This window comes from Eucalyptus grandis, chromosome 5 (genome assembly GCF_016545825.1).
Source record: "Eucalyptus grandis isolate ANBG69807.140 chromosome 5, ASM1654582v1, whole genome shotgun sequence".
NCBI lineage: Eukaryota > Viridiplantae > Streptophyta > Magnoliopsida > Myrtales > Myrtaceae > Eucalyptus > Eucalyptus grandis.
Window position 1 is genome coordinate 4,372,607 of NC_052616.1, and position 72,089 is coordinate 4,444,695.

Sequence of the window (72,089 nt, forward strand, 5' to 3'; positions counted from 1 at the left end):
CTTGAATTAAAGTTAACATGCACATAAAAGAGAGAATAATGAAATAAGACAATTTAGCATTTAATTAGTCAAATTAGGCAATGTTGCCACATGAACTCGATTGTACAAATTTGACAAATTTTAAGACTATGTTGTATTTTTTAAAAAAGTTTTAGGATTCAATTACATACGCACGATACTTTTTAGAATTTCATTTATGTGCTTGTTCCCAATAGATATCGAAATGATTTTCTAGTTATCTTTTTAAGTAAATAAAATCCCATATAAGGTCCCATAAACATATAATTAGCACAATCGATAACAAGCAACAAAAATTTAAAGGAGTATTTAGGAAATAGTTTCAATATTCGTAGAATTCACAATCTCATTGCCCGGACTTATTCCTATGATCACAATTTTCTCAATGACAAGACCATATAAATTCAATCTAATTTTTATTTCCAAACTATTTTTTTAACAACCAAAAACCATAAACTTGTATATTTAAGATAAATTGACCCTTATTTAGTTTTTGTTAAATTGGATTAATACCATAAAAAATCACAAATTAAGTATATCCGCCAATTACCACGTGTCATTCAACTTAGTCATTTGATAGTAAAATTTCACTGAAATGAATGGAAAATTTGTATAGGTGTACCAATTTTGGGTTTTTAGTGATCAAAAATTAATTTTTGATAAATTTTTCACAAGTATTTTAGTTCTAAAGTTAATTTCACAGCTATTTCCACCAATTTTATTAGCTATTGACACTCCCTATCATATTGAATTAACTATATTGTCTCTTACAGGTCACACTTTTGATTTTATATTATTTTTTACCTTTTTTGTTTTTGTTTTTTTTTTCAATTTCACTAAAAGACAAAACTATCCACATTTCTTTCAAGTAACTTTTTTTTTTTCACCTAGTTGCTTCTTCTACACTCAGTACATTTGATTATTTCCTTCGTCTTTGTCTTTTTCTGAACTTATTCCCTATTGTTATAATTTAAGCAAGCACTGATCATAGTAAATTATTTACTTTATTTTCCTAGAATATCCTTACGATCGTGAATTTTTCAACTTTAATATTATGGTTGATTTGTGCATCATATGCAATTTACTCATCTTTCATTGCATTTTTCTTTTTGTAGTACAATCACTATGGAATATGACATTGTTTTTTTGCCTAAATGCATCTATGGATGATGGAAACTGCAAATGAAGTCAACCCCTTAGGGCCCTTATGAGAGGATGACGACGAGAAAGCATCTAAAATCGGCTCAACGGTATGAGAAAGTCCTCTATTTGCTGCACGATAAAGTGGGGATTCATCAGCAGCATCATTAACCACTGGGGGTTCGCCCCAGTGGCCACCCTTCCAACATGGAAGGGGGAGGTGAGGGGTTCAAATCCCCACCTCCTCAGGGGGGATGGGGGTAGGGACGCGTAAGTTTCGAGAGTAGGTTGCGACTCCCACGCCCTGCAAGAGGCAGGGCACAAGTCTGCGAGTGAGTGTAGAGTAGGATTAAAGTAGGACTGACAAAAAAAAAATAAAAATCAGCAGCATCATTAATGCTGCACAATTGAGGATCTTCCTTCTTCAATAAGCAACATAACCACCCAATGATGGCCTCCTCTAACTTAAGTATGCTTTATTTGAATGACGATTTTCTTTGAAGGGATAAATTATAGTATTAACAGAAAAAGATTAAAATTGTAATCAATACAAGAGGAGGGTGATGCATATTAGCAGTATGTTTCCATATTTATCTTATGCCATTAGAGTTCAGGAAGCCGACTAAATAAAAAGAATGAAAACTCAGCTGCGAAACGAATTGGCAATTGTTGAGGGCTAAGAACGAGAAAATTTAAATTAAGCGAATAAACAGACGAAAAAAGTGTTGATTTACTTAGTCATATCTGTTTATTTGAACACAACGATTATAAGGAGAGAAACCATGAATTGCTTTGGTATTCTATATACCAAAAATAATCATTTTGCCCCAATTGAAATACGAAGGACGTCTTCCTATGATTATAAAGGATAATTACAAAGGGATAAGAGTATTCGAAACCCTAAAACTTATTGCAAAAGTACAATTGGATCTTAAAGTCTTCAAAATTACTGTCAAGTCTTAAAACGTGTCTAATTGATTCAATCAAGCCCAATCCGTTAGCTCCTTCCAAATTTGACTAATAGAAAATATTAACATGGCTTTTTAAAGGATAAAAATTAAAAGAAAAGATAAAACTTATTGTTCATCTTTTTGGTCGAGCCCACATCACCCAAATGGGATTATATTTACTATTCGTCTTCTTTGTCCAGTTTGGCCATAACCGCTCCAAGCTCGACAAAGCTGAGGCCGCTCAAGCTTCTTGAGCTCACAGCCATATCCTCTCGAGTTTCATCGAGTTTCACGCTCTTCGATTTTCAAATTATGCACTATATCTTGCTTGGCTGTTTTGATGCCGGCGAACGCAACGTTAGGATAACTTTAATGACACGTCGAGGTATATCAGGCTTCGTTATCTCATTCGAAGCGGACATAAATAAATTTGCCTACGTAAGGTGTCTGGTATGCAGCTATATTGGCAGCATGATTGGGAAAAGAACGACGGTGTTACAGATGTCTTTCTTACGAAAGTGGCTTAGTCACAGAAGCATCACGTGCAACGTTCTACGGAATTTAAACCAACTTAAGAAATTTCATATTGTGTCGTAGATGCCTGGCAGCCAAACTTCCAATGATAGGTAAGATTTTCTTACAAGATGCATATGTCGCCGGATGAGAAATTATCATATTGTGTAACGGTGTTTGATTGCTAAAGCAGCTTATTTAGTAGTGACAAATTGACTTTTCTCATGAAGCTTGGGATAATAAAAGGCTCTAGGATGTATTGGTATTATAGAATTTGTCTATCCAAAGGGTTAAATTTATAAATGCTAGTATCATTCCATATGAGTCCTTGAGGAAAATGGTCATTGCAACTATCGGACTCTTAAGTTTTCATTGCCCACTTTACTGCGTTCTTTTTGTTTGGAAGGCCTCACTTGGTGTGAACCATGTCACGATTTCAATTAAAGTTGTTGATTAGAAAGGACCCTGTGAGTCACTCTAGATCTAAGGATGAATGTGCAGTCGGGCTTGCCGTACCCTGAGGAGCATGCGAGCGCACCTTGCGCGGAAAGTGATCCACTTGCTAAACTATCCACGCACAATTTGCTACGTCACTTAAAGTACCAAGCTCGTATATCCTTCACGTTTTATAACCGTGATACAATCACGTTGTACATCTCAACATACAGGAAAAGTCTCAACTCACCAGCAACTTTCCTAGAGTATCCCATAATCAAACAATAAGTTTCGGACGTATCGTCTAGGAGTGCTACTTAGCCACCAAAACGGAGCTTCAGGGTCAAGGAAACCACCGATGACGTACATAGTCACGAGACCTCCAGACACCACAAAAGGGACGATTCGGAGCCCGGTGTCCTTGGACAATACAAGATATGTAGCAGTAGCAAAGGCCAGCACCATCGCAAGTATGGCAACGTACATGCTATAGGATGCGACCTTGGCGTATCTTACCCGTAGCCTATCGCTCACGAAACAAGTATCGAATTGTAAGAATAATGCCAGGATTGAGAAACCAAACGCTGTTGTGTTAGAAATCACAAAGGCTTTGAAAGCAGCCCTGCCAGCAAGAATCGCCATCCCTTGGTCGGGTCCGTCCTGGTTATAACCTCCAGGCATCGTGAAGGATGCGGCGAAGCTGACTGTCGCTATGAGCACTGCCACTAGCAGTTGAAGGTCAATGATGCCTCTTTTTGAGGAATAGAAATTTTCCGGGTTGGCAATATTACTTCCTGTAATTATCGACGCAGCTGGTTGACCCTCAACATTTTGTTTGTCCCTCTTCCTAACATACTCAATAACACGGTCTTCATAAAACGGCCTCCCATGATATCTTTTCAACAAGTGATCAACTTTTGCAGCTTGGTAGCCACCCTAAAAATTGAACAGAATGTATCCATTAACGAGTGGTCTTTGCCAGCGAAATACTTCAATCTTTACACACTCAAAATCCATCTATAACAAGCAAAACTCCTGGCAAGTCCTAAAACATAATGGAGAATTCATTGAATTCATGTCTTTTAGATAAGGTAGCAGTTAGATAAAACAGTAAATATAGTTTCCTAGAGTAAACAGTTACAGTTTCAAGTATCTTATATCATATCATCTAGGAATTTTTTAAAGTCCTTTTCTCAGATGGGGTAGAGAGCAGGTTCTCTCTTTTGCCTCAAAACCGTTTGAAAGTAGGCAGGAAAGGAACAGAAGGAATTTACCTAAAAAGTGTACAAAATATCCGTATTCATTCATATGAACGTGGCAAGATAGTTGTTTCCAAAGTTAGAAGGCACATGTGAACTTTTGGATTTGGATTCTCCTAAGTTACATCTTAAAGTCACCTCTAAAGTGGTTGACACATCAGGATAAGAGCCATCAGAGTCCAGATTCATTCTGCATTTTCCTTCCTATTTCCATTTCTTTCCTTTCATTTTCTCTTTATCCCTAACTTTAGAGGAACCCAACCCCAAATGTTTTGCATTGTTTGTTTGTACCTGAAATGAATATCACCTGGGGCACAGTTTCTAATGATACTGAAGAAATTACTCTGCGAGTGAACAACTCTAGCTCTATGGTGTTCGAGCAAGCATACCTCTTTATGAGCAGAAAAATATCAAGGGCTGTCTTATGATCCTTATTTGTAGCAAAAATGTCCACCCTCTTGTCTCGTCCAAGTATGTAGATGATATTGTACTGTTTATGAAGTGCAGCCAAATGTAGAGCCGTGTTTCCACCAATGTCTTGTTCATTGACAAGATCCTCCAGGTTTGGCGTCCTTAGTATGCGCTTGACAGCATTTACTTGTCCACCGATAACAGCTGCATGGAGAGCCGTTTGCCATTTGTTGTTTATTATGTCACAAGCATCAGGACAGGATTTAACAAGCACATCAATGACATTGACGTGGCCCTGAAAGGCTGCAATGTGAAGAGCCGAGTCCCCCTCTTTGTCTAAGTCGTATGCCACAGATGTGTCGTGCTCCAGGAGATGTCGCACTTCTTTCACTTTGCCAATGCAAGAGACATAATGAAGAGGAGTCCACTCCATATCATCTCTTTCTCTGATCACTTCTGGTCTCTTTTCCACAATCTTCCACCAACCTTTGCATAAAAATAGGAATACGTCATGAATTAAAAAACTGTTCTAGCATCTTGACATGGACATGTCATGATACTTACTGGTCAGTGAGCCATGCCTCGCAGCATGCAGAGCTGTCAATCCCTTAGGGCTCTTATGAGAGGATGACGATGAGAAAGCACCTAAAATCAGCTCAGTGATATCAGAAAGTCCTCTATTTGCTGCAAGATAAAGCGGGGATTCATTAGCAACATTAGTAATACTGCAGAGTTGAGGATCTTCTTCAATCAGCAACTTCACCACCCAATAATGGTCTTCTCTCACTACATCGTTTTTCACTGGATGGTGCATCACCGCATAGTGCAGCGCAGTATCCTTATGCAAATTCGACTTTCGAAGTAGCTCTTTGCATGCCTCAACTCGCCCTTTTTCAACGTCCGAATGCAGTGACTTAGCCAGTTTAATGAAGGCTCGAACCACTGTATCGCTTCCCACTTTAGCAGCAACGTGCAGGGGAGTGTCTCCTTTGCGGTTAACCTGCCAAAGAAGGGACGGTCCCGATGGACATTGAAGGAGGCGGTCGATGAATTTCACCTGCTTGTATTGAGCAGCAACATGAAGAATGTTATTGTCCTTTGGCGTCATTTGGTGGAAAATGTCCTCTTCATCCTCTTTCAGGGAATCAAAGTTTCCTGATTTTGCAGCCTCATACACTCTACGATGCATTCCCATTCTGAGAAGTTCAAGAAAATTCTTTTAAGCTCCACTAGAGTAAAGCTAAACATCTAAAGAAAGAGGCAAGACCGGGACCGGCCCTCGTTTGTTGCAGGCGAGGGCTCGCGGACGCTTACCCGCCGACCCTTACCCACCTTCTCCACCTTCCATCGACAGAGCACCGTGAAACATAAACAGGTTACTGCGCACAGGTGAAGTTTAAGGCGCAAACTCAAAAATTTACCTGTAAACCGATTCGATATTGCTGTCAGCCAAAGGAGTCAAGCGTACAGCCTCGCTCGCCTCGCTCGCTCCGGATGACCAGCAACTGCAGATCATCGGCGACGCCAGACAACCAACGATCCCACGCGGCTACTTAAGACAGCGGCGCCGAACGACCGGCGACTTCAGACGGCGACTTCAGAGGGTGATTCTCGGGACGGCAAGTCCGGCAGCTTCGCCGGGTCGGTGCTAGGAAGAGCCGACGCAATGAGGGAGCGAGAGACAGAGATGGTTGACGAAAGATGGGAAGCGAGGAGGAGAGAGGACGTGTGGTCAGTCGGCACCACCGAGAGAGAATTTAAAGCCTGCATCCGCGGTTGGTGGGGAGGTAGAATTACCGCCGCCGCCCCGCCGGTCCTCGCCGGTCGTCCGGCGGAGGCTCGCCTGCCCTCGCCGGTCAAGATCGGGGGCGCCTCGAGCTTGTCTGACTCTGTATTGGACTCTACTCCCTTGAGGGAAATAATGAAAGGGAAAATGAGAGTTGGACAGCAACGTCACACCCTCTATGCAGATTCCACCACCATTTTCCTCGAGCCGGTCCCACCAAGTTGGATGTTTTAAATAAAAAAAATAAAATCAATAAATAAAAAATAAAAATAATGGAATAGAAAAGACCTTTTATTGCAAAACTCCTTTTTGTTGGTGGGGAGGTAGAATTCCCGCCGCCGCCTCGCCGCCGCCTCGCCGGTCGAGATCCGGGGGCGGCTCGAGACTGTCTTGACTCTCTGTATTTGACTCTTTTCCCTTTGAGTTTTCAACGTCAGGGAGATAATGAAAGGGAAAATGAGAGTAGGACAGCACCGTCGCTCTCTCTCTCCCTCGCCATCGCAATTTTCCTCGAGCCGGTCCCACCAAGTTGGATGTTTTAAATAAAAAAACAAAATCAATGAATAAAAAATAAAAATAATGAAATAGAAAAGACCTTTTATTGCAAAACTCCATTGATATGTAGTACTTTTATTACAGGACAAAATAAATGTAGGATTTTCATTAACATCTATGAAACGCCTTTTTTATACACTAGCAGTCTTAAAAGAAGAATATACTTCATTTAACAGGAGGATTATAGATGTCGAAATTGAAACTCGAATACATTGAGTACACAATTTAAAGCTCCGATAAATTTTAGCCAGAGCCCCAAAATAATCGAAGCTTACTCAGAAAATCAAAATCTTGATTATCTTGTGACTTACCAAAAATAAAATTTATTTGCAAATCTCAAAGTATATAAGATTCGTATGATTACATTTTGTGCCTCGCTACTTTTTTTTTTGGTGCCACCCTATTTTTTCACCATGTTAACCTGATTTCAATTTATAATAACATGACTAGATAAGAATGCAGTATGTCTACGTTTCACAAGTGCTAGAAAGAGACTCATTGTGGTGTATAAATTTTTTATTTTGTTCGGTTATATCTAAAATCTTATAAAATTATATGGATTACATAGGTGATAGGTGGGATACTAATTTGACTTTCATTGTATCTGTTGCGAAAGGCGAGTGATCGAACAATAATATAGACAGAAAAGAAAATAAATCGAATACTAGATTTACGTGGTTCAGTCGTAAATACCTACATCTACGGGGAGAGCAGCAGCGAATTTCACTATAAATCAAGTAATACAAGGAGATTACATACTCAAGTGACTCAAACACTCTCTCGGTGTTTCCCAAGCCCCAATTACACCCAATAACGCACGCAGTGTTTAGCTCCAAAATTCTTCAAGAAATAATTTTTCAATCTCACGAAGGAATTATACGTAAATTTTATCACAAGATTTAATTGGCTACGAACATTAATTTTTCTTGGATGTAATTCACGATAAAGAAAATCCCTCCCAAGCACTCGACGATGAGACAGCGCTTCAAGACCAGTGTTTCGCGGTCAATTGCGGAACACTAAGCACTCACGAGGCGCTGACGTGCGGCTACGTTGATCATCGAACGTACCACTTCATACGTAGGGTTTTCTTTTCACGCCAAAGAAGGAAATCGTGTGCCCATGGTCAAATAGTTGACCTGGGCCCACCAATGTTGGATTCACGCCTACATGCAGAGAGCTTCCCTTTTTTATTTATCCATCAGCCAATCCCTGTAATACTGAGTGTGCGTGTGTGCCCAAGGTCAAACTTTTGACCTTGGGCCCACCACTTTAACAAATCTTCAAGAGAAACTTCGGCGGCTTCACTCCAAAGCGCAAAATTCCTCATTTTAATTATTTCCTCCTTTGTGCAACTTTAAGGTCCAATGAATCTCAAACTCGAGTCATAAATTTAACAGTATCTATAACGAACAAGAATATCTTCATGATTTCACTACAAAAGAGTTGAGATTTATGCGTAGGATTGTTCGTTTAAGTGAAACAACGTCTCACGAATTAGTTTTCTAGATTTTCATACATTTGGTTTTCGATAATGATTAGTTAACAAAAAATTTATTTACAACTAAAAATGTATATGTATACATAATGTTAGGAATACGAATTCACTAAGCTGAAAATAGAAAATCATTTTCGTGAAAAATGATTTCCCGAAAAATATATTCCTTTGTTATGGAATTTTTTCCTCAAAATAAACGCACACCTATGTAATTATTCAAATTTGACCGAAAAAGGTAGTTATTCAAAGCTGCTAAAAAAAAGCCCATAAGTAAAAGTATATATGTCCTTGTTGGTTTCAATTTCTTTTGGAAAAAGAGCCAATATCTGGGAATATTTTGTCGAGATTCTTTCCAAATTTAGTGCATGTCTATTTTATGCTTCCGATTGCCAATATTACTTCAACTGCGGTAAAAAAAGGCACCGTTATTCATGGGGAATAATGATGCCATCACCATAACCTTGTCCAAAATAAAATTTAGAACAACAATGTTGTTTTAGGTATTGGTTCACACTTGAATTAATGTTAACACACACGTAAAAGAGAGAATAATGAAATAAGATAAATCAGCATTTCTTTTAGTCAAATTAGGTGATGTTGTTGCGCAAATTTTATTGCACAAATTTAACAAATTTTAAGACTTTATTGCATTTTTTAAAAAAGTTTTAGGATTTAATTGACATTTGCAATAATTTTTTAGGATTTCATTTATGTACTAGTTCCCAATAGATATTCGAAATGATTTTCTAGATATCTTTTCAAGTAAATAAAATCCCATATTAAGGTCCTATAAATATATAATTAGCACAATAGATAACAAGCAACAAAATTTAAAAGGAATATTCAAGAAATTGTTTCAACATTCGTAGAATTCACAATCTCACTGGCCAAACTTATGCCTATGATCACAATTTCTCAATGACAAGACCAGCTAAATTCAACCTCCCTAAAAGAAAAATTAAAAGGAATATTCACGAAAAGAGGTTAATATCACGAAAAATCACAAATTGATACAATCATGATAAATTTTCTCAAAAACTAATTTTTTTAACCACAAAAACTCTAAACTACCATATTTATGACAATTTTATTCTTATTTTGTTTCTGTTAAATTTGATTAATATCACAAAAATCACAAATTGATACACTTGTGACAAATAAGGGTAAAATTCCAAATTAATGCACCCGCCGCCGGTTGCCATAGAAACTAACACATAATAAATTTATCACAAGTGTACCAATTGGGGTTTTTTATATATCAAAAAAATTAGTTTTGATAAATTTGTCACGAGTGTTTCAAACCCAAGGTTAAATTCTACGCTATTTCCACAATTTTATTGGCTGCTGAAAATACCTCATCATATTAAATTAACTACATTATCCCTTGCAGGTCACACTCTTGATTTAATATTATTTCTTACCTATTATTTCTTTTTCTTTTGTTTAAATTTTACCAGAAAATAAAACTATCCACATCTCTTTCAAGTAACTTTTTTCACCCTAATGTTTGTTTTTCACATCCATTACAATTCAATATTTCCTTCATTTTTGTCTACTTTTGAATTTATTCCCCGTTGTTACAATTCAAGCAAGCACTAATCAGAAATTGGAGTAAAGAAAAGTTAGTTTTATCTGTAAATTATTTACTTTTTTTCCCTATACTATCCTCAAAATCGTGAATTTTTTTAATTTCGATATTGTGGTTGATATATGCATTACATACAATGTACTCATCTTTCATTGCATTTTTTTTTCATAGTGTAGTCAATATGGAATATAACATTGTTTTTTTGCCTAAATACATCTATCCATGATGGAAACTGTGAATGGAGAGCATCAATTAATCATGTCATCAAGTTTATTTGAAATTTTACCTAATAATTTTCTAACACGAGTGGATCCTATGAGAGTATGCAGATGCATTTTCTTGCTCAATGTTATGTTGTCTCTATTAAAGGTCCAAGATAGACAAAAATCTTTTTCTTCGTTGCGACAGGAGAGGTAATTATCGTGATTAATATAATGTTTCCATTGCATGTTAGAGATGAAAGACCGAAACTTGTTTGGTTGATTGTCCTTTGAAGTTTGTTGCTATAAATAGAAGAATGGACGGGACCATCCAAAATATTTAATGCACCATAAAATGAATAATTAAATAATTTGAGTACTGGTTCACCAAATAAAATGAAAGTTGAGTAGTTAAGATACACATACTACAACATAATGACTTATGTTAAGTTACAATTAAATGAAATGTGAACTGAGACCGGTAGAAAGTTCTTTTCATTTTTACTTGTGCTTAAGTTACTTTGTGAATGATATTTTCCTAGTACAGAAGAAAAGGAAATGTACAACTAAATAACATAATAATTAGCTTTTCTTGGTCAAATAATTAGTTAGCTATCTACATAATAATTATTTTCTAGAAAAAGAGGTACACCAATTTTTGTTTCAGATGGAGAAAGAAAAGAAAAGGATCGGAAGAGAGCGAGCGATTGTTTATTCTCCTAGTTGTGCATGGATCGGAAGTGGTAAATTTCCGCCCTTCTCCGACTAGTACATATGCTTCAGATTGTCAGTGAGTCTCGCTTAATTGTATTTTTCTTCAGTGAGTGATGAAACTAAGAATAGATGGTATAATCAGTGAGACTAGGATCTGTCATTCTTCTGAAGTTATGCTAATTTGATTGCTTATAATAGAAAAGTCCCTCCCGGCAATTTGGACTTTTCCATTTTTCATCGAGTTCTCTCGTGTAACTTGTTGCCGCCACTGAATTCAATCCATTTATACCAATCGACTTCTGCTTGTCCTATGTACTTTATATGGCTTGTTAATCAATGCTTTCTGCTCTTGTAACATGTCTGCCATGCGTCTCAGTGGGAAGATTCTATAGACCCATTTAGGTGGAGAAGTTCTTATATGAATTTACAATGTAGAGTGACTTTACTATATTTGGACCGTAGGAACTAGTGGGACTTTCTAAAGATCTACCATTTAAAACCAGATTTAGTTTACGTGGAGAAGTCCTTATATAAAGTTCTTATATGAATTCTCGTTGCCGCCTCGCCGCCGCACGCGGGCCCTCGCCGGTCAAGATCGGGGGGCGCCTCGAGCTTGTCTTACTCTATATTTGGCTCTTCTCCCTTTGAGTTTTCAACGTGAGGGAAATAATGAAAGGGAAAATGAGAGTTGGACAGCAACGTCACACCCTCTATGCAGATTCCATCACCATTTTCCTCGAGCCGGTCCCACCAAGTTGGATGTTTTAAATAAAAAAATAAAATCAATGAATAAAAAATAAAAATAATGGAATTGAAAAGACCTCTTATTGCAAAACACCATCGATATGTAATACTTTTATTGCAAGGACAAAACAAATGTAGGATTTTTATTAACTTCTATAAAACATCTTTCTTTTACACTTGCAGTCTCACGAGAAGAATATACTTCAGTTAACAAGATGATTATAGATGTCAAAATAGAAACTCGAATACATTGTTCACACAACTTAAAACTCCCATAAATTTTTAGCTCAAGCGCCAAAACAATCAAAGTTTACTCAGAGAATCAAAATCGTGATTACCTTGTGACTAACCAAAAATAAAACTTATTTACAAATTTAAAAGTATATTAGATTTGTATGATTACATTTTTTACCTCGCTACTTTTCTTTTTCTTTTTCTTTTTTGTGCGGCCATACTTTTTCTCCATGTTGGCCTTACTTCAATTCAAAATAACATAACTTGCTAAGCATGTAGAATATAAATTTTTTATTTTGTTTGGTAATATTTGAAATCTTATAAAATAATGTGGAATACATTGGTGGGATACTAGTTTGACTTTCGTTGTAACCATAACAAATGAAAATGTATTCATGATTTCACTACAAAAGAGTTGAGTTTTGCATGTAGGAGTGTTTGTTTAAGTGAAAGAACTTCCCACAAATTAGTTTTTTGAATTTCATACATTTGATTTTCTGATAATGATCAGTCAACAAAAAATCATTTATAACTAAAAAAATATATGTATGCTTAAAATTAAGAATATGAATTCATTAAGCTGAAAACAGAAAAAATGGTTTCTTGAAAAGTATTTTCCTTTGTAATGAAACTTTTTTCTCAAAATAGACGCACACTTAAGTAATTATTCAAATTTGACCGAAAAAAAAGTAAGCTATTCAAAGCTGCTAAAAAGTTCATAAGTAAAAGTTATACGCCCTTGTTGGTTCCTGGAAAAAAGAGCCAATAGGAATATTTTGTCAAGATTCTTCCAAATTTGGTGCATGTCAATTTTATGCTTCCAATTGCCAATATTACTTCAATTGCCATTTGCGGTAAAAAAAGAAAAGAAAAAAAAAAGGCACCATTATTCATAGGAAATAACATTGCTGTCACCATAGCCTTGTCCAAAATAAAATTTAGAACAATGATGTCATTTTAGGTATTGGTTCACACTTGAATTAAAGTTAACATGTGCATAAAGAGAGAATAAGAAAATAAGACAATTTAGCATTTGTTTAGTCAAATTAGGCGATGTTGCCACACAAACTTGATTGCAAAAATTTGACAAATTTTAAGATTTTGCTGCATTTTTTGTGAAAGTTTTAGAATTCAATTGCATATTACAATTTTTAGGATTTCATTTATGTGCTTGTTCCCAAAAGATATTCCAAATGATTTTCTAGTTTTAAGTAAATAAAATCCCACATAAGGTTGTTGACACCTAAATTTTTTACCCAAAAATCATTTTCGAAAAATATTTCATGTCAAATTCTTGCATATAGATTATCTAGGTGTTTAGTATAGTTTTTTTTTAATGGAAGATGTTTTTCCTAAAAAAGTAAGAGAGAGAGAGAGAGAGAGAGAGAGAGAGAAAGAAAGAAAGAAAAAAATGAAGCAAGTTGGGGCCAATGATCTAAATGTGACTAGCCAAGCCTAGGAGGTCAAATTGGAATTAAAATGGCAAGTTGGGGCCAAAATGCAATTTCCAAAAGTTGAGCGACCAATTCGCAAATTTTGCAAAATTTCGCCCAAATGCTTAAATCATCATCTTGGTCACTAATTAAGTTGAAATTGAACTTGGGCCAAGTCGAATCAATCAAATCAAGCCAAAAGGACCAAATTTGCATTGAATTGGATATTTTCGAATAAGAAAATGGCCAACTTTGAGGGACTCTCTTACAAAATTGGGTGGAAACAATTGTGAAAAATGGTCAAGATCTTAAACCACTATACATGAGCTTGCTAATTGATCAAAAACCGTAGTCAAATTGATAGATTTAGACAATCAAACCAACTACCAAAGCTCAGCCCATTATTAAGTCTTAATTCAGAGCTGCTAAGTAGGCATATTGGTGGCCCTACCATATTCCACTCAGCCACCCAATTAGCTTGATTTTTGCACGTGATGGAAGATCATTATTGGTAGTACAAGTGGATGGAAATTGGTCAGGGATAGGCTGCTGAACGCACGGGAAAATTGCAGCAAAATCCAAACACTCAACAGCTATACGTCAAAAAGTTATTGAAGTATCCCTATTGACAGGCTTGGTAGGTGGAGAAAAGACAGACCAAAAATCCCTGAATTCAGGGGATAAGATTTATGAAGCAAGCTCTTTCAAGGCATGAGAGGGAGGAGACAAGGAGGAGAGGAGAGAGTTCATGATCATCCCCCGAAGGATCCCTTAGAAGCAACTCCAGAAAAGAAAACCCAGAAATTTCAAACCGACCTTGGTAGAGAAAAGTAAAATTTTCACAAACTTACAGCCACAATTAGCCAAAACCTTCAACTAGAGAGTGAAATTTCACTCAAATATCTTTCCAATCATAGGTCGCACGTCCTAAACGGAGATCGGGAAGGCCTCCTAAATCCCGGCCAAGAAAGACTGAATTTAAGTGTTGAGTTTGGTTGGTCACGGGTGAAGGAAAGTGAGTGCTTTTGAGAAAATTGAGAGACAAAATGAAGAAAATCTTGACTTGTACCCCAAACTAGAATACATATAGTTTTTTTTTTTTTTTTTTTTGTGTTAAGTTTTCCAACAAAAGAGCTCTTAAAGTCTAATTTGAGAGGTCAATGAAAACCTTCGTTGTTAGTTCTTTTTTTTTTTTTTTTTTTTTGTGGATCTCATTTCCAATTGAAGAAGCCAACTTCCACGGGCCTCCGAGGATAATTTCTCGGTTTCCTTAGCAAAGAGTTACTTTAAAAAGAAACTAGGAAGCAAGGTAACAATCCTAGATGTATTTTTGGTCAATTTTGAACATGTTTCAACCATGAAAAATCAAGAGGAAAACTAGTTCAAAAAACTGATTTTGAAGGCTAGAATTTTTCGAAGTGTTGAAATCTCTTCAAGAATCTTGCATGTTTGATTTGCTATACCTCATTTTCGTGCATTACTTGTCTTTGTGACTTAGATTAATATTATATGGGAGTACAAATGATGCATAGGTCAGCTTGGTTTGGTCTTTAAATCCTCGTGTGAACTATGAGATCGTCAAAGACCAAGCCTATCCACATTAGTTCAAGGCTGGTCAGTGTGGACTTTGCATGTGTGCTTCTTGGAGAGGTTGTTTTGATGTGTTCGGTTGGTCATTCTCTATGATGTTTGTTGTATTTGAAAGCTCATGTTACCTACTTTCACTTGGATCAAGTAATGTTTCCCTTAGATCTCGTATGTGATGAGTGTCGGGGCTTGAATATGGTCATGCAACCTGTATGCTTGACTTCAAACCCAGATTTGCAAAATCAGCTCAAACTCGCATATTTGAGACCCATTTCAACTTAGTTCTTTTGTGTTTTAAGCTATGATTTCTGTCTAATCTTGCTCCTTGTATGTGGTAGTATAATCTTGATACTTTAGTTTCACATGAGATTGCTTATGGGTTGAGATTAAAGGCCACAAACATGGCCCGAGGAAGCTGGTTTGGGATGATTTGATGCACACCAAGTGTTCGACGAAATGCGCAAACCAAGTTTCGATTTTAAAACTGTTAATTTGAGCTCGGTTATTATGATATTCATGTGCTGTGTTATTCCATGTTAGCACAGATCGGTTTAAAGAATTATTATTAATATTTTTAAAGAATTAATAACAACAACAACAACAACAACAACAACAACAATAATAATAATAATAATAATAATAATAATAATAATAATAATAATAATAATAATAATAATAATAATAAAAGAAAATTTCAAAAATTTCAAAAATATATATAAAAAAAATATTAGATAGTATCAAATTAGGGCATAAATGACATTTATGAGATTTTCCTAATTTTATAAAGTCATTATCTTAACTTGATGCTGTTTTGATATTCTATAATCATTTTTGTAAATAATCTATTTTGCGTAGATTAAAATTAATTAGAGTAATTTCATGCATCTAGAGTAATTCCATGCATATTTAAATTCCCATTTTGCTCATGGGGGTCCTATCCCGGGGCGTGATAACAAGGCCATGTAATATTATTTGCTCGACTTGTATCGAGTCTTTTTTTTCCGCATTACTTTCAAGTCATTTCAATTTCTTGGATGTTATTTACCACACCACTTTTCAATAATTTGAGTGTAAATTTCTTTTCTAAATTATGTTAGGATTAGTCTAGAGATTTAAAAAAAAAAAAAAAAAACCTACAAAAACATTTGCATAGACATTTACTAGTTTCATAAAGATTATAATTGGTAATCAAGATTGTGTGGTCATTTAGATATAGAACCTTTCAAGTTAGTGGCACCGCAAGGGCACTAATAGAAACATTGGCGTAAACAAGTCCCCGTTCCTAAAAATCTCTGGTTGCTTAGGAATCGAGACAACACTCCCGTGTCTCCATTGGTTTCTAGCCGATCCCAATAGGCTAGTGGCGACTCCTAGAAATATTTAGGTTGTTAAGAATTGAAATACGAAATCCAATTTCATGTAAGGTATGGGCTTGGGAGAGCCCGCACTTGATCCAAGACCGTTGGTCTGCCTCTTTAGGCAAATACCCTTAAACCTTCTTCCTTTCCTTGGATGGAAAAAGAGAGGTTGTAACAAAGGTCCCATAAATATATAATCAACACAACCAATAACAAGCAACATAATTTAAAGGAATATTCAAGAAGTAGTTTCAATATTCATAGAATCCACAATCTAATTGCCCGTACTTATTCCTACGGTGACAATTTTCTCAATGACAAGACCAGATAAATTCAATCTACCTAAAAGCAAAAATTAAAAGGAATAATAAAAAAAGTGGTTAATACCAAGAAAATATTTGTTCCCAAACTAATTTTTTAACCATAAAAATCATAAACTGGTATATTTATGACAAATTTACCCTTATTTAATTTTCATTAAATTTGGTTAATATCACAAAAAAATCACAAATTAAGTACACCCATTTGTCATTCAATTTAGTCATTTGATGATAAAATTTTACGGAAACTAACGAATAGAAAATTTGTTATATATTTACCAGTTTGAGGTTTATGGTAGTCAAAAAAATAGTTTTTGATAAATTTGTCATAAATGTTCTAGTACCAAAGTTAAATTCTTTGCTATTTCCACCATTGTATTGGCTGCTGACACTCCCCTATCATATTGACTTAACTATTTATCTCTTTCGGGTCACACTCTTGATTTTATATTTTTTTTACCTTTTTGTCTTTTTGTTTTGTTTTAATTTTACTAAAAGACAAAATTATCCACATTTCTTTCAAGTAACTCTTTTTCACCATAACCGCTTCTTCAACACCCATTACATTTCATTATTTCCTTTATCTTTGTCTTCTTCCAAACTTATTCCCCATTGTGGTTGATATGCGCATCATATACAATTTACTCATCTTTCATTGCATTTTTCTTTTAGTAGTGCAGTCACTATGGAATATAACATTGTTTTTTGCCTAAATGCATCTATGGATGATGGAAACTGTGAATGAAGAGCATCAATCAATCATGTTAACAAGTTTATTTGAAATTTTACCTAACAATTTTCTAACTCAAGTGGATCCTTGGAGAGTGTGTAGACGCATTTTCTTGCATCAGATTATGTTGTCTCTATTAAAGGTCAAAGATAGACAAATATCTTCTTAGTTGTGATAGGAGAGGTAATTATTGTAATTAACATAATATTTCCATTGCACGTTAGAGATGAAAGTTAAAAATCACTGTGTTATCTATAAATAGAAGAATGGACAAGTTCATTCAAAATACTTAATGCACCACACAATAAAAAAAAAAAAAAAAAAAATTGACTATTGATTCACCAAATAAAATGAAAGTTAAGTAGTTAAGATACACATATAACAATATAATGACGCATGTTAAAGTTACAAATTAACGAATTGTGAACTAAAAGTGGTAGATAGGTTTTTTCTTTCTTGCTTGTGCTTCAGTTACTTTTTGAATGATATTTTTTTAGTACAATGGAAAAAGAAATGTACAACTCAATAACATAATAGTTAGCTCTTTTTGGTCAAATAATTAGTTAGCTATCCATTTAATAATTATTTTGTGGAAAAGAGGTACAAATTTTTTTGTTTCAAATGGAGAAAGAAAAGAAAAGGATCAGAAGAGAGCGAGCGATTGTTTATTCTCCAAGTTGTCCAAGGATCGGAAGTGATAATTTCGGCCTTTCTCCCGACTAGTACAAATGCATCGGATTGTCAGTGAGTCTAGGCTAATTGCATTTTTCTTTAGAGAGTGATGAAACTATGAACAGATGGTAGATAATCAGTGAGACTAGGATCTGTCATTCTTTTGAAATTATGCTAATTTGACTGCTCACACTAGAAAAGTCCTCGGCAATTTGGACTTTTCCATGTTTCTTCGAGCTCGCTTTTGTAACTTGTTGCCGCGACTGAATTCTCAATCCATTTTTACCAATCGACTTCTGCTTGTCCAATGTACTTTATATGGTTTCTTAATCAATGCTTTCTGCTCCTGTAACATGTCAACCGTGCCTCCACGTGGGAAGTTTTTATAGACCCATTTAGGTGGAGAAGTTCTTATATGAACTTACAACATAGAGTGACTTTATTGTGCTCGGACTGTGGGATCTAGTGGGACTCTCTTAAGATCTACCGTTTGTAAGAACCCAGATTTAGTTTATTGCAAGGATGAGCATACAGATCATCCAAACCGAGAACTGCCCAGACTGGACCGGATTGGCCGATTTGGTCTAGTTCCCGGTTCCATTGGTGATTGTTGGTGTGGTTCCCAATTTCAACAGGGAACCAGATTGGACCAGATCGATGGACTGTATCAATTTTTTTTTTTAATAAAATATATATTTTATTTTCTTAAAAATAGCAATAAAAACTAAAAATAGTAACAATCCATGTATGTTTCTTAATTTTTTTTCCTAAGGGATTGATTCCATGGAAATGGAACCAGACCGGACCGGTCGGTCCCATCTAGTTCCCAGTCATGGGACCATCCAGTCCGGTCCCCAATCCTAAAAATTGGGAACCGGTCCTCTCGGTCCAGTTCGCGAGGACTAGTTCCCGGTTCCTAGGTGGAGCCAGATCGGACCAAGAACCGATCACTCCTAGTTTATTGTATGCTCTTTGATCATTAAATAATTTTTCTGAGAGGCATAAATGGAATATTCTTTTGATCCATGAACCCGTAACTTGCTATAGCCGATTAAGATCAAATTTATGAACTGTAATGGGTACAGGTACCATTGTCTAGTATCGTCGCTTTTAAAAATCACTGTGTTATCTATGTAAACTGAAATTTATTACGACATTAAGCAGCTTGGGTTTTACCATATAAAATGGAAAATTTTCCGTTTCCAAACATAAGTTACTTATACATCAAACATTATAGATGTCGAGGCACGATCTCTCTGGCCGGTCTTCAAGTGACAACTCCGGTGGTCAGCTCTGCGCACCGCAAAGAGCAGGAGTCCTCTAGCGTTTTACCTCAAGAACCTCTCATTGAGTAGAACGTTGGCCCTCTTAATTTCTATCCTCACCAGGTTCAGTGGCAACATCACACGATAAGTGAACCCGCTTGCAAACAAGAGTCACTTGTCCATAATGAGTATCTACAACATTTTTAGCTTAAGTATGCTTAATTTGATCGACAATATTCTTTGAAGGGGTAGATTTTGCTATTAAGAGGAAAAAATAAAGATTATAATCGACAGAAAAAGATGTATATAGGCAATATGTTTCCAAGTTATCTTATGCAACCAGAGTTAAAGGAAGTCCATTTATGGTGCGTTTGATAACATTTCTATTTTCGAGAATAATTTTTATTCATAAACAGTTTTTCTATTTCTATTATTTAAGTAGAATAACGTATTTGATAACTGCATAAAATTTCTATTCTTTGAATAGAAAAAAAAATATAATTCATTTAGTAAAAGAATGTGTTTAGTAACTGTATAAATTTCTTACAGTACAAGCACAACCCGAATTTTTAGAAAAAGAAAATGTCGAGTTTTAGTATGTGACTCCATTACCGACCGAATTAGTCTGTCTTAATCCCCTCCCCAAACTGATTGGCCTAACTTATGCACCAATTCTCACAAGCAACCGTCGCTCATAATTTCTTTTTCTTATTAATTCTTTGAGTTACAAATAAAGATCACTATGTTTGTTGACAGCTACTTGACTTTTTTGCTAAAATTGTGTTGGTTGTATTATACTGCGGGCACAAAAAATTACCCAAGTCCTTGACCTTCAACTCCAACCGGATAAGACCAAGCAAGACATGATGAAGGTGAAATTTACTAAGTCCTTTTAATCGGCAACCTCAAGTAATCGACAAAGATGATAAGGATTTGTTGAAACGCAACACAGGAAAAATACTAAGTGTTGAGCAACGAGTGTGGGCAAATGAGACTTAGTTCGGTTGACAAGTGAACCGAAACTGAAGTGAAGATTGATGGATCAAGAACGAGATAAGCATTCGAGTTACAAAGCCAACAATTTCAATCGCAATTGTAACAACTCCTTCAATTGTGAAGATAGCACATTCACCAGTTCTAGTATATTGGCAATATGTGTCCATAGTTATCTTATGCAACCAGAATTAAAGGAAGTCAATTTATGGTGAGTTTGGTAACATTTCTATTCTCGAGAACAATTTCTTCTATTTCTATTCTTTGGACAAGTTTTGAGTAAAAAAACACATTTGGTAGCTACACAAAATTTCTATTTCTTGAATAGAAAAAGAATAGAATTTGTTTGGTACGACCTTATAAATTTCTGTTCCCAATTTTTTTCATTTAATTATAAAAATGTCAATGGAGACTTAACAATCCATATTTGGATAGAATTGGACTTTTATAAGGATTTAATTGATCGAGCTATTGTAAGATGGCCTCAAAAAATCCAATGTAATAGTTAGTCAAAGATGGATGGTTTAAAATGGTAGTATAGAGTATTATTGGTTTGTAACTCACAATATGATAAGGTTGATAGTAAATTTTTGAGTATTACAATAAACAAGGGCATAAAAGAAGAAGAAGAAGAACAAACATTGTCTAGTGTGATGGGCAAGGATGAAACAATTGAGGATGAAGGCAATTCTAAAATTGGTGCACTTATTTGCACAAACTTATCAAATCTTTAAGCAAATGATATCAGCAATCCATGGAATATAAGCTTATTCGACTGCTATGAACAATAGACAAATGGTAATGCAAAAGATTTGTTTAGAGCCATCTAATTTTCTATTAAAATAGAATTGCAAATGATGATGATGAAGAATGTTGATTTGAGTCATGATGGAAAAGTACTAAAAAGTCTTAAACTTATTGCATTGGTATCAATTCAGTTCTAAACATTTCAATTAGACTAATTTAATTATAAATATTTTCATATTTGTACCAATTAAGTCCATTCAACCAATTTATATTGAAATTTGCTAATATGGATGTTGGTCATTCTACCTGGTATAATTGACACTAACACTCGACAAATTTTATAATTGTTAAATATTTTTAGAATTTATTATTATTATTATTATTATTATTATTATTATTATTATTATTATTATTATTATTATTATTATTATTATTATTATTATTATTATTATTATTACTCTCATTCTCTTTTCTCTTTTATTTTCCTTTTTTTTTTTTTTTTTGTACATTGTTGGTGGGAAGATCACCAACCAACCATCATTGGCCAAAACGAGCCGGCAACCCTCGCTATTCAGGCAAGGGCTAAAACCCTTGCTTTCTTGGTTGGTGAGGGCCTTTGTGCCCCCATTGGCCATAGGCGAGGGTGCGGAGGCCCTTGCCAGCCACTAGTGGGGGCATTAGGCCCTCGTGCAAATCCAAGCCCTCCTTGTGGAGGGCGAGGGTCGCAATGCCCTTACCTAGTTTGGGTGCAAGCATCGCAACCTTCGTCTACCAACAGGCAAGGGCCAGATCTGGGCGAAGGCTCGATGCCCTTGTCTATGGTTGGCTAGGCTGTAGAGGCCCTCACCTAGACTAGCCTATGGCCAACGATGGTTGGCAGGTGATCTCGTTGGCCAAAGGGTGAAGAAAAAAAAAAATTAAAAAAATTCTAAAAATATATAAAAAAAATTACGTCAATGCTGTCATGTCACGTGGCACCACCGGAGTCCATGTCAATAATTTTCAACCTAAATTGATCGGATAAATTGAATTGGTACCAATATAAAAATGTTTAGGATTGAATTAGTAGGTTTATGACTTTTTAAATATTTTTCTCCACTAATGCTGACGCTCTGCTTACGAAGAAAACGTATTCTCTCAAAATGGAGTTATCAAGCTGTTATGACTAGCATTGTTTCTAAAAGAAAACAACATTAAAAAATCCATATAGTAAAACCTTAAAGAGCTTATTAAATTTTAAATCCAATTTTTATCAAAAGATTTTAATTTTTTTATGTTAAACTAATTCTAAACTAGTATTAACACTAAAATATAATAAAACTACTCAAAATCTTATTTCCAAAATTCTTCTTAAATTTCTTTATTTTTTTATTTTTTTACTCCGGAAAATGGGGACTCGGATCGGGTCAAGAGATTTGGTCCAGATGTGGGTCTCCTCCGAACAGTGTGTCGATTATGCAAAGATGAGCATCATGCTATACTTAGTTTGTTTCTCTAAAATGATATTGTTTCTCTTTTTGTTCTCAGGAACAGAAAAGTAAGGGCGTGCATGTTGTCGTTTTGGAATCTATTTAAGAACAGATTTTTTGTTTTTTTGTTCCCCGGGAACAAAAAAGAACATAAATGCGTTTGTTTATGTTTCTGTTGAAAAATAGTTTTTGTTCTCGGAACAAAATTGGAAAAAAAAGAAAAAAAAAAACTTACTGAATCCGTAAACACTTCTTGAAGGCCTAAAAGAACAAAAATGAAAAGAACAAAACCGAACACTGGATTCGTTCGTGCCCTTCTCTTCGTTCGTGCTCTCCTTTTCCGGCGTCTCTCCCTTCTCTCCGGTGCCTCCCACTCGGCTGACTCTTCGGCGACTCCCCACTCCGCCGACTCTCCGGTGCCTCCCCACTGACCGACTCTCCAACGACAACCGGTGCTCCTTCACCTCGAAGCTTCCAAATCCAGGTAAGTTTTTGCTGCTCCTCCTTCTCCGTTCGATGAGGGCTTTGGCGAGAGCCACCCCGCAAATTTGAGCCACCTTTGCCAACAGCAGGATGCTCGCTCGAGCGACGCCGCTCGAGCCTCAAGCGAGCGTTGCTCGCCCGGATCCGTGGCAGATCCGGGCGACGGTTGCTCGTTGGAGCTGCTCCGCCGAGCTCGAGCCGCCGTGGTCGCTCGGCGGAGCAGAGCAGCTCTAGTCGCTCGAGCGGCAAAACAGCCTCTCCCCGGCTCAAGCGAGCGAACGAGCCCTAAGTGAGCGTTGGTCGCCCAGATCCGCGGCAGATGGGGCGACGGCCGCCGCCGGAGTCGCTCCGCCGAGCTCGAGCCGCTCCGGGTCGCCGGCGAGCAGCTGTGGTTGCTCGGTAGAGTAGTGATGGAGCGAGCGTCGCCGCTCTACTCGCTCGAGTTGCTCGCCGAGCGACCAGAGTCGCTCCGCTCGCTCGGTAGAGCAGCGACTCTCGCCGAGCGGCAAAGCAACGACGCCGCTCGAGTTGCTCTACCAGCTCGCGCGCGCGAGCGTTGCCGCTCCGGGTCGCTCAAGCTACTCTGCCGAGCTCGAGTTGCTATGCTTGCTCGGCAGAGCAACAATGCTCGTTCGAGCCGCTCCGCGCCTCGAGCGAGCGTGGCTGCTCGTCGAGCGACCACAAGAGCGCAGCGACGCTCGCTCGAGCGGCCGCCGCTCCGCTCGCTCGGCAAAGCGGCAGAGCAACGCCGAGCGAGCGTCCCCGCTCCGCCCGCTTAGCGGAGCAGAAAGCGACGCTCGATCGAGGCATTCAACAGGTGGATCCTTCGATTCCCAGGGATTCGAGTGATGTTGTGTTGTTGCTTGATTCAGTTTTGGAAGGGGGGAATTTCAGTTCATTGATTGGATTGGGGTTTCCTTCGATTGTTGTTTTGTTGCTCATGGTGCCTTTGTGGAATGGACAGGCTGGTGAAGCTCGTGGTGAGGGCGTTCTACGACAATTTCACCACCAAGGGGGAGAACCAGCCGAAGTCAGGGCGCAGCGACAACCGCGGCATCGTAAGAAGGTAAGAACCAAGGGTAATGTTGCCTTGTGTTGGCTGAATTTCATGGTTGCATATTATATGTAGCATTACAATGAAATGCTCAGCTGATCATTTGATTTCACAGCTCAAAAATAGGTTAGAGAGAGTAGTTGTTTAGGTTCGCTTGGAGCAAGATTGAACTTTTCACATTTCCTTTTATGGTAGTGTTTGAAATATGACATATATTTTGACATGGTAGCTCAAAAACAGGTTGGAGAGAGTAGTTGTTTAGGTTTCTCACAATGCTGTTTATTTTATTTTGAGCATTCTGTTTGATTGATCATTGCTAGTCATAGTACTATGTAGTTCTTATAGCTCAAAATGCAACTTATGGTCTATTTTACACAAGTTAGTTCAAGAATTATCATTTTTGTCATTATAGTCTTCTTGGCTTGCATCTCTTGAGAATGATTTTGTGTATGGCATATATAATATTATGTTATTGATTTAACTCATAACTCATATGCTGCTCAACCGATCAAAGATTAAATGGCATCTGAGAGACAGACATTCAGTGCAAAGTAGACCGAGTCTGTAATCAACCTATTTATTGGTTTGTTGGTGGATGAGGTCAAAAAGGGAAATCGGACCTCTTCTACTTTCAACAAAGCAGGGTGGAGGAATATACGACTGAATTCGTTAGACAAACAGGATGCCAATATAGCATAGTCCATTGAGGAACAAGGTAAACAAACCGAGAAAACAAGATAGCAGTTTTTAAACTTATGTCTCGCCTGGATTTGGTTGGGATAATGTGAATAAAAGAGTTGTTGTCGACGATCCAAGCATATGGAAATCTCACATCAATGTATCTTTTTTAACTTTTTGGTCATTTTGATGTCATTATATATATAAATTTTAAAATGTATGATTATATTGCTGAAATGTCATTATTGTCAAAATTGTAGGAGAATGTAGAGTGGGCAAAATTCAGGAAGGATGGATTTCCCCAGTATGCCGAGCTATGTATTGTATTTGGTGGTACATATGTCTGCCGGGGAATATGGCATTGAAATGCTCAAGATGTGACGGTGTCGGAGGAAGATGACAATGGTGATGGCAATGTAAGTGGTGACAACAGTGGTTACAATGCATATGGTGACAACAGTGGTGGCAATGCCTATGGTGATGCTGGTGGTGGCCATACATATGACTTCGATGATCACCACACTGATGAGAGAGTCTTTACATCAGAAGATGCTGCAACTTCAACTCGTGGAAAGCACAAATTGGATAGGACTCCAAATACTAAGAGGAGAAGGAGTACCCAAAACAGTATTGATGACACTTGCAAAGCTATACAAGACTTTTGAAAGTTAAGTCAAGTCAACTGTAGTGGCTCTGCGACCTCTAGGGTTATGCCATCACCTGTGGACCCTTTCTCCGTAGCTGCTATGATGGATATTTTGCTTACTATGCCTGAGATAGACCAAGATCTTTACAATAAAGCAGTGGATCGAGCATGCGATAGTGCCTCATGGAGGGTGGCTTTCATTAAATCCACACCTGAAATGAGAAATGGACTTCTTTATCATCTTTAGTAGATGTTTGGAAAATATATTATGAATTGAATGGGGTTTCATTAGATTGTATAACTTATGTTATCTATTAATATGTAGTTTTTAAAGATATAAGTGTTGAGACTCTTCGTACTTATACGTAATGACATCTTCTATTGAGACTATGACTTATGTTATTGATTGTTATTGGATATATTTTCAAAATCTATATCGATGTTTTTATATTTTTGTGATGGTATAGGTACTATGGAAGAGGGATCGATAGTATATGTAGTGAACAGGTAGAACAAGTTCAACAATTCTTGGATGATGATGATCTTCACATATTGCTAGCGTGGTTGTGCACGGTTGTGATTGACGCGTCCATGCATACAAGAGAACCCATTAGGGACATCAAATTATTAGGATCCGAATGGATAATGGAGATTGTTTCTGGACATTCAGATAAGATATATGAAGCCTTCAGGATGAAGAGGCATATTTTTCTGAATTTATGTGATTTGATGAGAGTAAGAGGTTGGTTAAAAGATAGTCAATATATTCAAATAGATGAACAAATTGGGATATTCTTATATTTGGTTTGTCATGGTAGCTCAAATAGAGATTTATGTGAGAGATTTCAACATTCTGGAGAAACGATCAGCAAGTATTTCAATAAAGTGTTGAAAGCAATTATCAAACTTTCAAAAGAGATAATCAAACCACCGTCCTTTGATGTCATCCCACATGAAATTCTTATGGATCCTAGTCATAAGCGCTACTTCAAGGTATGATTTCTATATCGACTTTATACCGTCAAATACATGTAGTTCATAATCTTATATAATCTTAGATTGGTAATAAATTGACAGGACTGCGTAGGTGCTCTGGATGGCACCCATATAAATGCTATTATCCCGGTGTCTCAGCAGGTTCGATTTAGAGGCAGGAGAGGGACTACCACACAGAACGTGTTGTGTGTTTGCTCATTTGATATGAAATTTACTTTCGTGTATGCTGGATAGGAAGGATCTGCCAATGATTGTCGAGTGCTTTCAGCAGCACTCGAAACTCCTCAATTGCAATTTCCCCAACCACCACCCAGTATTTACTTTGTTTATATTGACATTTGTGATTATATTATGGTTGAATATCACAACAAATTTATATATATCATGTTGTAGGGAAATACTACGTGGCAGATTCCGGTTATGCAGCACTTCCGGGATTTTTAACTCCATTTAGAAAGGAACGGTATCATCTCAGCGAATATAGAGGGAGTGGGAGACGGCCAAGAACAGCAAAAGAGTTATTCAACTATAAGCACTCTTCACTAAGAAATGTAATTGAGAGGTCATTTAGGGCATTAAAGAATTGCTTCACCATTTTGAGACATATGCCTCCATTTACAATTCGGAAGCAAGCACTTGTTGTAATTGCATGTTCTGCTCTTCATAATTACATTTGTGATCAAGATAGGATGGACATAAATTTTTCCATATATGGAGATCCAGAGTATCCATTTGGACCTACAGAAGCGGAGGCTGCAGATGATACATCAGATGAGTAGTCATCTGGGATAAACATGCTTAGGATAAGTATTGCAAATAAAATGGCAATGGATCACAATATGCATGAGATTTGTTGACTTTTGTAATATTGTTTTTAAGTATTCACTGTGATGAAGTTGAACAATGAACTATATTGCTTCATTATTGTGATGTCATGTATAGAAGGGTTCATGTTGAGATGTATAAAATTTTCTTTTAAGTATGCATATATGACCATGTTGAAAATATTTTTCTTCACTCACCATTATCAAAATTAAATTGATAAGCATTTCATGAGAATGAGAATTCAATATCAAGTTTATATGTTATAAAAATAAAAATAAAAAAGTACTTGAAAAAAATTTGATACAAACTTTACTTACAAAATTTTCTACCAAATATGTCGTATGATCATGTTCAAAATGTTTGTCTTCACTCACCATGAAAAAAATAAAATTAATGAGCATTTCATAAGAATGAGAATTCAATATCAAGTTTAAACTTTATTAAAGAAAATCATTTTTTTGAAAAATTTAAAACAGAAATTTTGTGTCGTTTACCAAACGTGTTTCTGTTCTTTTTTTTTTTTTATTTCAAGAACAGTTTTTTTTTTACACTTACCAAACATGTTCTTTTGTTCAAAAACTGTTCCCGGAACAGAAATACTTTATTTATTTATTTATGTTCCCTAGAACAATTTTTGAACAGAAACATTACCAAACGCGCCCTAAATTTCTTTACTTATTGTTTTTATTCCAAATTTATTCCCTAGTCATTTATCTATTTCAGAGAATTGAAAAATTAACTGACGTATACAGATAAGTTCTTTTTTTTGTTCTAGGAACAAAAGTATAGAAAAATAGAGAAATATAAATGTTACCAAATAGCCAATAGAAGACTCAGTTATGTAACGGATTGGCAATTGTTGAGGGTTAAGAACGAGAAAATTTAAGTGCATAAGTAGACAAAACAAGTGTCCAGTTACTTATTAATTTTTTTTTTTGGACGCAAGGATTTTAAAGAGAAGAACCATCAATTGCTTTGGTATCCTATATAGCAAAAAAGGATTACCGACTGCCAGGACAGTACCCCCGGTTATGTAGACTTGGCATTTGAAGAGAGGAACCATCAATTGCTCTGGTATCCTATATAGCAAAATAGGATCAATGTACCAACAATTGAACAACAAAGGACATCATCCTATGAAATTATATAGGGATAATTATACTCGAAATCCAATTGCTTTGGTATTCTATATAGCAAAATAGGATCAATGTACCAACAATTGAACAACAAAGGACATCATCCTATCAAAATAATATAGGGATAATTATACTTGAAATCCTAAAACCTCTCAAATTTGTTCAATCAAGTTCAATCAATTAACTCCGTCTAATTTAAATAACGGAAAATGCTAACATGACTTTTTTTTAATTATTATTTTTTTTAAAATTCTAAAAAAAGAAAGATAAAACTTACTCTTCATCTTCTTTGTCGAGCTTACATCATCCAAATGGGATTATATTTACTATTCATCTTCTTTGTCAAATTTGGCCACAGGTTACAAGCACTCTGATATTCAAATTATGCATTACACAACGTTAAGATAACTTTCACGAAAAGTTGAGATAGATCAGATTTCGCATCTCATTCGGAGCGGAGATAATTAAATTTTGCCTACGTACGGTGTCCGGTATGAAGTTGCACGGTGAGCATGATAGGGAAAAGTATGACACTGTGTTTCAGATGCGTTCCTTGTGAAAGTGGCTTATCTGCTGAAGTATCATGTGCATTCTCCTCGGGAATTTAGACCAACTTAAGAAATTTCATATCGTATTGTAGATGCGTGGCAGCCAAAGCAACTCTTTCAGTGATAAGTGAAATTTTCTTATGATATGTGCCAAGGTGAGAAATTTTCATATTGTGTACCGAGTGTTTGATTGCTAAAGCAGCTTACTTAGTAGTGACAAATTGACTTTTCTAGTGAAGCTGGATAATGAAGAGCTCTTAGGAAGTATTTATATTAGAGAATTTGTCGACCCAAAGGGTCAACTTTTCAAATACTAAAGTTCTTCCATAATTGTGACACCCACCGCCCCCCCCCAACGGCCCCCAATCCGTTAGGGTCACCACACTTCTTTCCTTATCCTGGATGTCCTCCTTGTTCGATTGATGATTGATGGACTTCAGGGAATCCATGTGGGGGTCTTATCACACACTTTATTGGTCCCTGCACAATGTTTATAGCGGAAACGTATCCAACAACTCCCTTTCCTACACCCAAAAATGATGCACGCTAGATAATAACTAGGCACTTTTTATTTACATAAACTAGCTGGACATTGTTAGTCAATACACCAAAAGGCCGCAGTTTCCTATACCTAGCTATACTTCAAAAGTTAACCGACAGATATATACATAGAGTCCATCATTCAGTGCCGGCGTCCAAAAATTTCCCTTGTTGTCCTCACTATCCTCAATCACTCCACACCACTCGGTCCCCCATCGTTGTCGTCTTTTGGAATGGACATACTCTAGGGCCATTGACATCCAGATTTTGCCGGACCTTAGAAAAGTAGCAATCCGTCACGGATCGACGGAATTGTTATTGGATTGCGTCGTTTGGTATCAACTGCGGACACCATTTCATCATCGTCATCGTCGGCACCGCATTAGGCCGTTGTTTCATCACCAACTGCCGTTCCAAGACATCGACTTTCGGAAAATTTTGTCCATGCACACGTCCAACCATGTGCCCCTCGAGCAAATGAAGACGTTGACTTTGGTTATGCAGCAACCTTGCACGTTGTTCTCCTTAATCGATCACTATACAGCCACGATTGAGCTGCCTATCTCTTCCATGCAATCACACAAGCTGCCCACTACATGCATCAACTGAAGGCCACGCTTCTAGGGGTCAACCAAAGAAGTTGACCCATGCAGCAGCCATGCACGGTCCTTCTTCTTCAGCTACGTCCACGGCGCCTCCTTCATGCAGAAATGAAGCCCTCCGTGTGCATGCTCGAGACACGTGGCAGCCCACGTCTTCCCCAGCAATTGTCGTCCTTGCTGCCACCGAATTCTCCTCAGCTGACTATGAGGGTCAACAACACGGACACGTCTCTGCATGGAGAGACAATTTGTCTCGGCGAGAGAGGGAATGAGAGAGCCCAGCATGCAGAGCCACGTCCACAGTTGCTCTCCGTCCTTTTGCTTCGGGCGTGACACGCCTGCCAACCGTGCCTCCTTCTCTTGCCGCCACCGCACCCACAATTGTTGACTAAGTTAGTCAATTAGCGGTGGGGTAAAAGACAGACCACGGAAGCAAGAAGGCCAAGGATTCGAGAAACAGAACAGTGAGCGAGAGAGAACAGCCGGTGAATGAGAGAAAAAAAGGAAATCGTTCCCTTCGCCCGTGCACGCAGACACTGCCCCGCCGCGCCAATCCAGCTGGCTCGACCGAGTCCACAGCTGCCGTACCACCGCACCACCTCCTCGTAGTTGATGTCGCGGGACTTAAGGCAAGTCGATATCCACTAACCTATATCACGTAGACTATGTCGTTGCTTGATAAATACATTTCGCAACTTAACATTATTGTCGGATACTTGCAATGGTTCAGATGTAGTCGAGCTAACCGAAATATTAGGAGCCTTATGTAGAGGATTGGGTTGTGGAGAAACTTCAAATTCTGAAAATGTGAGTAAAGTTGCTAAACACCAGTCTTCTTGACCCCATTGTTGCTTGGCGGATTTGCTTGGTTCTGGAATGTACCCTTTCTACACCATATATAGGAAGTTGGATAGATGATGGTGCATGCATTGACCTTTTGGTGTGTACGTGGACCGTAGATTCGTGTGTTATAAGGTTTGTGAGCAACTCCAGAAACTGGAGGTACTGGGCCACTGTGGTTGCCGATTTTGTAGGGCCTTCTATGCTTCGAATTTAGGATGATTTTCTGCATGAAAGTTGTGTTTTGTACCTAGAACTACAACATATATTTATTTCAGAATTTTTAGATTACGAAGATCAACTCATGGACTTGATTTCCTACCAAGATTGAATTGTCTAGAACTACAGTTTTCATGACCCCTGAGACTATACAAATTTTTATAAACTCTTCTAGTTGAAATTTCAACATGCATCCGTTTTGAAAGTTGTTAAATATATTTGTAAGCAAACCATTAAAAATTTTGGGGCGACCGATGAATTTTTGTCAACGCTTAAATGAACTGTTTTCATAAGTGTGAGTTAGCATATTTTTCATTATAAATTTTGATATGAAATTATCTTATTTGACTACTACACCATAGTTGTGAATATTGCTATCGTCGGATCCTCGGGTCGACGATGCCCTGGGAGTCAGGTTGCTTGGAGGGTTGTGATGGCGATGCCTCTAGATGCCTAAGGACTGGTGAGCCCCGGAGGTTCCTCGAGAGTGTTGGGATGCCGGATGTATGACGATATATATGTTCCAGAGAGTAGGGGCAACCATTGACATGGCGAGTCCTTGCGATTACTCGTGATGCTAGGTGAGGTGCAAGACGCCTGGAGGTGTGATGTAACATACTGGATGCTCGATTGAAATATGGAACTGGAGGCTTTCATGACGCCAGGTTGGGTGCGAATTCCTAGAGGGACGCAAACACTGGTCCTCTAGGAGTAGATGTTAGTGAACTGCAAAATCTATTGAATTCTAAGGTTTCATGGACCTGTTATATCATACCCTTTCATAGACAATCTTATCAATTTAGTGCCTGTCTACTTCTTCAGTCATGTGTATTGTTTTAAATTACATAAATTGGGTAACGATAGCTTTATGTAATATAGTTTAGTGGAATTTTAACTGCTGAGTAGTCATACTCACCCTTTGTGGGACTAACATATTTCAGACTAGGAAAGAATGCCGTTGTTGCCCCCACCTCCCAGCACCTTCTACGGTGTCCCCATTGACATGAGATGGGAGCAAACTAAACATCCGAATCCAGATATGCTGGGTGTGATTTTATCCGAGTGCAAGCGGTCCTGACTTTTGATGCCAGCCTTCCTTCAGGCTCGGTAGTCCAGAATTTTGTCATCCTCTACGTCAGCTAGGACGGCCACATAATGGGACCATTGCTGCCACCACCATAGATAGATGGCATTATAGGTGACTAACCAAATAGTCGGTCTCATTATGGAATATATAGCCAATATAGAAGTAGTTGGCTTTTTAGTTGTACCAACAAGTGACATTCGTTACATATATATATATATGTAAATAAAAAGGGTGTCTGGTTAGTGTGTATATTTAATGTGCATCATTCGGAAGTCAGAGGAAAGGAGTTAACGAATTCGCTTCCGCCTTGTTATTGTGCAAGGACCGATGACAAACTTAACAGAGCCCCAAATTCGCGGATTTGCTTAAATCCATTAGTACCATAGTAAATGGTATCCAAAACAAAGAAAAGCTGTGGTGACCCAAGCATATCGGGGGTTGACAAGGGGAAGGGGGTGCCACAAACTCGCTGTGGCACCCCTTTTAATAGATTTTGCAGTTCACAAACTAGTTGTGGCACCCCATTCCCCTTGTCAACCCCCAATCTGTTAGGGTCGCCACAACTTTTCTTTGTTCTAAATACCATTTACTATGGTATTAATGGATTTCAGCGAATCCGCGAATTTGGGGGCCTGTTAAGTTTGTCATCGGTCCCTGCGCAATGACAAGGCGGAAGCGAATTCGTTGATCCTTTCCTCCGACTTTCGAATGATGCACATTAAATATACACACTAACCAGGCACCCTTTTTATTTACATATATATGTAACGGATGTCACTTGTCGGTACAACTAAAAAGCCAACTACTTCTATATTGGCTACATATATATTCCAAAATTTTTCCTGCAGCCTCTCGCTCTCCCCCTACTCAATCCTGCCGAATCCTCCGTCATCCTCCTCCGGTGGTAGCAGCAATGGTCCCATTGTGTGGCCGTCCTAGCTGATGTAGAGGACGACAAAATTCTAGACTACCGGGCCCAAAGGAAGGCCGACATCAAAAGTCAAGACCACTTGCACCCGGATAAAAATCACACCCAACATGTCTGGATCCAGATGTTTATTTTGCTCCCATCTCACGTCAATGGGGACACCGTAGAAGGTGCTGGGAGGTGAAGGCAGCGGCGGCATTCTTTCCTTGTGTGAAATATGTTAGTCCCACAAGGGGTGAGTACAACTACTCAGCAGTTAAAATTCCACTAAACTATATTACATAAAGCTATCGTTGCCCAATTTATGTAATTTAAAACAATACACATAACTGAAGAAGTAGACAGGCACTAAACCGATAAGATTGTCTATGAAAGGGTATGATATAACAGGTCCCTGAAACCTTAGAATTCAATAGATTTTGCAGTTCACTAACATCTACTCCCAGAGGGCTAGTGTTTGCGTCCCTCTAGGCATTCGCACCCAACCCGGCGTTAAAAAACAAAAGCCTCCGGTTCCATATTTCAGTCACCCGGCATCCAGAGCGTGTTACGTCACACCTCTAGGCATCTCGCACCTCACCTAGCATTACAAGGAATCATTGGGGCTTGCCCTGTCAATGGTTGCCTCTACCCTCCGAAACATGTATTGTCATACATCCGGGTATCCCGACACTCTCGAGGAACCTCTGGGCTTACCGGTCCCCAGGCATCTAGAGGCATCGCCCTCACAACCTTCCAGGAAACCCGACTCTCGGGGCATTGTTGACCCAAGGGTCTGACGTTAGCAATATTCACAACTATGGTGTAGTAGTCAAATAATATAATTTCATATCAAAATTTATATTGCAAACAAACCCTTAAAATATGCTAGCTCACGCTAATGAAAATAGTTCATTTAAGCATCGACTAAAATTCATCGGTCGCCCCAAAATTTTTAATGGTTTGCTTACGAATATATTTAACAACTTTCAAAATGGATGCATGTTGAAATTTCAACTAGAAGAGTTTATAAAAATTTGTGTCGTCTTGGGGTCATGAAAACTGCAGTTTTAGACAATTCAATCTTGGTAGGAAATCAAGTCCATGAGTTGATCTTCGTAATCCAAAATTCTGAAATAAATATATGTTGTAGTTCTAGGTACAGAACACAACTTTCAAGCAGAAAATCATCCTAAATTCGAAGCATAGAAGGCCCTACAAAATCGGCAACCACAGTGGCCCAATACCTCCAGTTTCTGGAGTTGCTCACAAACCTTATAACACACGAATCTATGGTACACGGACGCACCAAAAGGTCAATGCATGCACCATCACCTATTCAACTTCCTATATATGGCGTAGAAAGGGTACATTCCAGAACCAAGCAAATCCGCCAAGCAACAATGGGGTCAAGTAGACTAGTGTTTAGCAACTTTACTCACATTTTCAGGATTTGAAGTTTCTCTACAACCCGATCCTCTACATAAGGCTCCTAATATTTCAATTAGGTCGACTAAATCTAAACCATTGTAAGTATCCGACAATAATGTTAAGTTGCGAAATGTATTTATCAAGCCACGACATAGTCTACTCAATATAGGTTAGTGGATATTGACAGCATTTACTTGTCCACCGATAACAGCTGCATGTAGAACCATTTGCCTTTTGGTTTTTATTATGTCACAAGCAGCAGGACAGGATCTAACAAGCTCATCAATGACATCGACGTGGCCTTGAAAGGCTAAAATGTGAAGAGCCAACTGTCCCTCTTTGTCTAAGTCTTATGCCACAAGAGTGTCGTATTACAGGAGAAGTCGAACTTCTCTCACTTTGCCAATGCAAGAGACGTAATGAAGAGGAGTCCATCCCACGTCATCTCCTTCTTTGATCAATTCTGGTCTCTCCTTCACAATTTCAGAAAAATAGGAATATGTCGTGATTTAGACTTCTTTTAGCATCTTGACATAGATAAGTCACAATACTTACTGGTCAGTGAGCAGTACATTGCGGTATGCAGAGTAGTCAACCCCTTAGGGCCCTTATGAGAGGATAACGACGAGAAAGCTTCTAAAATCAGCTCAACGTTATGAGAAAGTCCTCTATTTGCTGCAAGATAAAGTGGGGATTCATCAGCAGTATTATTAATGCTGCAGAATTGAGGATCTTCTTCAATAAGCAACTTAACCACCCAATGATGGCCTCCTCTGATTGCAAGTGTAGGGCAGTATCTTTATGTGAATTTGGCTTTTGAAGTAGCTCTTTGCATGCATCAATTTGTCCTTTTTCAACGACCCAATGCAGCAATTCTACCAAATTAATGAAGATTTGAACCGCTCTACAGCTTCCCACTTTAGCCACAAGGTGTAGGGAAGTGTCTCCTCTGTGGTTAACTTGCCAAAGAAGGGACGGTCCTGCTGAACAATGAAGAATATGTTTAATGAAATTTACCTAACTGTATTGAGCCGCAGCTTGAAGAATATTCTTCTCCTTTAGTGTTGTTTGGTGGAAAACGTTATCTCCATATCGTGAAATTATTGCCTTCAGAGAATCAAACTCTCCCAACTTCGCAGCCTCATAAACTTTAGGATTCATTCTCACCATCTCTCTACCTTTCCCACGACACATCTTGGGAGTGAACTCATACATTTAAGCAATGAGTTCAAGTGGGACGCATTTCTTTCAGAAAATAGTTTTCGAAAAGCCAAATCCATCTATTTCTTTGAAGTTTCTGTCCTTCCACGCGCAACTCGAAAGGAAAAATATCAAGCAAAAAACAAAACAAGAAGAATTTAATGGCCCGGTCTCTCTGCAGGGTCTCTTCTTCTTGACTTATTGAACCATCTTGTCTTCATCATTTCATAAAACCATTCCTTCGCACAGCCATGATACTTCTTAGAACATCGTCCATTACGTGTATGCCTTCCCCGCCCCCAACGAGTACGTTGCAGTGAGAATCAGCCAAGTGAACATTCCAGGAAACCGTCATGGATGATGTCGTCGGATGGTGTCATCCAGATTAGGGAAATTCTAATGAATCGACACTCGACGGCTATCCCGACCACCGTCGCCGTTGCTATGCATCACCGCAACTACCATCTTTCCCACGGCCTTGACACCCCTTTTTTGGGAAAATTCAACCAACGGCTTCATAGCTTCCTAGTGTAAAATTTCATCGAACGGCTTCATAGCATCATCGCAGCTAACATCTCTCCCATGGCCTGATGTCCTCAGCACGATCCAATCATCAATGTTACGGTGACTGCTCTCAACCAAGGGTACGTGTTAGCCCGCGGTTGAGAGCAATCGCCTAAGGCGTGTTAACTCTACAGTGGACCTTTCACTCATCCTCACTTATCCCAGATGGGGGTGGCTACTACACTAGCCCACGATAGCTAGGGCGTGCAAGCATATCTTGACATGGAGTCTATTTTCCCTACCGTGAGGCATCCTAATTCCTTGTCTATCTTTATCTTCCCAACAAAGAGAGAATACGGTGGATAGTGTGAGGTCTCCCACCCTTGAGCGGATCTCCCGCCTATTTCCTCCTTAAGCCTTTTAAGGACTTGCTTAGGTCCCTTCATAGCAGCTGACGTCTCTCCCATGACTTGACATCCTTAGCACGATCCAATTATCAATGTTTACTCATCATCCCTTTCTTGGAAAAATCAACTAGGATTACCCATTTACAAAAATGAACAAACCGAAGGATATTTTTATCATCCACAAAGATATCTAGACATAAATTATTATGGATGATGAAAACAGTTTTAATTCACTTATTATTTCAAGCGAAACAAGCAATTATATTTTTCAAGTCATTTACTATTTTCACAAACCTAAAGATGCAAATGATCAATATAAGAGGCAACACGAACTTTCCAAAAAAAAAAGATTCTTTTTAATTTAGAGTTATATCACAAAAAAAATACAAGATTTATATACTTATGACAAATTTACTCTTTTTTAGTTTTTGTTAAAATTTACCATCAAATTATTGAGTTAGATCATACATGACAATCGACAAGTCTATTAATTTAAATTACATTTGGTTGTCTGAATATGAATTAGGATAGAATAGTATAAGGTAGGATTTGAAATCCTCTTAGTATCCTTCGGATTGTAAAATATCCTATTATATGCTTGGTATAACTTGGATTGAATATTTTTGAAAACCTTAAAAAAAAAAATTCCAAATTTCTCTCCGATCATCCTTGCACCTCCTCCACTCTTCACGCCTTCACTGTTTCACTAACGACCGGAGGAAGCTCCTTCTCTTGTTACCTGTTCAGCGAGCGAGACCGCCTCATGGGTGGGCTACCACGATAGAAGGCCTCTTCATCTTTGAACCCATCGGCATCAACTCTTCATCGATTGTAATTACATCCTTAACAAGTCAAGATGTCAATTTGCAAGCAAGATTTTGAAGGGCCTGATAAGAACGGTGAAAATAAGAAAGAAAGAAAAATAAAAAAGAGGAATTGAAGACACTAACAAGGAGGCTCCTCCCGTACATGGTGGATTGTCCCTAGCTTCTTCCCTGTACGTGGGCATGAAAAATCCAGACCAGAATCAAAAGCTTGATCACCAGTGGAAGTAGAGCAGAGTGGATTTGGAGGATTTTTCATAGTTTTCTTGTCTTCATGTGGTGGTGGGTGAATCGCGACTATGAACAGAGAAGAATCAAGTCGAAGAAGAGGAAGGAGAGAGACGATTGGCAGAAAGGGCAAAAGCTGAAAGGATAGCGGAAGCTTTTGTTGATATTCTGAAATTTAGTTTTTAATTTTTTAATTTTATTTTTCTTACATATCTTATTCTGCTTTATCTCGTTTTGAGATGAGATTTTTATATCCAGACTATATCCGCATTATTCCAAACATCAAATAGAATAAAAATTATCTTATCTAGAATTTTATCCAGCCCACAAAACGCAGCCTTAAAGCTTTACCTTCATTTGTCATCGGTATGTTAATTTACAGTTTTTTGTAATATTTATCTGATTTTTAACGAAAACTAATATATGATAATTTTGTCACGAATGCATGAATATAGGGATTTTGATGGTTAAAAAATCACTTTAGATATATTTATCATAGAAGTTTGAGGTTTTCTATGGTCAAAAAAATTAGTTTGCAGTGAATTTATTGTAAATGTAATAATATAAGATCTTGTGATATTAAGTTATTAACGATGGTAATTTTGGAAGACCAAATAAATTGAGCAGAATGTAAAAAAAAAAAAGCACCAAATGACGACGCCTTTCGCTCAAGACGCGCGCACTCGCCGGGCTACGGAGCGCGGAGGAGAGATGGCGGATTCGCAGAGCAACCGCGCGGCGGTTCAGGCCACCAACGACGACGCCTCCGCCAGTAAACTGTACGCTCCTCCTCCCTCCTCCGCTCTCTCTCTCTTTCCAATTTCCTCTGCAACTGCAGCTGTTACCGATCGAGTAGGATCTTCGATGTTCGGGATGGAAGTCGACGGTGTTCTCTCGGTCTCCTTTCGTTCGGAGCTCTAATGCAACGAAAGAATGAGTTGAAATAGATGGGATTCGTCGATGGCTGTGCCCGGATCGGTTGAGATGAAATGGGCATGGGGCAAATTTCGTTTTTTTTTTTTTTTTTTTTTATTCCTTCAATGACAGTTTTTGGTGCCCCTTGGGGGACGTTGGCGGGTCGCCGCTGTCGTTGGCGATGGCGTGGGCTGAGGTTTTTCGCGAGCGAGACGTTCGGCGTTGTTCCTTCGCTTGTGTGGAATGATTGGGAGGCTGTGTGTGTTGGTGAGGAATGCGCTTTCTTTTGATGATTCGATGGGTGATTCGGTCGTCCTATGAGGGTTTTGTCGAATTATTCTTGAGGGATTTTAATACTAAGTATCGTCGATGTGATATATTCTTTCATGGGCAGCCTTGAAATTTCGACGTATATCAAATTTGTAATTTTTCGAATACTTTGGTTGACACTGAGGATTTTGTACTTGTTGTCCATTCGAAGCCGGAAATCGTGCAAACCATTGAACTGAACCCCTAACCAAACCAATCTGCTTTACATGGTTCGGTTCGGTTCAGTTCGAGAGGGCTTTTTAGAAATGCTGCTCGCGAACTAAAGCAACCCATTTTAAGCAGTTTGATTTGGTTTTGATTTTGTCGTAGACATAACCTTTTTTGTCGTTTCTCTCTTTAATTTTAGACCTGACACTAGTCCTGATTATCTTACCATATACATCTATGATGCTCCTTTTATTTCTTGCTATAAATCTTGTGGATGTTTTTGGGATTATGTATTGACCCTTTTGAGTTGTTACACTTGAGATCATATTTGATGGAAGAACCCAATTAAAATAGGTTTTTTAATTGTTTTGTTTGGAGGATCTTTAATGCTTACTTGTCAGCCAGCTGGATAAACTTGACATGTCGATGTTTTATAGTGTTCTTGCTTGTTATTCATACTTGGAGAGCGTGTGGTGAATCAGTTTAACTAGCTAAAGAAAACAATAGAAAAGCATCATTTGGTTCAGTTTGGAGCCGAACTGAACTGCAAAATTTGGTTTGGTCTGGTTCCAAACTTCAATTTTGTTTGGCAATTTCATTTTTTTGAACCATATTAATGTGTTTTGGTTTGATTTGGACTTGAAACCAAATCAAATTACGCTGTCTCAACCCTAATATTACAGAGCTTTGATGAGGGACTTTGATGTGGCTGACCAATAGTTAGTGTACACTGTTCAACTTTTTGCACCATATCAAGGATGTAGGGTTAGAAACTTGCCCTGACAAATTTATTATGAAATGGTTTGTTTTAGTTTTGTCCCTTAATTTAAGTCTGGGATGAATTATCATTTAATGGTCATGTTATCCAATGTCAAGTAATATATTGATTATCACCGTTGTTAAGTTAAATAGTTGTCTAGTTAGTATGATGTATCACTTCACCATTCAGTGACAAAGGGGTGAGCCTTTACATAAAAAAAGTATGATATTATTAAAGAAATAGAATTATTGGGAGGGCCTAAAGAATAGCTGTTCAGAAAAAGATTGGCTACAACTTTAAAATGCAGAAGAATTTGGACAATAAAGTGTTCTTGGCTCTGACAACCTACGTAGGGCTATCATGAAATCTTTTTTTCTACACTGGATGGAGATTAACATAAATTTGATGTCTATAATACCTGAATGGAATCTCTTGCTCTCTCCAAATTTTTGTAGTGCTACCTGTTATTCTATAATATGACTGACCTTGGTGCCCCCCCCCAAAAAAAATGATAATTGGTTCTAATTGTCATCACAGCTCTATGGCTGGAGGAAAAGATATTCTGAGAAATTTCATGTTTTCTTGGGGCTTGTGTTGCAGGTCATGTGTGAAAAAGGGGTACATGCAGGATGATTATATACATTTATTTGTTAGGAAGCCTGTGAGAAGATCCCCCATAATAAATCGAGGTAAGAGATATGCAGAATTGATATGTACATGTAGAAGCTGCTTCTGTGTCTTTAAATAACTGGCTCCTAAGTGCCTTCTGATCTTATAATCTTATAGATGGGCTTAACCTACCATTAACTTTTCAATGTTTTCAGGTTATTTTGCTCGATGGGCTGCCTTAAGAAAGCTTCTATACCAGTTTCTTGATTGTGAAAGACATACTGAAGAAAAAGGAACTAAGAAACAGATATTATCGCTTGGAGCTGGCTTTGATACAATGTACTTTCAATTGCAGGTACTTGAGTTAACGTTGGTTTTAATCAATATTATGACTCAAAATCACTTGGGTTGATGTCTATTCCCTCATAAATGGGCATCTTTTGTTGTGCTTTATATTTTGAGGGTGGGGGTGAATTGCTAAATAGCCAATTTTAGCTATTAATGTCTGACTGTCTTGCATTTTGAAAGTAATTGAGATTGAGAAGTATGTGGGCAAAGAGTTATTTTTTTCCTTTTCTGTAGATCATTTGTGTTTCTAGTTGGTCTTGTTTGTTGTTTAGAAAAAAATTTGTTCTGAATTATTAAGTTGTGATGCCATGAACTTTCTTTTGACAGGATGAGGGTAAAGCACCAGATTTGTACGTGGAATTGGATTTCAAGGAGGTAAGATTTGGAGACCTCAAATCATGCTTCGAATTTAAATGTGCTTGTAGCTCTTTGGTGCGAGGGCTAAACTATTTGTTGACTTATGTCAAGGTTTTCACAGCAGCAGCAGATCTGATTTGAGAGGATTATGCTTAGCATATGAGATAGAATTGCTCTATGTTGTTCTTTTTTCTTTTTTTCCATTTTTTTTCCAAACTACTTGATTTGTGCTACCATTAACAGCATTAGGTTCTTCTCTACAATTAAGAGATTTTCATGATTTAATGTAAGAGAGAAAGGATTAAAATAACATTATACTTCTCAGGTTACTAGTAAGAAGGCTGCCATTATTGAGACCTATGGCCAGTTGAGGGAGAAAATTGGGACAACGGCATATATATCACGAGGTACTTTAGTAGTTTTTGCTTGTTGGAGAAAACTTAGTTATTGGTTTCCAACAGATCATATCATCAATAGCACTGGTTTGCTATATGATTTGAGACTTAAGAAATGTGGTCTTGCCTGGTCTAAAGTACAATCGCAGATGATCAAGGTTTAGTTGGTTATGGAGGGAAGACCTTGTTTTTCATGTATGTCATGTTTACAGACTAAAGCTTTCTTCTACCCTCTTTACTGGAAGCTTCATGCTATAGATAATGGTACTTACTTATGCTAAGAGACATTATTTTTCCTTAAACCTGCACCTTCTGGATACTGTTACAGAGTTAATTTGGTCCATAATTAACTCAGAAGCAGGTCAAGAAGGGGAGAGAAAGGAGTTTATAGATGTCTCATGTTTTAGGTCCTTTGCCAATTTGACCCTGATGGAAAGCACTTGATCTGGTTGAACTGATAAAATTCTTCTAATTAGAGTTGACTCTGAGCAAATCAACTTTCAGGGAATCATTTTGATATTGTTTTTTTTTTATTTATTTTGGTCATGCATTTTGATATCTTTCAGGGCATCATTTGGTCATTTTGATATCTGACTGGCTACATTTTAGGTGCTTTTGAGTCACAATATGCCTGATAGAATATTCCTTTGTTGCGATTTCTTTTATATTTTTTTTATTTTAGTATGTAAAGTTGATTACTTACTGGCTGTATTTGTTGGCTAAGTGATGCACCACAGATTGATCAGTTATACAGATATTGTGCCAAACTAAGTATTAGTAGTCTGCCCTTTCTTTTATTTAAAGTAGCTTTTGGAATTTATATGTCATAATTTATGAACTGGAGCGAGTAACTACGCATCTCACCAATTTTATAAGGCCAAAATGACTAAAATACCACTAGAAGGGAGATTACTTTAGATCAGTAGCTGGTGTAAAAACTTTTATCTCTGGGTGTCTTTGGCTAAACTTCTGTTATGGATTGGTGTCTTTCCAGGAGATGTCCCCACCTTTTTCTCAATGACACATGAGGTTCTCCTTTAAGATACATGGAAGTAAAAGACACCACAGATAGATTAGTTATACAGATATTGGTTCTCTTTGTTGCGATTTCTTATAATTTTTTTGATTTTAGTATGTTAAAGTTGACTACATACTGCTTCATTTGTTGGCTAAGTAATGCACCACAGATTGATCCGTTATATGGATATTGTGCTGAATTAGGTATTAGTAATCTGCCTCTTTGATTTAAAGTAGCTTTTGGAATCTATATGTCTTACTTTATGCGTCACACCATTTTAAGGCTAAAAGGACTAATATACCTCTAGAAGAGAGATTGCTTTAGATCGGTAGCTGGTGTAAAACCTTTACTTCTGAGCAGAACCTGTATACATAATTAGTCGATAGAACAATTGCTATCTGATTTCCATCAGGCCTAGATTAATATCAACCTTTCTAGGCACCCTTCATACTCTACACCCATCAAATTAATGAAGTCCTTCTCTATGCATGTGGCACAAGATCTTGTGAAAGTAGATGGTTGATTCCTTGCATTATGGAGAGGAAGTCCATAACAAAAATTCTTTGTGTGACATTTAGTGCCCTTGTGCTGACTAGTCATGCCATTAATTTCATATATTGACCATGTTTTAGTTTTGATATTTGATGCTTCAATTAAATGCTAGTTTGTGTGGGTTCTAAGTTCTTGCTAGGACTCGATATATACCTATCAATATGAGGAAAGCAGAATCTTCTTTCGTGGTTCTAGCACATTGTCACTACTATCCATTGTATCAGTGTTCCTCTTATGTTCAGATGCATGAATTTGTCTAAATTTTATTATGTTAATTATTTTGTTCTTTTTGGTTGTTTTAATAATTTTAAGCTTGCTTTAACTTTTGTAGAAAAGGGAGAAGTAATTAGTGAACATTACAAGCTTCTTCCAGTTGACTTGCGTGACATACCAAAGTTGGATGACATTATTTCATTGGCTAATATTGATCCAAGGTATGCATGTGAGGTCCTGATCACAATAGTCTGCTTCTTTATAGTTGATGACATTGGTCATTTGCATTCCCTTTATGCTTCACTAAAATTGATTTATGTGATATTACTAGCAGTGGCTCTTTTTCATTTCTTCAAATGTGCCGTTGTCTGATGATTGTGTTTGTCAGAAGTATATGATGTTCTACTATTCTCTGCAGACCCCTACTTCTTGCCTTTGGCTTAAGTTGCATGCTTATTCAGGGAGTTTTGAGCTATTTGAATCTGATGTTGTTGTCAGCCTGCCGACCTTTATAATTGCAGAATGTGTCTTGATATACTTGGCTCCAGAGTCAAGTCAGTCTATTGTTGGTTGGACTTCAAAAACATTTTCAACAGCAATTTTCTTCTTATATGAGCAGGTTCGCTACCTTTTCTTCCCTCATTTCAGCCTTCATTAGTTTATTGTTGTTTTTGGCGTTTAAGTTTCATCAGTTGATATGGGAAACTTTTTGTCTTTATTAACAGTATGAATTTTTCAATGTATCATTTTACTGGTGATTTGACAGATCCATCCAGATGATGCTTTTGGGCTGCAAATGATCAGAAATTTAGAGGTCATCTCTTAGAGCCTTTGCTTTTAGAGGCCAGATAAATCATCAAGTTGTATTGCAATTATATTACCTTGTCTTGGAACTGAACGATAAACAGGAAAATCTCTGACCCTTGACATTTCCATTTACATGAATACATTTGCTGGAAGTGATCTTCTAAATAACCTCAGATATGTGTATATGGGCTAAAAAGTTGGATGACTGGGATTGATAAAATTACCAAGTAGTGTAATACTAGCAATTGTTGGATAGCTGTGTGCAGCTGATGATGACGTGAATAAGAATAACATAACGTTGTTCAAGTGGGGCATTTTTGGACATGGTCAATAGACAAAAGGAGTAGGTGCATGTGCAAGCAACTATCGAACTTGTATCAATAGCTGGAATTATTAGTGCCTTTAGAGTTGTAGCTAGATGGGTATCTGCTAGATGGAACTGTCTGTCAATTATTTTTTAATGATAAATAAATTTCATTAAGAAGTACCAACAGGCACCGACATGGTCAAACATTAACCTAGTCAAATAGTCAAATTCAATGCCGAGACATATTTATAGTTGATGATGCATGCAAGATTATGTCAGCTTAGTTTTGGTCCTTTTATCATGTAAAATTATGCTTGATGTGAGAAGGGAGCTGGTCTCTGTTATTTTGTTATGTGCCAACTCACTGTCTCGTTTTAGATTTTCTGAAGTCTTCTCATCTTAGTCATTTCCACTGTTTTTTGACTTCCGTTTAAGAGTGGAATGCTAGACTTTGTGATGGATAGTCATAGAGAAGTACCATAACAAGGAATTATGTTTGACTTTAATTTTTATGAAGATAGTACTGTTTCTTGAAGATGCAGTATTCTGTCAATCCTATGAAGAACTATTGTAAAGCAGTTTAAATATCGAGAAGCTGCCTGCATATTGGTGATGTTAGATTCGCTTTTGACATTAAACAGAGTCGTGGCTGTGCTCTTCTGGGAATACACGCTACTCCAACGTTATCAGCAAAAGAAAATCTCTTTATTGACCTGGGTTGGCAGGTATATTTTATTTGTTTTTCAGATTCTTAGGAACTTAATTCATTGCCTTTTTGTGGCCTCTGGTGAACAATAATCTTAACTCATAAAATATCTCAACATCTTTTCAGTTTAAAATTGTTCTCCTGATTGTGTTACATTTATGTGCAGTGAGGCATAGGTTAACTTGTCTATTTTGAAGTATGCAGTGATAATAACGACATCAAAACATGCCTTGCACAAGATCATTCTGTTGGTTGGAGTGTGTGTTTGTTTTTTAAACTATTGCAAACCATTTCCTTTTGACATCATCTTTTCCAGGACTAAGAGTAATTAACTCTTCAATGTTCAAAATCTTCTTTTATCAAGTTTTGCTGTTGGCTTTTTTTGCTATGATTTTTTCAATCAGAGTTCCTCTATACTGGACTTATAAAGCATAGCAAGATGTTAAAGTAAATCTTCATACAAGGAATGAAACTGAAACCAGAAGAGCCCTTGCTGACGGTGTATCATAAAGGGAAAAATTTGAGTATCTTCATATGTTATTCCCAGAGAAGAAATGTTGACAATCATTTTGCTTAAGAATCCTTGGGCACCTATCAAACCTGCCAAGGCAGAAAACAGATTAGTTCCACTGACTAATAAATGTAAAATTAGAATAATCAAACTCATTTGAATCTTGTACTGAACTCATAATGACTTTGCAATTAGAAAGTTGGCTTAGTGATGATTATTATTTGAGGATGCAAAATCTAGTGTTAGTTTTCCTTTCAAAAAAGTGTATGAGTTGCTTGAATAATTCAATTAGAAGTGATGAAGTTGGAGCAGAGATAACTCAATCTTCAGGGTTTACTAAACTGAGAGAATCAGAATGGGTAAAAAAGCAGTAATCAATATGAAAAAAAACTGCTTACAACAAAGTTAGTGAAACTTACAAGCTACTTTGTCCTGATCCTTCTAGTTGATTCTTTTGTTACAAGCCATTTTCTCCTGATGATTTACCAATTTTTTTTAAGTATATTACAATTTTGTAGCTAGAGATGAAACTTACTTTTAAAGTTTCATATAAGCCTCACTTCATATATTATTTTCTGAGTTCTTTTTTCCCCCTCTGTAATAGGCTTACTATATTCCCTTTTTGGTGCATAATAACAGATTACTAATTATTTCTCTTTTAACTTCATCATAAATCCTTGTAGAGGGCCACTGCGTGGGATATGCTCAAGGTGTACAGCAGTTTTATTGAAGCTCAAGAGAGGCGCAGGTTTGTGGCCCGTTATTCAGGAAAATCGCCTACTTTCACATTTTACCAATGACTATATTCTTGAAAAGCACAGGCACTTCCTTTCCGTGCAACAAACTCAGAATATGTGATTGAAAATAAAGTGCTTAGGTTAATTTAAGCCTAGGAATTTTCCTTGAGTAGTAATACTACTGGGTGTCAGTCTGGCAATTCTGGATAAAGTTCCTTCTGCTTCTGTTTCCATTTGGAGATCAATACTTAAAGAAAGAGTAATTGCGAGATATTGCCCATTTGGTTGGATGACAAAGACAAATTGCAAGCTTGGATGAATCTAATGGGTAGAATTTAGTGCCTCTTGCTAGTAGCTTGGAGGGATGTTGAATTAGTACTTTTCATTTTCTAAAGCTTATTCTTTGTAATGATGATAGATTGCTGCCTCATATGGTTAACCATGTCTGTACACCAGGAACTGCTTTTCATTTAGATTGTCTGTATAAGCAATTCTTTCTGAACTAATATTTGGAAACTTAGTAGATATCTATTTGTGTTTCCTGAAATATGGTTACCTATGAAGTGTGTACTCTTGTGAATTATGCTGTTGAGTTACGTGTTAGCGATGTTGCCAAGCTCAACTTTGCCTCTGCATGTATTGAAAATTAGCACTTTGTTATGAATGTTTCTCATATTTTGGTAGTTTGACTTCGATTTTTGATATAATCTAGTGATACAAATACTCGCTTATGATTGGGGACTCGTGATTGAGTAGCTACAAATCAACTTTATGCATGGTGTTGTGTCCTCGTTTAGAATGTATTGTTCTTGTGACAAATCATGATTACTCCAGACAGTTTAAGATATTGAAATATTGAAACAGGGATATAATGGGTGAACTTTCTGCTTTTGCACGCCATGCCTTTGCATACTGATGTGGCATTTTAGTGGGGCAGAAAGTTTCATCTCTTTGAAGGACTTTTGTTTGGTTTGCCTTGAGGTCCCATCTTTGTCATCACCGGACCACTGAAGCGCTTTATTCTTTTAAGGATTAAGATCACACTTTGATTCTTTCACCATATGAGGCACTTTTTCCTCTTCGTTTTGATGTGTGAAGCTTTTTAATTCTTTCTATCTATTACTCTTGGGTGACTTCACCTTCTGGTTCTCTGATTACTAGGATTGAGCGACTGGAAATATTTGATGAATTTGAAGAATGGCACATGATGCAGGCAAGTCAGTTTCGCATTCTTATTTTGGGAAAAGGGTCTATTTGGAAATTATCCTAAATCGTGAGCACTTAAGTATAGTTTGTAGGGCATTGCCCAAATTATGGTCAACTAGCAACTAATATTTTAAAGGGCTAAGAAAGTCATGAACTTGTTATTTTGTCGAGGGCGCCACTTTTGTTGTGTGAAAACTCAGTGATTGCATAAACTAGTGTTGCCTGTTTTTAGCAGACTCAAAGCTTGGTCATGGAAAACTGTACTCATGGAGAATCTTTACTTTCAATCTGATACTGCGGCCCATCTTCATGATTTTTTTTTTATCCTTTCACTTGAGATTTGAGGTCCATGTTTCAACTTGCATCTTTGGAGAGGATATGGGAAAATATCTTTGATTCTGTGTTAGATTTCATGCATTTACAAATTTTCTTGACCTTCTGATTTTCAGGAGCACTATTGCGTGGCTTATGCAATCAATGACTCAATGGTACGTATGTATATATCGCTAGTATTTTTCTTTTTATATGTGTGATGATCTGGCAAAATTTAAATATCCTCTTTGCTAAGAGCTAATACTTGCGAGACTTAAAAGGAGGCTCAGAAAGAAGACATCGTTCATATACTTTCAGGCATTAAGTTTGGTTTTTGAAAAGGTGCTTTGGTTCATGGAAGGTGTTTGCTAACACCTCACGAGCCAGAACACTCCAAAGCTCACTTTTTTTGGAAGCACCTTATAGGTGATTTTGAAGCCAAGGCCTATATTAACTAAAATAACTATTATTTAAGAGATTTTCTCAGTAATTTGGTGATTGTGTGACACAGAGAAACCATAAGGTTCCAAATACCTTTAAAAGTTGTATCCACAAGACAACACACTACATCAAAAGCTACCGTTGGGAGCTATATCACTACCAAACGATACATATCTCAAATTGGGTTGATTTTAAAATGTTTTACCACTTTATAAGGCATTATCAGAGGTTGGTGAAATTGCCTTGTGTCATATTCAGGTGTAGGTTTAGTAAATCTGGCAACGTGGTCATGACTCAAATAATAATGTCCTTCCAATAATTGTAAAAGATTTCCATCAGCTTTTAGTTTGCAGTGAGTGGTCAGACTCAATCTGCCCCAGTACAGACAACGTGACATTAGCATTAATGCTTATAGAACTTGGAAGCATGCAACAATCGTTCAAAACTAAACTCGAGGGTCAGAATGATTTTGGGTAACACCTGCTAGTCTGTGTTCACTGGCCTTCCTTTTCTTTGAACAGTAGCCTCAGTCCTGCATAGACCTATCAAATGGAACAGAATCTCACATACTTTGTTTCGGTTGCTGTTCGTGATCCGCAGGGACTGTTCGGAGACTTTGGTTTTCCTAAAGAGAGAGACCAGCAGCCACTGCAATCCCCGTGAATTCACACGGTTTACGGCGTATCTAGCCGAGGTAGCGACATGTGCGCGAAAACGGCATGCCGGTTCGATGTGTCTACAAGGTGCCTGCCGCTTACTTAGATATTTTGACGAGTTGGTGTGTATGTGGATGCGTCTTCTCAGTTCATTTCGTTTTGGTTTGACTTTAAGCAAAGACAGATGCTTCTCTCTCTCTCTCTCTCTCTGTGCCTCTGCTAGCTGTTTGGCAACAGAAAACGTGGGGGGGTCCCATAGACGCGTCCCTGAATTTATTTGTCCCGAGTCCTATGTGGGGTCTTGAGTATATTTCCGGATCTATTCCTGAGGCGCATCTACACTTATCCTTATGCTTGGCTTCTTTCTTTCTTTCTTTCTTTCTTTCTTTGCTGTTTATGATGCCACTTTGTCCCTTTCTTCTTCTTTTCTACGAGATGGTGGGAAAATCTTGAATGTTGCTATTGTCAGCAATGCTGCACTTTTGTTAATTAAGGATCTCGGAAGCTTTCGGTGCCTTGCACCATCAAATACGAGCGTAACGACATCGTGTAGCGATTTGGTTACCGAATTCCGGAGAGCCTATTCATGACATGTTACGGATTCGAATTCTGCTTTGCACATACCAATTTTCTTCCCGGACCAAGTTAATGCGAAACCTTTACGTGTGATACGAGCTAATTTTTCATAAACTTTTATATTTGTCGATTCGATAGCTCCAAAATTTTAGAAACAAAATCAGGCTATCAAAAACCCCATTCGGCTCTTATGTTGATTCTACCAAGAATGGTAGCAGGCAGCTCAAATCTGGACCACATGAAATGCACCATGGGGTACTTCGTCCAAAGTACTTTTGTGACTTTTTGGCCCACTAAAAGGCACCAGGAGTCCTTTGGAAAAGGAATCGAATTTTCATTTTTCCCTGAATTTTCTTCTTTCTTTTTGATTTATGATTTTGGGGCCCAAACGTAGATCGTCTTTTGGATAATCTACAATCTGAATTGCTTCTCCCTTTTTCGCTTATGTATGCAATAAAGGGTTCCGATTCCATATGACATGGCTCCAGATTGACCTGACTCGGCATGCTTAAAGACGTATCTGAATTCAAACTTTCGTTGCGATTGTTTAAACAATTTCCCGAGTTGAATGCGACCTAATGAGATGAGCTAGTGACGGTGGAATATTTATATGGAGATGAGTACCTCCTAAGATTGCGCGGATACCATTAGAATAATAAAGCTCTGCATGAACAAGACACTTCCATTCTTTTGAACCGCGTCGATCCGCTCTGCGTCTTTTCCTTTAAGCAATTGTTTAGGCAAAAGAAGGTACATCTTTGCTGGTTCACGTTCGAAAGTCCAATCTGACCATGACTTTAAGATCTATGGAATTCGTAATCAACGAAGGAAGATGAGAGAATTCGTGGGGCCATGGAAAAGTTGGGGAGAGCACAGAGACACAGCACACTAGAAAAAGGCGGAAGCCACCATGACTGGCTGGCTGAGGGAAGAAAAAGGGGCAGGAATATGCCCTTCTTTGCACTAATTATTCGCTTGGAGTTTCGGTATGTGGAAAGACGTGAACAGGACCGCCTTTTGAAATGCTTGGATTTTTTTCGATAAATAAATTATAATAAAAAAGGCGACAGGTGTCGTAAAAGTTTAATTTAAGTCATAATTACGTAATAAGTGTATGAATTCATTATCGTAATCTCCACCAACTTTCGAGAGCAGCAAATGTCCAAGACATGGACTCCTGGCGCCTGCTCCGTACATTTTTCTTCCCGCGTTGGTGCGTCGGGTCTACAGCTACCACCTAAAGTTTCATCGAACGTACTGATGCCCTGGCTCAAGTACTACTAAATCCAAATCAGATTAGTGGAAGATAATTCGGGGTTTTAGGTTCCTTTTCCAAAGGCGGGCTTCTTCTTCTTCTTTTTTTATTAAGGTACGCAAGCAATTTCCCTCTAATTTATAAACAAAATCACCACAACCATCAAAAAGGAGTTCCCCTAATTGCCCAAATCAGAAATTACACTTAAGTTAATGCCTACATTTCTCACCGAAAATCAGTCGTTAGAAAATTATCGAAAGCACATCTATTTCCTCCCTGTTCAAGTGTAAATATTTTAATGATTATCTTTGATGTTGAGTCTATTGAAGTAGAAAGGTTTTGTTGAGTGTCTCTTCTAAAGGTCATCACTTGTGCGTTTGCTCAAATTGCTATCTTTTAAGAGCTTAACCAAGTGGAACTGGTCAGACTGCAGCATACGGTGTTTTCATTTCTGTTATAAATGATTTTAAGTATTCATCGAATTTTTCCGTCTATTTTTTTTTTTTGGGGGTGCCATTTTCTTTTTTTCTTTTTTCTTTTTTGGTCGAAATGGGGTGCCATTTTCGATGGGTCAATTTTTGTGCACAAAATGTGCTGCCTGGGGTTTACTTTTGTCACCCCAATTTGTGTACATCTAGCTTCTTTTGCTTTTTGAATTTTGATGTGAAAGTCTTGTTAGTGTCAACATTCAATCAAATGCCAGCCTGTGAAAGCCGATAGTATTTTTTTTTTTTTTTTTTTTGGTCGAATGTGAAAGCCGATAGTATGAGCTGTTACTTTGGGTGAACGTAAGTGTGAAAAGTATTAAATTCCACAATTTGTAAGTAATAGGCAAATCTAGTTTTGAAAGCCAAAAACACAGTAAGCTGGAAAAAGCAGAGCCGCATCAAGCAGACCTCATGGCCACGTCTAAAATCAGGTCAAATGCAAGTTATACCTTGCGCGTTAGAGATTCCCAGAATATTACTTGGTACGTTTCATGGAACATGTATTTTGTTAAAAATATCTCCAAAATAACATATTTTCCAGGAAATTTACATTTGGTTGTACCTTGCAAACATTAGAGGAGTCATTTCCTACGTTTGTTATAGGAAGATTATTAAACACAAATTTAAGAAAGAGTCTGAGTACAGTCCTAAATTAAGGATTTGGGCACCAAGGACTATAGCCAGGGCACCATGATCTTGTGGCTAGTCTCGAGTGTCCCACACAGGATGCCGGATCTTGTGCTTGGCCTCGAGGGATTCGAGCCTAATCTAGAGGATTTGGGGCTCATCCTTAGGAGACCTAGCACTAAGGACTAAGGCATATATTGCGGTCTTAGGCACAAACTATGGTCCCAATATTTGGAAAGCAAGTCGCGAGAGCTAAGTAATCTAGCATGCGCACCAAGGACGCGACATTCTCTTTGGAGACCAAGGTCTGGGCACCAGGTCCCCGGCTAGAGCTTGAGGGACTCGAGCCAAATCTGGGGGTTCCAAGACTAAGTGTAAGGCTTTAGCTGTATTTGGAAAATGAATTTTGATTTTCAAACGAAGACATTTTGCTAAATTTAAGCATAAATTTTCAGTGGGCTATGAAAAGACTTTTCATTGACTCACTTTTCTAATCAATCCAAATGCCAATGTGGAAAAAAAATTTGATAATAAATTTTTTGAAAGTAAACTAACCCTTACTACCTTTCTGCAATGGGAAAGAATGGTTTTCAATATATAATATTTTTTTGCTTTCTTTTCAAGAGTTAAAAGTGGAAGGGGCGATTTGCTTGGCAACCCTCTTGGCCATCACCGTAGGAGTTCCACACCAGGAGTAATTTTAAAATACTGCTCCTCATTTTGAGCGAGCTCTTGGTCACTACCTCATTATGGTGCTAGATAGGAATAGAGTTGGGATTATTCTTGGTCGTGACAGAGTAGAACCTAGGTCGCAAACAAACTAAGACCTACATCCTTGATGTGGAATAGCGATTTTGAGGTTTTCAATTACTAAGGAGGTTCCAAAATACGTAGGAGTAATTTATTTAAGACTAGCCAACTACTTCGATGGCATTGTTATTTGTTATTTGAATTTATGGGTATTGTTATGTCACAATCTCAAAAGGGTATAGCTGAGTCATGTGAAAGGTTCCTTTTCAGGGTCAAAAGTGAGAATCTAATCCCACTTAGGAAAGACTCGCTGTGGTTAAAGAACGGTCCTATGGACCAGGGTTGAGCACTTTGATTTTTCGCAGCAACAAATGTAAACAAATGACATAATGAATTTACTCACTGCAATATTGCGACCGATTCATGAGATGAGTAGAGTACTTCATGAACTCAAAATTTATCAATTTGCGATGAGTTTTCTTGCACATCTTTTAGCTTTGGTGTTCTTGCATGCCAAAAAGATCCTGTTTACTAGTAAGATATCTTTTCACAAAATTCGTATATGTCACACAACCTCAGTTAGTGATACTAGGGTTTTGCCATTCAATTTGCTGGAGTTCTTGATGCAGCTTTCTAATATACACAGGGGAAAAAAGGAGAAGATCGATTCCATCGAGTATTCATTTCCTGATCTTTTTCTTAGTGGAAAGTATGATTGATGAGGCTAAATACGGTTGAATAATTTTCTTTACACAAGTTATACATTTGCATGGTATGTGTCTTCGTCAACCTATTGTATGCTCCTTTGCAATAGTACTCGTGTACACAGAAATTTCCTTAATAACTATTCACTTAATATAGGTCCACAAATTATATTTGGTAGAGTCCATCATGGTCATGAATCATTAATTGAATCCAACAATAACACTCAAAATGTGATGGATATATGGATCATGCACATGGTTCTACATAAATTTAGTATCAAATAGTCTCCTACTTCAGTTTTTGGTTGTATTCCATTTACATTTGTCTTTACTTTTTGCTTAGTCAAAAACTTTCAGTTCACACACTCTTGACTTTTTTTAAAAAAAACTTGAAATGCAAAAATTTCATGGATTGTACACATTATTTGAATCTTGACTAACATTTTAGATTTTGACGGGATAAACTAACGTGAACACTACATCAAAACCAAGTTCTTACTGATCAACGTGACAACCCATTGCGGCTTTATTTTTTATGAAGAATTCGAGGCATAGAGACTGATTTTGGAAATAAAAAATCGTGCCCATTTTGGATGCATGTGAGCTCAACTCTTGTGCACCCTGGATAAAACGGGACCTAAGTAGGTCTCACCTGATCTAACGAGGACGATAGTGCAATTAGGCTCACCGCCGTGACCGGACCACGCAAGTACGTCTCCAGGTTTAGGGTTTTGTGGGAGCTCTTTTCCATTTGGTTTCTTGGTGGTTGGAAAAGGCAACCACACGTTTTGATGAGTCACATGAAACTTCTTTGGTTTACATAGCGCATTCTTGCCTTTTCCGTTTCATCGTTTTTTTCCAAGGGTGGGGCTCGATTGGATGGATGGTGGGCAATTGCGGATGGGGTGCCAAAAAGGCTACGCCTCCTCTCATCTTGTCTCTTTCTCTTAGGCACTCTTATAATAATTGAGAGGGAAGAGCTCTTCGAACATTGTCAAAAATTCTATGATTTCTTTTATCTTGAACAAGCAAGTCCTTAAAAAAACTTTATCCCAATTCTTGTCCGGACATTGGAATCATTTGGATGTAAAATAATAAGAGGGTATTCCTTCTTCCTAAAAAAAAGATATAAAGGAAATTAGGGATATGAAACATCCAAATATGTATATCAAATAGATAGGCCATAGAGGCTCTCGTAGGAGCACAAACTCCCTTAATCTTGTCTATAATTTCTTTTATCTCTCGAATGCAATCCTTGATGGTCTAATCTCAAATGGTGCAGCATTAGTCTCAACTTTTCTTCGTGAACTGGATTTGAGGGTCTTGATGACTCAATCTCAATCTAACGGGATTACATAGTTGTTAAGGAAGCTTTGATTTTTTAAGAACTTTGTGGCAGCAATTCCGTGAATTTTCAGTATCTAGGTCCGTTCCCTTGAATCTGACCGTTTTCCATCCAAAATCTTGAATTTAAGCAAAAATCCAAACCATTCCAGATGTGATTGGGATGTATGTCAATATCAACTTAAGTTAGGTGATTGACTAATTTTCTTTGCCGCATTCTTTTTAGTTAGTCATTTAATTATACACGACATGCCGTTCTGTTTCAACTGTTTCAACCGCATGTCAAACTCGCACGGATGAATCGCACATATTCTAGCAGCATCATACAATTTGCTAGCTAGTAGGAATGAATTTGATGGCATTTAATCATACACGGAAACTTCTCGCCATCTACAAATGCCCAATTGAGATGTATTCACTTTCACTTGATTCTTACTTGAAATTATCCCCTCACGACCCTTCCACCACGATACCTGATTAAAGCTGACGACCTGATCGGGTAGATTTCAGAGAATTTATGATGAAATTTCCCTGCGAATGGACTTTCTTTTTCAAAACGAGGACGGATTTCAACACTGACGTGGACAAATTTGGTCCAATATTGATCTCAGCATACAATAATTTATAACTTTTCAAAGCGTGAATAGCACGAAAAATGGAGGGAGATTGAGTGGAAGTCGAAGTCATTTAGTCAATTTTATTTTGCATAGTACATAGAGAACATGACGTGAAACAGGAACCGTGACAAATAATGGAGGAGACCGTATGCATTGACCAGTTTAATAATAGAAGACATGAATTCTTCTTCTTCTTCTTTTTAAATCGAGGCTTAAGTTATTCGACATGAGCATCTATCGATGAGAACGAACGCGACAACAGCACCATCTAACCCTAAAGTCTCACGAAAAATCCAAATGCTTTATATCTTTTCACATCTTTTCCTTTACTTTATAACTTGAGCCCCACAATTATATCTTCTCATTGGAGCTTCCACTTTAAAGTTTCTCTCGTTTATCCTCCATTCACTATATTCTTCTTCATGGTTTTACCAAATGGATCCAAGAAATTATCGCAACATTTACTCTTAGGAGTTCACTTATCCATAGCGACTTCCATAATTGCATCACCAAAACGTTTACGTAGTGGACGTATTGTCATACAATAGCACCATGCAATCCGCCACAAAGAGAGAAATAGATGGAGTGGGATTTACCTAGTTTAGTTTACAGTTCAGATTTATGTTCGTGAAGAGAGTAACGACTATGAATTCTGTATGAATAAAGAGGTTACAAGTTTGAGGGAGAAATTGTTTGGTTAATTTAAATGAATTGAGGAAAAAAAGTTGAATTACAATCTTTTGATTCACATTATTAAATAGGAACATGAATTTGCAGTTCATGATGCATAGTACAAATAATTTGGAGGAGTCTAATTGAAGCTTTTCTCCTCCTCTAAGGCATAATAAGAGGCCAAATAAAGCTGGTTCTATGCTGCTGTACCACAAAGGGTAAGCTATAATGGTCCTATCATTCAAACATGGATTCTTCCATTCCTCTAGCTAGACAACAAAGAAAAGAAACATAAAAGAGAAAAAGGGCATGGTCCCTTCTAGATAAAGAGGCTAAAAAATTAATTGAAAAAAATATAAAACCCTCAAAAGGAGCATTTATCCTGAATTGCATGAAGAATCAGATACCCAAACGCCGAAACTGAGCAAAAAAACTCTTAAAAATGGTGAAAGTCTGCAACGGGGGATATATTAACTTTTCGACTCAATTAATTCTCGCAGATAGATAGGTGCAAACCACCCACATCGAGTAATGCTCGATCTGTCCCCACCCCAAACAATTAGTAAGGCTCACTCCATGTGGAAAGTATGGTTTCCGAGATTAACAAGAGTGGGAGACACGATGGTTTGAATACAAGATCCGTTACATCCAAACCAAGTATTGAACCATTCAGCTAATCTCTTATGGAAATGGATGAAGCAAATTGTGTAGACATTGATAATGACACCAAATCCCGATGCAATAAGCAACAAACAAAAATATTCGATGGATCAACGATACCTCATCAATATATGTCATCATATGGTATGAATTTATAAAACTAGAACATTTGATTGGTAAGAGATAACCACGCCAACACACCACGTCTCGCGTGGTTTAACTTTAAAATAAATCTTCCTTTCTGAAAATTAGGGTTGCTACTTCCCACTTAGGCAGGAATAGGCATGTTTCCATGTCTAAAGCCAGCACTTTCATTAATCACCGTTGCAACTTTATTCTCTCTAAGGAAATGGAATATGCATGATGTGGATGGCTTTGGACCTTTTTTGAATTCCTTTATGCTCGCTTTTTTTTCCTAAATTCAATCAAAAGCTCCATAGCTGATTTCCTCCCATGACTGCATTTCTTCGGTGCAAATGGAGGGGGACATTCCAATAAAGAGGACAAAAAAGAGGGTAGAAAAAGTATCATAATTCCTTTTGCGGTTGCTATTATAATTATAAATTAAGTATACATCAGTGGAGCTAATTAATTACCATGGTGGTATTCGAGAGAGCCTGCTTAAATCGTAGGCAACGACACTGCCTATCGATCAATAATTGACTGCACATGTTGTTTATGCAAAGCAAAGAAAGCAACGATGAATTGAAGAAGTGGATGCAAGAATGATCGAGTATTACATTTTTTTTTAATCACAATACGATGATATCAAAAATGCAATAAGTGAAACGACATCAATAGAAAGAGGATATTGTACAATGAGAAATATTACTGTATAGAAAATATGAAATAACTTCAATAATATTTTTAAAACAATTTAGAATTTTGAACAACATGAGGTCGCGAGAGAGTTACTAGGAGAAAATTTATTCGCTATCCTTGCTCCACATGCTGTGAAGGACAGCATTGCGTTGCCCTAGTCGAGCCGGGGTGGGGTTCAGGGGGTACTGTATTCCTTGCATCCGACTAGCCTAAAAATTTATTTTGGGATGGACGACAGGCCGGTCAAATCCATAATTTAAAAAAAAGAAAAAGAAATTGACCTGACAAGGTCCTCTCCATTGATTAAGGAGAGTTTACAGAGGTGCTTGCACCGAGGAGTAACTTTGAATCAGTAGAAACCAAAAGATTAGGGACTTAATTAACCTGCACATCTTCCATGCTAGAGTTGGCAAATGCCCACCAATGAAAATAAAGTAGAGCAAGACGAAAGCTCTAGCAAGAAAAGTTGATCTATTTAACTTAAATCTTCTTGTTTGTCGAGTGGCACCCAATTAATAATAATTTCACCCCGCACACATGATAACACATCATGGCCTTTTTGACCAGAAGATGTGGAAATAAGTGCCATCGCCATTTTTAATTTAAAGAAAGAAATGCACTTTGAAATGAAAAAATAAATAAATATTACGTAGTTATTATTCATGTTGATTAAGCGTATTTGCATAATGATCGCATCAGCCCCACTTTAATGATTTAGATGGACTTGTATATTGCACAATGGATTAGCATTTTGAAAATTACATTCACAACGAAATCCGTTTGATAATGTGTATTGTGGAGGTTATTAATATAAATATAGCCAAAAAAATGGGTCTACCATGTAGAGGAGAAGGACCAATGATTTATGGTAATGATTAGCAGATCAAGAATGTGAATAAGGAGATCAAGGATGTCAAGAATGCTCATTATTTCACTTTTGAAAGGAAATATAAATTGTTAGTGTTCTTCTTTTGCACACTCAAAAAACTTCACCAGTTGATTCTCCATCTATTTTTGAACAGTTCCTTTTTTTCAATTTTAGCTCTAGCACCTAATATGAAAATAGCACCTATTTTTTCAGTGTTATCAAACGGGCCCTTATAAACACTTATTTATTGTTCAATTTAGCCAAAAAAATGGGTCTATAATCTACGGAGAGGAGAAGGACCAATGATTTATGGTAATGATTAGCATATCAAGAATGTGAATAAGGAGATCAAGAATGTCAAGAATGCTCATTATTTCACTTTTGAAAGGAAATAAAAATTCGTTAGTGTTCTTCTTTATTCACCGGTTGATTCTCCATCTATTTTTGAACAGTTCCTTTTTTTCATTTTTAGCTCTAGCACCTAATATGAAAATAGCACCTATTTTTCAGTGTTATCAAATAGACCCTTTTAGATACTTATTTATAGTTCACAACTTCTCAATTTGTTCGAATGGGCTTTCCAAAATAACAATAGAAAATCTTTAAAGATTAAATTTAAATTAGCTCAACAACGGAACCACACATATATGTAGATTGCCACCATCTCTGTATCGGATAAGACTCCATTGATATGATACAAAATTCGACAACGGAACCACACATATATGAGCGTGGCTCTAAAGTTACTCTAAGCAATCAACGTGATTTGAATACAAAATTCAACACATTCGAATCAAAGGCTTGACTGCTTGGCCAATTTCTCGGAGGTAGGGTCTTTAATGATCAATTGATCAATTGGTTAAGTTCACGAGTATCCCTGCGAACTCGTTAGACATAATTTCTAAAGAAAAGATGTTCTAATTCCAAAAAAGTGTTGATTATGCATAGATGTGAGCGGTTCGAGATTCTAGATGGAATCTAGAATTTGAAATCCAAAATTTATCCATTGTAATAGGTTCCTTATTTTTAAGAATTTGAAATCTATTTTGTCACAAATTCTAAGGTTGGTTCAAGATAGGTTACAAGGTCTATTAGATTCCATCTATATTATTAATTAAATAATTATAGTGAATTATCACATTTAATAACTACCACATGCTATTACAATTCACTGACTATAATTTATATTTAGACACGGGAAAAAAATATAAAATTGATAAAGTAAAAGTTTCAGCCATAAAATGTAGGCTCAAACTAATGGTTCCCGATTATATATTCATCATTGAACACTTTAAAATATCGTAAGGTCGTGCGAAGATATTAAAAAAAAAAAAAACACAAAAACTTGTTCCAAGTTTTAAGTTACAAGTTTCATTTGGAATTTATCCATTGAAATAAGTTTCTTAATTTTTGGAATCTACCCTGTATATATTGGAATATGGAGCCAGACCGATTCGATTCCCGGGTTTTATGCTCTACCTTGAAATCTTAGTCATTCCTAATTACAAATAATATGAGACAAACCACGCATCAAAAGTTCTTAATCAATACCACCCGCTAGGGTGGCTCTGCTGGCACGGAACTCCCTCTCCCGAAAGAGATGTCGAGCGTTCGACTCCCCTGGGCTCCCGAAGGTTGAGCGATGCGGGGAGGCGGTAGAGGCATTTAGGTGACTTACCCGGTGCGCGCGTGTGGTGTGGAAGACGTGTGCACTCGGGTTTCTTCTCCGCCGCGGGCAGTTTGTGCTTGGGGTTCCTGGGTATGAAAAAAAAAAAAAAAGTTCTTAATCAATCATGCACAACACTTGGACAAGACGGTTTTCGACCCGCACATTTCCTTACCGAGCACGAACAAAAGGTTGCCCCATGGCATGGACCCAACCATCGTCTTGCGTCTTGCTCTCTCCCTCATCATCATCATCATTCCAGTTGATTGGCCTCTTCTCCAGCCTGTTAAACCAAGGCAGTTGGGCCCAAAGCCGAGGGAACTGTTCATCAGACAGAGAACAAGAGGCAGTCAGACAAGATCTCATCCCTAACAATCTCACATTAAAAAAAAAAACCAAAGTGAAACTCACTCAGTTTCCCAACTACTACCACTTCACACCCTTTGTGGAAACCGCAGATCCAAGCCACAGCAACGATCAAAACCGAAAGGCAGATTTTCTCTCTCTCTCGATTTCTCTATGGAAATATTATTATTGTATCTTGATCCGATCGACACGGTCCCTTCTCCTTTTCTTTTCCTTTTCTTTTACTGTGACTGTTAACTTTTGCTTGATTTTCAAATTATTTTGTTTCTTGGGTTCTCGTTTCGGACAGCAAGTGTGCCCCACCCCGACCGTCCCGGCAAGAACAAAAAGCAGCCTTTCCCCTTCTTCCCTTCTTCCCTTCTTCTGCAGCATTCCCTCCCCCTACCACCACCTCCACCACCGTTTTTCAATCAATCCCATTTACTTCAATGAGCACCGCGGTGCTGCTGCACATCCGCACGCACGCTCAAGAACCCGGTTTTCCCAAACCCACCGCCCTCAAGAAGGAGCCAAGAACATCGACATCCAACCTCGGACCTGGTTCTGTTCGTAGAGAGTGAGCGTGCGTGCGTGTGAGAAAGTGATGATGGGTCAAGAAAGCAAAAGCTCGTACAGCACTCTGATGGGTCATCTCCGTTCTCTCTCTTCTCCTCCTCCTCCTCCTCTTGCTGTCGCAGCCTCACCGTCTCTGCATTTCTCTCTCTAAGCAAGCAAGAGAGAGAGAGTGAGACACAGAGAGAGAGAGAGAGAGAGAGGGAGAAAGAGAGAGAATTTGAGGGGTTACTGGAAGCTCGGGAGCTTGGGGGTTGGTGGGTGTTGAGTGGTTGTGGTCGTGGTGGTGTTCTTTTTTTGTTCGGATGGGTTGCGCGGCGTCCAAGATCGACAACGAGGATGTCGTGCGGCGCTGCAAGGAGCGCCGCCGCCTCATGAAGGAGGCCGTCTACGCCCGCCACCACCTCGCCGGCGCCCACGCCGACTACTGCCGCTCCCTCCGCCTCACCGGCTCCGCGCTCTCCAACTTCGCCGCCAACGAGCCCCTCTCCGTCTCCGACCAGACCCCCGCCGTCTTCGTCCTCCCCCGCCGCCGCTCCTCCTCCTTCTCCGCCGCGGCCCCGGCCCCGGTCCCCGCCCCGCCCTCGCACCGCCGGGCCCCGTCCGCCTCCCCCTCCGTCCCCGAGCCGCGGGCCCCGCCGCAGCAGCCCCCCTCCTCCGCCGCGGTCCCCGAGCATCGTCGGCTCCAAGGTCCCTCACATCCTCTCCGCCTCCGCCGCCAAGCGGGATCCTCCCCCGCGCGTCGTCGGCGGCGGCGGCGGCGGCTCCCACCACAACCAACGGCGGCGCAACAGCAAGCCCGTGAAGCTCCCCCACATCCTCTCCGAGTCGAGCCCGAATTCCTCCCCGCGGAGCCTCAAATCCGACTTCACCTCCAGCTTCTTCCCGACCGCCTATCCCGACTCCGCCTACGCAAGCACGCCGTCGCAGGCCTCCTCCGTCTGGAACTGGGAGAATTTCTACCCTCCTTCGCCTCCCGACTCCGACTTCTTCGACCAACGCGCTCGGACCCATAACCAGCGGCAACCGCAGCTCGAGAACGATGGAGGAGAAGGGGACGAGGACGCGTCGGCGTCGGAGTACGACTTCTTCCGCCGCGACGCCCCGAGCAAACTCCGGGACGGCGACGCGGGGTCTAAACCATACGATTTCAAGCGGGCCGCAGCCAGCGTCAACGGCGGCGTGGAGACCGAGAGGGAGGAGGTGCAGTGCAGCGACTGGGGGGACCACTACAGCACCACCAGCTCGTCCGAAGACGAGGAGGAAGGCCATGACGACGACTACGACGATGGAGCGTCCAGATCCGAGATCGGGACGCGGTCGAACTTCGGGGGATCGATGCGGAGCGGCGTCGTCGACGCGGAGCCCATGATGGTTCCGCCGCCCGCGGCGAGTTTCGGCAAGTTTGATGATAAGTCGGAAGACATGAGCTACGGGGACCACGAGATGGTGGAGGAGGAGAATAAGATGGTGGTGAGGCACAAGGATTTGAAGGAGATCGTGGATGCGATCAAGGAGAATTTCGATATGGCAGCTTCCGCCGGCGATCAGGTGTCGGTGATGCTTGAAATCGGGCGTGCCCAGCTCGATCGCAGCTTCAAGCAGCTCAAAAGTGAGCTTCTTTTTTCTTCTCTTTTTTTCATCCGTCTTGAAGAAATTCGAGTTGTTCTGTTTGGATTAGATTCAAAATCAGAACTGGGTTTAGTTAGTGTTCTTGAATTAATTAGATTAGATTCCAGATTGAGGATCCGGGTTGATTCGATCCAGGTAGATTCGATCATGTTCTCATTGTCATTGATTGAAATTCTATCCGTCTCTTCTTGTTGTTGTTGTTGGTTGCAGAGACTGTATATCACTCGACGAGTGTGCTGAGCACATTGAGCTCGAGCTGGTCATCAAAGCCGCCATTGGCAGTGAAGTACCAGCTCAACCCCGGCTCACTCACTGAATCAGATGATTCAAAGAGCCTCTGCTCCACTCTGGACAAGCTCTTGGCTTGGGAGAAGAAGCTCTATGAGGAAGTGAAGGTGCCCTCTAACTTTGTTGTTGTTTCTCTCTCTCTCTCTCTCTCTCTCTCTCTCTTACTGCTATGTAGTCTGTTAGCTTTGTTCGATTCTAATCGAGTAATGCTAGGCATGCTACTCTAGTTTTGATGGGATGTTACCGATGGGTATTTGAGTAAGCGGAATACGACCAACTTTGATAATAGACCGACACTTCCGTTTAAAACTTAGATTTACTGTTGTTCTCGGCATGCTTGCTGGTAACTCTAATTGTCTGTCCTTAAAAGATCTTTAGAGGAAAAGGGTGGCCCAGAATGACTTGGATTCCCACCAATGCCAATTGCGTTAGTCCACAGCAGTAGTTTGGAATTGTCCTAAGTACCCTCCTGGCTTTGTTGTTATTCTCTTGCACATTCTCTTGAGAGTTGGTCTTTCTCGAGAAAGTGGAGGATGAAAGCTTTGACTTTTTTGTGCATAGAGAGCTTTGCTTTTTCACAATCTTTTGTGGTTCCACTAATATGACCAAAATGCCCTGGGGCCTTTGGCCAACGCTGCTTGGATGAATGACCCACCTCTGGTTGGCACTTGCTCCTGGGGGATTGGGATAAGAATACGCTTGTGGAGGGGCCTGCCTAATCTTATCACTTTTGGGTTCTTTTGTTGGGGGAAGGCACTCCTTGTTTCTTTCCTCCTCTGCATCTAAATCCTTTTGTCATTGTTGAGTTTGAATCCTTTGGGATAGAATGTAAAAGATTTTTACTGGCATCAAATTCTTGCAATGGCGATGTAGTTTGGCATCGTATCATGAATATAGTGGAGATAAGAATGATTCGCTGGCTGCAATGGACGTCTGAAGAGTGGTAGTGTTGGAAATGAGGAAATCGAGGAAAAGTTGGTGTGGTCCCAATTGTTAAACAGATGGAAAACTCTGGATTTGTGAAACAATGGTCTTTGGACACTCAGGTGAGAAGATGCGATCTCATAATGAAGATGCGTGTCGAAAGAAGTAGAGAAAATTCTGAGAAGGTGTGGGTAAGACTGTTGTGAAGGATTTGAGCTTCTGGATCTGACTAATATTTAATGGGTTACCCAAGTGCAGTAGTGTAAGTCTGTACGAGGATCTGTGTAGTCGACCCCACTCAGGAGAATAAAATTCGGTTATTGGTGTTTCCTTTGTTGTATCTAATGCTTTTTTCAAGAATTTACCACTCATTTTTGAAGTTTCAACTGACAAGTGATCGGAGAGGTGTTCAAAACTTTGTTTTATCTGTTTGCACTTGATTTTCTATTTATAGAATTAGGTACTACCCCATTCAGAATTCCAAAAAATGTAACTACCTCGTTTCCTTTATTTTTACACCTCAAATAACCAAGAACTAAAACAGAAGAAGAAAAAGATTTGCAAAATTATAAGCCTTGTCCTACAGTAATTAACTATGCCCTAGAATACTACATTTGTCGAAAAACGAGTGATCCATTACATCTGTGCTGTCAACTGTATTAATGACTGCATTACATTGTGAAAACACTGTTTTTTCCTCTGCTGAGTTCTAATGCCTTCTCCATATGTTTGGATGGATTTTCCTCTTTCACATGTTTTTTATACTACATGGAATTTTTTTTTTTGGTAAGATATACTACATGGAAATTTAATTGCTCGTTAAACACCTTTTATTGAAATAGGCTAGAGAAGGTGAGAAGATAGAGCATGAAAAGAAGTTGTCAGTACTTCAGAGCCAGGAAGGCAAGGGAGAAGATGAAACCAAGGTAGACAAGACCAAGGCCTCATTAAATAAGTTGCAAGCACTAATAGCTGTTACGTCGGAGGCTGTCTCTACAACTTCAAATGCAATTATTGGCCTCAGAGACAGTAGACTTGTCCCGCAGCTTGTTGAACTCTGCCATGGGTGAGTTATTTCCTCTTTTATTAACAGAGGAGGTTTAAACACTCGTTTTATTGACTTTTTAAATGTGGTTGGTCATGCATTTTCATATTTAACCCTTGACTGAGTGCTTAAAGTGCTGGAGTCTTCCTGGCTTCTCGTTGCACTGTGAGGTCATTATACTGTTGAATATCATAAACAGGTTTGGCCTATTGTTGACATAAAATTAATAGCTGTAATCAACTTTAGACAAATTTTGTTTTTGACTTTGAAGATGAATAGATTGTGCTCTTCTTACTGCATTTTTTCTTGTTAGATATGCAAAATAATGTGGGGAAGCATTACAGTTAATGGTGTAAATCTGCAGACTGGACTGGCTGTTTGCTTTTTGGAGTCATTATGAATGTGCTAGATTTGATCATCAGCATACTGACTTGGTAGGTGGGCTCATTATGAGTGTCTGGTTTCTCTTGCCACTTGCTGAAGCCATGTGGGTTTCATCCTGCAGTACAGTTCAATCAGTAGACCATAAATTCACAATATGTCCCCGATTCTGCATCTAAAAAGTAGTTTTATTTATTTATCAACACTGGCATTTTACTTTTTGTGACTCAGGATTTCTTCTGGTTGTTAGAGCAAAATACATGGATTGTACATAACCCACAATCATGTCTTTACAGAGTGAAGCGCTTATATATTTGGACATAGTAAACACAATTTTCTGATCCAGTATATATACCCACGAGTCTCAAGATTTGAACGTGCTCCATCATGTCAGACAGAATGACACATACCGTTATGCATGAAGATGAGTCTTTACCTGGTAGAAACTAATACTGCTAGGTTTACTAAGACTAATCTACAAAGTTGGTATATTGAGAGATGTGATAGACTGTAATTGGATGTTGGATCCAGTCCGCTTGTTTTAATGCCCATTGGCAGTCTGAGACATTGCTTAATATACCAATTCTGCAAAGCATTATTAATATTCCTAGCATTGCTCATAGAAATTTGACTGTATGATTAAGAAATGGCTGCTCTGGGAGCCTCACTGCTTATAAAAAGCTTGGAAAATGTGTTCTCTTAGTCATATTGACCATGGAGTTTTCTTCCATTGGAGTGTGTCCTTGACTAGGTAAGGTGGTTGTTGGTTCATTCCTTGCATCAGCGAGTTTGTTTGGAATGGTAGTTTGGAGCAACCCAACCAGATTGTGTTATTTCCATTCTAAAGTTGAAAGTGTGCTTGATTGCCCGCTTGGCAAGTGTATTTTCTGGTTCCAGCTTTCAGCCAATTAACTCCTGCTAGAAATTTCTGTAATCGCATAATTTGTGTAACAAGTTTAATTTATTATACGAAAGAGGATCTGGACAATCAAAAAGGCGCCTGCTGAATAGTGCCAGTCCTCTATGGAAAGAGAAATGATAGTCAAGAATGAAATCACATCATGAAGTGCTGACTTATTTGAGCATAGAAAATGTCTCTTGTTAACTTCTGGAGTACTCTTTGCATATCTGGATTCTTTTTCACGCTGGGTAAATTGGTTGCAGAACAGAGGGTGCAAAACATGAAAAGCTAGTTGTTGTTTCAAATGTGGAAATGTTGTTTTGTAAACCTGACACGCGCCATGTAATTGACATACTGAAGCCTACATATTTTCAACTTATAGGTTGTTATGTGACCCTGTTCTCATCAGTGAAATTATGCTGTAGTCTTTCAAACTATATATCTGCAAACTTTAGAATTATTGACTTGACAGCAAAAGGTCTCTTTCTGGAGAGTATATGCTTAATATCCGACACTTGTTCACTGCGCTCATTGCAGGTTCATGTACATGTGGAGGTCAATGAATGAATACCATGAGATTCAGAACAACATTGTGCAGCAAGTCCGGGGCCTTGTGAACCGAGCAAACAAGGGTGAATCTACTTCTGAATTGCATCGGCAGGCAACTCGTGACCTCGAATCAGCTGTTTCTTCATGGCATTCCAGTTTCTGCCGCTTAATTAAGTTCCAGTGTGATTTCATCCGTTCCCTTCACGGCTGGTTCAAACTGACTCTCCTTCCTGTTGACAATGATAACAATGGGACCCAGGAACACTCTGATGCCTATGCCTTCTGCGATGAGTGGAAGCTTGCACTAGATCATGTCCCAGACACTGTTGCTTCTGGAGCTATCAAGAGCTTCGTTAACCTTGTTCATGTAATATCTTTAAAACAAAGTGAAGAATTGAAGGTGAAAAAGAGGACAGAGGCTGCATCAAGAGATCTTGAGAGGAAGGCTTCATCTGTTCGGAGCATAGAGAAGAAATACTACCATTCGTACTCTATGGTTGGTGTAGGGTTCCCTGATCCTGGGCCCGACAATGGCCAGGTGCTGGATGCTCGGGACCCACTGGCCGAGAAGAAACTTGAACTTGCAACCTGCCAAAGGAGGGTAGAGGAAGAAATGCTGAAACATTCCAAGGCAGTGGAAGTGACGAGGACAAGTACCTTGAACAATCTTCAAACGGGTCTGCCAGGAGTTTTCCAGGCATTAGCCAGTTTTTCATCCTTGTTCATGGAGGTCCTTGACACGGTATGTACCCGTTCTTATGCCATCAAATAGACATATGTATACACATTCTTTCGGTCCGGTATTTTTGTTGAAGTGGGAAAGATGAGAGCTGGGTAATTTTGGCGGTTGGCTCTCGCTATTTACATAGAGCTGTATTGCTAATTTGGGAAACTCGTTTATTTGTAAATATTGAATTTTGTGATGGCGTCATTCTTTTTTTGGATGGGTGGTGGACCGCGGGGGGATGCCCCTGTACAGGAAGTTGCTTGGTCCGTTATTGTCCTGCAGTTTTGCAATGGATAAAGAAGCATAATGCTTTTCTCTCCCTTGTTCTCTTGTGAGGTTGTTTCTAGTTCTACAGGCGCGTCATATCTCTACTGTAACATCAAAACTCGGAGTATCTGAAGTTCCATCCTTGTCCTGTTGGAAATTTCCTTGAATTATGCAATGACACTCTTGTACTTCTGTTCTTTCTACTGAAAGGGGCTCGCGAGCTCCTTTGCTTGAAATAATTGAGAATCTTTAAGAATGACCGTCATATCAGTGAGAGTCGGGTGATCATGTATGTGGTTGCGGTCACTGCTACAGTTGAATGAAGGAGATTAAAATCTGTCGGATTGAAATGTCGCTAGTTTGACATGAATATTAAACTAATCGCTGAAGTTAGTGATGTGTGATTGATGTTTAGTGGATTCAGCGAGTTTGACAACGTGTGTTTTAGGTGATGCACATGGAATCCTCTGTGAAAACTTGATTAGAAATGCATTGACGAACGCATTCGAGATAGGTAAATCCATGGATGATGGTGACTGTGTGTGCAAGGAGTCCAACGAGGATAAAGACAGCAATCAAATTCACCCTCTTTGCAATTGATTTTTCAGTAATGTTTGCCCTCATAGACGCGCGAGTAGATGTGTTTAATTTGAGTAATTAGACTATCCAATAAATTTATTTCACACTACAACTAACATGTTTAGTAAGTTGTATCAGTATTAGTGGAAATTTAGGGTCTGTTTGGCAAAAATAATTTCCGTTCTCTAGAATACTATTTCTGTTCTTTTGTTTCGAGAAATAAAAAAAAGAATAGAAACGTGTTAAGTAAAATTTTGTTCACGAAAAAAAAATTATTTTTTTTGTTCTCAAGAATATATTTTGGAACAGAAACAAAAGTCTTTTTCTTAGGAACAATTTTTTTTTTCTTCTCCTCTTTTCTCTTCTTTTCTTTCCTTTCCTTCTTCCTTTGTGTGAGGTTGGGACTCGTGGTGGCTAGGCAAGCCGTTGGCGAGCTCGTTGGCCCCTCACCTTGGCTTGGTGAGGCTTACACGAGCTTGTCGGACCTCGCCCAGCTGTCGCCATGGCCAATGACCAGCCACAAAGGAAAGGAGGAAGAAGGAGAGAAGAAAAAAAAAGGAAAAATATAATAAAAATATTAAGAAATTAAGAGAAACAATAAAATAATATAATTTTACCAAACGCATTTTATTTCGAAAATAGAAATTTTGTGCGGTTCTTAAACGCGTTCTGCGTTCTGAGAACAAAAATAGAAAAAAAAATCCTTTCTAATTAAAAATTATTCTTGGAACATAATTGTTATTAAACGTGCTCTTACTGGTTTAGGAATTCTTCTTACTGGTTAACAACTACGGCGAAGGGTGCAGAGAGCTTGCGATAGGGATGAATTTTCTGCCGTGACGCCTATGAAGATTGAGCTTGAGAAAATTTCTATGGAAAACGCATTTTCGACTCGGGGCGTCTTAAGATCGCATCGTGCCAGTGACACAGCCACCAACGTCGGCTGTTGACGTGGCGTGTATTTTTAACTCACATCCAATTATACTTTAACAAGCGCCCAATGACGTGGAATTGGTTAAACACGTTCGGCGATGGAAGTTTGGTTGGAGTTGCAGCACCTCCCCTTCGCTGCAGCCACCGGTGGAATCGTCGGTGCTGCATCCTGCGCTTCTAAGCTGAGCCGCCCCTACTCGCATCGACGGCGGTTGTGGACAAGAGGCGTGATGCCGGCGAAGGCGATGACGGCCATGAAGGGGCGATGCGGGCCTGAGGTGTTCTGCTCAAGCCACCGTCCATGGCCAATCAAAGGCAAAGAGTATGGCTTTTTCCGGCAGATCTGTGGCCTGGCAAAGAACATGGCTAGTTCCATGTTGGCCTTTGGTAACCTCGCTCGTCAATTTATTTGCTTTTTTCAGTTGCGATGGGTCACTTTAAAATCAAAATAAGAAGTAAACTGGGCTTACTTCCCATGAAGGTGATTTGTGCTGGTCTCCTCATCAGATCAATGTGATTTGAGTGCAGGTCGTGATCTACAGGGTAACCAAGGTGGCCAGCAACGCTAGCACTTCTGTTTCCGCAGCAGAGGACGCCTGGATGAGTTTAGTTAAACCATCGTACACCTAATGAAACGGAAGTACGAAGGTTTTTGATGAAACGTCTTGTTGAAACTGTTTTTTCTTGCCTGCATGCATTTTACTGCCTGCATGTATCTCCCATATGTGGATACACCTATCAAAATGGGTCCATGACCTATCAACCATATATATATATATATGGTTGATTATATTCAGCAAATGGATTGTTAATGGATTTAGACCAAATTCTATGAGTCATAAATAAGTTTAATATGGGTGTTAAATAGATTCACAATTTATTTAGACCGAAATACCTTTATGGTTCTTCTTCACTCTCTTTTAATCTCGGCCTGCCCACTCAATGCTTTCACCTTAGTTGTGTGAATTTTCTTAAATTAAGTTAAATATGGAAGTATTATAGTAATATTGACTGGGTCGAGTATGGATTGCGTATGTATTGGGTTAGGTATGAAGCTGTTTTCTATTACATGGAAATGGATCAAAATGGGTTTAATTAATTAATTCAAGTCGAACTATTCTCAAACCAACCCAACCCGACCCACCAATTTGAGAGGCTTATGGGTGGACCACGGAGATGGCTGAGTTTTACAATGCAACGTTATATCATACCTCATCAATCAACAGCCAATGGATGACATTGATTGAAAAAAAAAAAAAGTGAACTTGTGAAAAAATTTCAATCGTTGGATGACAATAATGTATGGTAGTAATTCTATTGTAAAATTTCTAGTGAGCAAGGCGATTTTATTGGATGAAGTCAGAGGGTAGACGGGTGCATTCGGTTGGGTGTTGCTTGGAAAGGATAAGGGTTTCGTTTATTTTGCAGAGAAATAAATAAATAATTTTTTTTTTCTTAAACATGATTGTTTTTATCACTTAAACATGATTTAAACATGATTTAAACATGATTGTTTTTATAACTAGTCAATAAAAAATGTTTACATTATCAATAATAATTTGGCTAATTGTATTCATAGACGATGAAAATATTTATTGTCAATTTATTTTTATAAGTGATATAAGCGATCGTTTTTAAGAAAAATATTTTTTAAATCAATTTATTTTCCATAAAACAAAAAGAATCTAAATAACCTTTTGATTCCAGGTTATACCCATAATCCTGCTTCTAACAGGGGCGAAATATCAACCATTTCATGATTTCGACCCGACCCCAAACTATTTTGAAAATTTTCATTCATATATCCACCGCAGGATTTCAGGCCCATTTTCCTGGATGGCACAGTTTCGTGCTTGTTTAGGCCAATCTCTTCTTCCGGAGATTTGCATATTCGTATATATAGTTGGAGAGACTTTTACGGACCTTGAAGTACAATATTTGAATGGATGGGGAAGTCATGCTTCTGGAGTACCTGAAAATTCTTTCAGAGGTATGGGTTTAAGCAGATTTACAAAGATCATCTTATGAGATTCACCTGTTTCCAAGCTTAGATTTGAGTCGAACTGTGTCGATGTGCAAGCCACTCGTTTATGGGCCTTCATGCGATGAATTTTCACAAATCGGGAATGGCTTCTTCGGTCAAAACACGGATCCAATCGGAAAAGGAATGTATGTACAAAGAGCAATATAACTTGTTTGATGACGACACTGAATGATTTTCTTGGGTGAAGCATTGGAACAGTCAATTCTTTAGTCTCTTCTTGGCCAGGATTTGGGAACAAATCATGCGAAATCATGTGCAATTGGGATGGTCGGGGATGAGAATGGCAAGAAATCTGGTAGTAGCAGAACTGTTGGGTATTTATTTAAAACATAAAAATCGACTGGTTTTCTTCAAACTCTTCGAATTAACTTGGTTGTTTACTTAGTAATCAGTTAAAAGCAATCACAATAAAAGAAAAATAGAGGAAAATGGGGGTGGAAAATATCGAAAATTTTAAAATTTCCCTCTTGTTCATTCTCACAGAAATTATATCGCCTCCATTTTTCCCTCACTTCTCAAACTCGGCATTCTGTTGTAGCCACTTGCGGGAATTGTTGCTTTTTCTACGAACCAAAATCGAAAAGATTGTTTTTGATGTCCATACAAGAAATAAATAAATTGGGGAAAAAGGTGAGGTATAACAATTACGTTTTATTAGTTGATAAGAGAAATCAAGCAAAATCAATCGAATGCGGAATCATGCTAAAAAAGAAGGTTAAAGCATTCCAATTCTTACTTGTTTCATAAAAAA

At 38.4% G+C, this 72,089-nt stretch overlaps 5 protein-coding genes across 6 annotated transcripts; 3 read left to right on the forward strand and 2 right to left on the reverse strand.

Annotated features, from left to right (window-relative positions):
- Window positions 1–3,284: 3,284 nt before the first annotated feature.
- Window positions 3,285–6,639, reverse strand: LOC104441371 (protein ACCELERATED CELL DEATH 6). The gene is made up of 4 exons (XM_039312346.1): window positions 6,148–6,639; window positions 5,291–5,922; window positions 4,705–5,212; window positions 3,285–3,992 (listed from the first exon to the last, which is right to left on the reverse strand). The coding sequence occupies exons 1-4, from the start codon at window positions 6,240–6,242 to the stop codon at window positions 3,956–3,958; spliced, it is 1,272 nt and encodes a 423-aa protein (XP_039168280.1). The 5' UTR covers window positions 6,243–6,639; the 3' UTR covers window positions 3,285–3,955.
- On the reverse strand, window positions 3,318–3,737 carry LOC120293481. Its single transcript, XM_039312843.1, has one exon. It carries the CDS (start codon window positions 3,735–3,737, stop codon window positions 3,318–3,320), a length of 420 nt encoding a protein of 139 aa, XP_039168777.1.
- Window positions 6,640–26,099: 19,460 nt separating the features above from the next.
- On the forward strand, window positions 26,100–26,781 carry LOC120286055. The gene is made up of 2 exons (XM_039312046.1): window positions 26,100–26,473; window positions 26,558–26,781. Exons 1-2 carry the CDS (start codon window positions 26,126–26,128, stop codon window positions 26,708–26,710), a joined length of 501 nt encoding a protein of 166 aa, XP_039167980.1. The 5' UTR covers window positions 26,100–26,125; the 3' UTR covers window positions 26,711–26,781.
- Window positions 26,782–38,409: 11,628 nt separating this feature from the next.
- Window positions 38,410–49,479, forward strand: LOC104441368 (leucine carboxyl methyltransferase 1 homolog). Of its 2 annotated transcripts, XM_010054497.3 has the most exons (13): window positions 38,410–38,553; window positions 40,527–40,615; window positions 40,751–40,890; window positions 41,211–41,258; window positions 41,566–41,647; window positions 43,537–43,639; window positions 43,917–44,037; window positions 44,185–44,232; window positions 45,174–45,257; window positions 46,433–46,497; window positions 47,648–47,699; window positions 48,142–48,180; window positions 49,046–49,479. In XM_010054497.3, exons 1-13 carry the CDS (start codon window positions 38,426–38,428, stop codon window positions 49,106–49,108), a joined length of 1,062 nt encoding a protein of 353 aa, XP_010052799.2. In that variant the 5' UTR covers window positions 38,410–38,425; the 3' UTR covers window positions 49,109–49,479. The 2 variants fall into 2 exon arrangements, with proteins under 2 accessions (XP_010052799.2, XP_010052800.2); XM_010054498.3 differs by lacking the exon at window positions 43,537–43,639 and having other exon boundaries at window positions 43,940–44,037.
- Window positions 49,480–60,887: 11,408 nt separating this feature from the next.
- LOC104441367 (nitrate regulatory gene2 protein) lies at window positions 60,888–67,974 on the forward strand. The gene is given in 5 exon segments (XM_010054496.3): window positions 60,888–61,595; window positions 61,597–62,680; window positions 62,911–63,095; window positions 64,755–64,978; window positions 66,777–67,974. Coding segments are annotated over 5 exon segments (2,499 nt in total). The 5' UTR covers window positions 60,888–61,373; the 3' UTR covers window positions 67,561–67,974.
- The last annotated feature ends 4,115 nt before the right edge of the window (window positions 67,975–72,089 follow it).

Excerpts from the sequence above, each read along its gene's own strand:
- LOC120293481 (XM_039312843.1), bottom strand. The coding sequence starts at position 3,737 with ATGCCTGGAGGTTATAACCAGGACGGACCCGACCAAGGGATGGCGATT.
- LOC104441371 (XM_039312346.1), bottom strand. The coding sequence starts at position 6,242 with ATGATCTGCAGTTGCTGGTCATCCGGAGCGAGCGAGGCGAGCGAGGCT. Across the intron at positions 5,923-6,147 it reads AATATCGAATCGGTTTACAG|AATGGGAATGCATCGTAGAG; the intron begins GTAAATTTTTGA and ends TGAACTTCTCAG. Across the intron at positions 5,213-5,290 it reads GAGGCATGGCTCACTGACCA|GTTGGTGGAAGATTGTGGAA; the intron begins GTAAGTATCATG and ends TTTTATGCAAAG.
- LOC120286055 (XM_039312046.1), top strand. The coding sequence starts at position 26,126 with ATGGAGATTGTTTCTGGACATTCAGATAAGATATATGAAGCCTTCAGG. Across the intron at positions 26,474-26,557 it reads GTCATAAGCGCTACTTCAAG|GACTGCGTAGGTGCTCTGGA; the intron begins GTATGATTTCTA and ends ATAAATTGACAG.
- LOC104441368 (XM_010054497.3), top strand. The coding sequence starts at position 38,426 with ATGACGACGCCTTTCGCTCAAGACGCGCGCACTCGCCGGGCTACGGAG. Across the intron at positions 40,616-40,750 it reads ATCCCCCATAATAAATCGAG|GTTATTTTGCTCGATGGGCT; the intron begins GTAAGAGATATG and ends CAATGTTTTCAG. Across the intron at positions 44,038-44,184 it reads TTTTCTTCTTATATGAGCAG|ATCCATCCAGATGATGCTTT; the intron begins GTTCGCTACCTT and ends GTGATTTGACAG.